Source organism: Pinus tabuliformis, chromosome 1_2 (genome assembly GCF_031772625.1).
Source record: "Pinus tabuliformis cultivar Carrire ecotype Pingquan chromosome 1_2, CPIR1, whole genome shotgun sequence".
Lineage (NCBI taxonomy): Eukaryota > Viridiplantae > Streptophyta > Pinopsida > Pinales > Pinaceae > Pinus > Pinus tabuliformis.
Genome location: NC_142298.1, coordinates 1140194333 through 1140266421, shown reverse-complemented (window position 1 = coordinate 1140266421; position 72089 = coordinate 1140194333).

The following is a 72089-nucleotide window of genomic DNA, read 5'->3' as shown; positions in this document are numbered from 1 at the left end:
TTTAATGTTCCTGAGCATCACTGATATACAACCTAGGTGAGTTTCTTGGGGTGATAACATTAATTGGCGCCGTTGTTGGGGAGAGGAGAATCGAAGCTCAGCTTCCTTTGGAGAACGACACAGCTTCAAAATTTGATGACAGACAAGGTTTGAACACAGATTTTGGTTGTAATCATCTGTCTGGCGACTCCACTGGAGGAAGGCCATCCTTTGGCGACTCCACATTGAAGTTCTGGCGCAGTTTGTGAGGCATACTAGAAGAAATCTGCAGAAGTCTCCAGCTGTTCCAGTGCCTGACCCTGAAAAGATTGTTAACTCGAAGAAAACATCGCAAAAAGGAGCATCAGGATCAGGTAAGCCCAAGAAATCTTATTTGTCTCTGCATGAGGAGTTTTTAGTTGAGGATACAAAATTTGAAGACTTAGAGCCTAGTACCGTTAAGGAAGAAATACCTGCAGAGATTCATAAAGCTCCTTCTCCATTTAGTTCCCCTTTGAATCTGAGTCCGAAGAAAGTTTCCCATACTGTCCAGAACATCCCAATATCTTTCCCACCCATTACATTATCTCCTACTGCTCCATCTGTTAGTATTCTTCCGCATATTCCAAACATGGTAGGGCAGTAAGCACCTACTAGGATTGAAAGGATTGTTGCTGCTAGATATGGACCTTTGATATTGCCTACACCTTTAAATGCCATGCCTACAGGAGAATATCAAAAATATATGCCCAAATTTACTGGAACAAAGGGAGTGACTGCAGAAGAACATCTTGAAGCTTTTTATAGTTATGCTGATAATTTAGACATAAGTGAGAATGATGTATGGATGAGAGTTTTTGTCCAGAGTCTTGATGGAGAGGCTAGGAAGTGGCTTAGAGAATTACCCTAGAGATCTATAAAATATATAGAAGCATTAGATGAGGCATTTTTGAAGCAATGGGGAGATAAGAAAGACTTGTTGTATTATCATATAGAGTTTGGAAACTTGAAAAGAGAAAAGCGTGAGTATTTGCCTGACTTCAATAAAAGATTTAATAGAATGTATAGTAAAATTCCAGCTGAGGTAAAGCCTACCCCCATTGCTGCCAAACGCACATATGCCAATGCTTTTGACTCTGATTTCTGCTTATTGCTCAGAGAAAGATGATGTGCTACACTGGGTGATATGCAAGAAGCAGCCCTGGAGGTGGAATCCAATATTATGGCAGCAGAGAAGTTGAAGAGTCAAGTTGATAGAAGAAGGTAGAGAGGTGAGGCTTCTTCTTCCACTGCATCAACTTCCGAGCCTAAGTTAGACAAAATGACCAAAATGATAGAGTCATTGGCTGCTGAAATTTCTATGTTAAAGGTTCAGCAGACTTCAGGCAAAACAAGGCAGCAAAAAACATTTGTCCCAAGAAATCCAAACCCATTCAGAAAGGCAAATGAGTAGCTACAGATTATGCAAAAGGGTGAAGAAGCAAGAGAAGATCATAAAGTAAAATCTCCCTTTCAGAATGCAGTCATGGAGGGGGAACAATCTGAAGAAGATGAGGATGAAATTCACTGCTTGGAGGATAAAGGTAGTGCTGCATTTTTAACATTGGCCTAATATGAAGAGTCATTGCTGCAAGAGCAAAACAGCCAGAGGTGGGACAGTGGTGCCGTTCTGCAATCTGGTGAGCAGCAGCAAAGATATACTCTAAGATCTAATGCAAAGAATGTCAAAGAAAATGTGGCACAAGAAACAACTGCTCAAACAATGCCACACAATAGCAGGCAAAGAAGACCAGCAGCTGATCCGGTCACCCTCAAAGCTCCAGTTCAAGAGGTAAAAACTGCTGATAAAGTATTCTCTTCTTTTAGTTTTGAGTCAGAAATTCAGAAATTGAAAATATCCATGCCTCTGGCAGAGTTGGTGAAGAGTGAATTATTTAGGAAGCCCATCCTTGAGGCCCTTGAACTAGAGCCTAAACAAACCTCCATTGATTCTGTCAATTTGCAAGATGACAAGCCTGCTATTGTGCTTAGCCCCATGGTTGAACCTGCTGATAATAGTTCTCCATCTTTCTATGTTTCATTTACTATCCATGATAAAATTCTCCACAATTGCTTGCTAGACACAGGGGCCAGTCACAATTTAATGCCTAAAACTGTCATGGAAGAGCTATGCCTTGATATCACCAGACCCTATCATGATTTATTCTCGTTTGATTCAAGGAAGGTAAAATGCCTTGGATTAATTAAGGATCTGGCCATTACCCTAACCCAGCTGCCCATGAAAAGTATGATGATGGATATAGTGGTGGCCGATGTTCCTCCTAAGTTTGGTATGCTGTTGTCTAGAGGGTGGATTAAGAGACTAGGAGGGACATTTCAGAATGATCTATCTTATGCAACTGTTTTAGTGTTTGAAGGAGAAAGCATGAGGTTATATAGAGAAGCACAGCTGGCATATGTTATTAGTGATGAGAAGAATCCTACAAACCATCCCATATATGCAGTGGACACTGATTTTGGAGCTTGCATCCTCCAAATAGAAGAATCTCAGAAGGCTGCATTGCATATCCGGAAACCAACAGCTCAGGCTGAACATGATACGGGTGGTCAGATTTGGGAAATGTTTTTTGATGGAGCATGTACCAAGGAGACTGCAGGAGCAGGGGTGGTGCTAGTTGTTGGTTAGGTAAATCCTCTCTGCGGACAGAGGTGATCCCACTATCTTAAAACAGAACTAGACACAATCACTCCACGCTGCCACGCAAGTTCCTAGTTGTACATTAAAGGTGAATTAAGAAGACCAACCTGGAATCCAATGCTATAGTCGAAGCAGAGTTGGTGTTCCCGCTCCCTCGCTCCGGCAGGTCACAATCCTTGCGATCCTTACAAACGGACACCTGCACATGCAATGGAAGAAACAGATACAAGCATAAAATCCACCAAGGCACAACTATATTTCAGTCAGAAAGGAAATAAATCAACACCACTATAATAGACAATGAGATTGGAACTATAATAACAGTCGTTCATTAATTAATAATAGACAGGAAAAGTTACAACCAAGGTTCTGACATTGAACCTTTCCTCTGGCTTGGCGAGCTGCTATATGCCTTGCAGTAGACTTCCTCTCTCTCGGACTCCCGGCAACATAACCTCTCTAGCATTACTCCAACAACTCAAGAACTCAAAACTACAGCACTTCGGAACTCATAAACTTGGAACTAGCTTGTCTAATGCATGAGGACAGGATTTTATAGATGAAGAAGGGAGAAATATTCAATGCACCAGGACACCCATTATGGAATGGCAACATCCATGAAAAGCTACTGCGGATAGATATGATGACTCTCGAGCTTTATTAGATGGATTTTTCCCTCAAAGGACTTCATGATCTGGGAGGAAAAAATCATACAGTCGTGCTTTTGGCAAAAAAAATTACTAAACTCAGTTGGCACAGGCATTGTTCTAAGACAGAGCGCCAATGGGCGCGCCCCTTTTTGAGGATCTGAGTTATTGGCGCGGGTCAGACATTGGGTACCTGCGGCAATGGGAAAAGGGCACTTTTCAGGGATAATTTGCAGAAGGTGTCTTGAGGGAACATGAAGTACATACTCAGGGGAACATAGTGCAAGTGTTTTTAGGCTATGTCACTGCTCACAGGTCCCGAAATGCATCCTCTAATGTACTGGAATCGGGGCGATAGGGATGGTGACCAACGGTGACAAATTACTGTGTAACAGATGCCCCCCAAAGCATGAGGCCTGAGTGAGAGAGAGGGGTGAAATGCTTTGCAAGAACACATATAGCTGCTGCCGAGAACCTGCATTAAGAGATACTATTGATAGCTAAAATACATGATGTACGTGGTATGGTCGCAGCCATCCATAGAGTACATGATAATTTAGATCCACAGTATGGACGCAGCCATCTGGGTAGGATCAATGAATTGACTCAGGTATGGTCGCAGCCATCCAGTGAATGAGTGATGTATCAAGAATCACGCCTAGATTACAACAGACACAATCCAGGGTCTTGCACTCCATCTCGACTCGAACAGAAGTACAAGTTCAAGCATGCGAATATGTGAGCTGAAGTCGAACATGCATGAACATCGTCTGATTACCAGTCAATATTTGGAACTGTTAACAGACGCGAGAGGTACCACCAATAATGAAAATGGCCCTCAAAGTACTATCGGTACAATCTACGGCGCGCGAATTAGTGATATGACGTCGAACACTCGTAGAATCATTCGATCGGAGGCCAATGATGAAAACCTCGCGTTAAACACGAAGAACCTGCCATTGAGGCATGCAGGCTCCAAGGCACCGAAAGGGAGTCTCTAGATTAACTTCCTGGAGAATGAGCTGAAGTCGACAGGAAGTGACCTTCATCGAAGGTGGGCCATAATGTTTCCCACATTATCGACACGAGACAGAGAGATGATGTTGTGAATCAAAATTATATGAGCTATCAGAGGGAGGTTGTTTCTTTGTAGAGGTCAACTTCTCTTGAACATATCGGTGACACTAGAGTGGAGTTGGCAGTATTTGACATCGATGGATCAGAGGTCATAGTGACGAGGCAATGAGCAGATGAGAGGTCAAATAGGATTACCCAATCCCACGGAGGCAAGTGAAAAATAAGATGAGATGTCCCCACCCAGACACGAAAGCAGAGGAGTGCCATGTTCAAGAGCGACATACTGCCAACACAACAATAATTATGGTTCCAAAAAAAATTTTTCCCCCCACCATTTCTGGCGAGTACCCCAATTATTTTTAACAAGCTTGATGGGGATAGCATATGCTTGTGGTGCGTCATTTCGACAAAATCCGATGTCATTAGGTTTTAACGAGTCTGACAAAGGAAGAACTCGGCGTCTTTTCATATTTAGAGAATTTGAAAAGACAGCGAAAAGGAAACTCCAGGGGTGTCCTTTTTCGTAAAGTTGTGTCTCTCGGGCCTGAAAAAGTATAAAATAATGCCCGAAAGAACCGCCCGATCGTTACGATCGAGGAGTACTTTTCATAAGTAGTGATTTCGACCTGAAAAAGTAAAAAAGTGATCAAAACCACGTCGTTTCGTAACCATTAACGAGTTTGAAACGACAAAAACCCGGTAATCTTTTTAAGTTTTAACGGTCGACAAAAAGAACTTAAAACGACCGCCCCTTATTTACGTTTAACGAGTCAAAAAGGGAAAAATACTCGGCAATCTTTTCATATTTTACGAGTCAGAAAAGAGCTTAAAGGCGACTCGTCCTAGAGGAACGAGTGGTATAAAGGGTAGCAACTGGTTCCGGTAGTGGTGGAACTGCTTAAAACATGTAATGGTCAAGAGGCTGGCTAATAAAACCACTCATCGCTGCGGTTCCTCAGGAAAGGAAAACAACCAAGTGAAAGCATACGATCGGCCAAAGAGATGGTGGTGATGGAATAAAACAACCAAGGCTCATCTAGCAGAATTTAGCAGATAAATGGCAATCACGGGATGTAAATCAGGTATGGGTTTGTTTTTACACAAGCTTGAACCATGGAGAACTCTGCTTGGATTCGGCTTCATGTTTACACAAGCTTGAAACGAAAAAACTATGCTTGTTATAAATTTGCATACCCCCAGCTTGATAATGCAAATCAAGGTACATGCCCCCCAAGCTTCATGGCATTCACAGAGTGGATGGAATGAAGGTTCACTTGGAAAGACTCGATTTTGAAAAGGAGGATGCATTCCCCCCGGGCTTCAATCACGCGCCCGGGTCAGCTGCCGTCATCAGAATGACGGACTGGATGTTGAGGCATTTCATGTGGAAATAAGACCATTTAGGAATGGTAGATGACTATATGTAAAGTGTGAACCGGGGAACGAAAGTTGGTCTACGATCTTGATTGTTCTTCTTTCGTGCGGAAAACACATAACTCTTAAGAGTGAGGACACAATTGCACGTATGCGATAAATATAGTCTCGCCCAAGGAGTAAATTGTAATCTAATGGGCCTTGGACTACCATGACGCCCATTTGAACGGTCTTCCCTTCTAATGTAATAGGTACATGGGGAAGAACTCCTAAAGGTCGACTAGTTTCTCGATGAAAACCTGTAAGGTTTCTCATCTCAGGCAGAAGCTGTGGCGAACCAAGTGCTTCCCAAGCTGTGGAAGAAAGGATGCTCACAGGAGATCCCTCATCAATAATGGTACCGGCCATAACCATTCGGTAGACTTCGACTATAATTTGAAATGGTCTGGAAGCTGGTAACCGGGAATTGCCTAGTTGATCCCAATTGAAGGAAACAACTAAGTCGCTTGGAGGTGGGACGGGATAAACGGTCGGGTATGACTCTGATGGACTTCCTTCCTGCTGTGAAGGAATGAGGGAAATACTCACTTGATCATTAGATTCTATGTTTATTTATAGAATTTGGACGGTGTGATCTTCATCCTTTACAGTGATAATATCATCTGAGATTGGAACTTCTGAAGGCAAAACCAGGTCAACTATTATCTGGACCTTTGGAAAGACCGGGTCACTTGTCATCTGGACCTTTGGAATTTCATCTTGTTTGGATTCAGGTGGTTCATCTTTGATGACAAACATTTCCGGAACAAAGTGGTGTGTAGATGACTAAGGTAAATCAACAACGTTTCCGACCAGGGACTGGTCTGGAACAGGCTGTAAAGCAACACTCTTTCCGACTAGGGACTGGTCTGGAACAGGCTGTAAAGCAACACTCTTTCCGACCAGGGACTGGTCTGGAACAGGCTGTAAAGCAATACTCTTTCCGACCAGGGACTGGTCTGGAACAGGCTGAGCACAGCCAGGTTCGGGAAGAGAAAGCTGGACCAAAGAGGAATCATGCTTGATTGCTTGGTCAGCAGGGGAACATTCTGCAATTGCAGAGAGACGTTGATAACCAGCAGGAAGTTGAGTTGAGGGAGCTGTAAGACTTTCCAATACAATAGAGGCTCTATCCATGAATGGACAAAGGTGAAGGGGATGATTACCTTCACAAAGTCTACAGGGGATTCGAATCTTCCCTTTTCCCTTAACATTTCCAGCTGATAGGGTAGCATCACCATGATCTCCAGAGGACGATGCAGGGCGGTCCCGATCGTGAGCCCATACTTCTAAGACCCTGGGGATGCCAGGACAATCGCGAAGAAGATGGTCTTCCTTGCATAATCTACAAGGAAATTTGGCCTTCCGCGGTGGAGCAGGAGGAGACTTTACTTCAGGTATATTCAGGGTAGATGGGACCTTTCTTTTGGGAGACTTCTTCTTTTTGGTCTTCTTCTTCTTCTTCTTAGCCACCTGGTTACTTAAATCTAGAGTTTCACCAGGCGAAGTAGAAGATGAGGACACAGCAATAGGCGAAGAAGGGTAGGGGTCCACCTTGGAATCAAAATGATGTTGCTTGGGTGGAGGAGGTGGTGGTGGAACAGGAGTTATCACACTCGAGACCACGGAGTTTGAGAACACCCATACGGGTAAACCGATGGTGAACCCAGGTAAAGACAAAGTTGCTATATACTGAACACCAACATTTCCAACAGAAGGAATCGGACCAGCCGGGGGAACACCTTGGCCGGTAGGCTCAGGGAAGGATGCCATTTGAGCGAGAAAGAACCCTACTCAAGCTAACGCAAGCAAAATTTAACCGGGTTATATGTGATCGTGGTCAAATAAATTTTAAGACACTGAACTTTGAACTTGACCTTTTCACTTTTTAAGAGTCGAGAAAAGGACGAAAATATGACTCTAGTCTCCTTCGAATATTTAATGAGCATGAAGTGACAAGACGCTCACAGGGACCTTTTCGTTTAAGGAGTCCGAAAAGGATCAAAAGTGACTGCTCTGGAATTCCAGGTAGAGGGTGTGCCAAACTCTTCGCAAAACCACATAATACTTTTTAGCGTATGGGTGGTTGATCTTCGTGAATGCTGTGTTCACTGCATTGCGAATCGTAGGGCAGCCGACGCGGCTTCCTATGGATAAAAGCTTTATTCCTATAGGGGTCTCCCAATGTATACGCGACGGTACGTGGGAGCACAATCCGTACTGGCACCTATCGTTTCACCATGGAGGAATCACCCAACCACTCGACGGTAAGCTACCAGGTTTAATGACGCCGGAACACGTCTCTAACCTAGACCTCTAGAATGTTTGTGTTATGTTCCAATGCGTTGTTAGGTTCATTGAGTTTATTTTATAGTTTATCTTCAATTATGTTTCAGTTTTTTGGTCCTACCGTATGTGGTCTCTCCAAACTTCCTAAATGCAATCTATATGCCAAAATTATATCGTTTCATTCGATGAATTCTACCTACAGAAGAGTAGAGATTTTTTTTTTTTACAAAAACAAAATGATCATCAAGCAAGTAACAAAGATCCTAATGCAGCTAATAACAAAAAATAAAAGTTTTTTCCTTTTCTTTTTAAAAGCGACAAATAGCAATAAATGCTAACTAATATAATGCAAAAATCTCTTTTGTTTTTTTATTTTTTAAAATGGCATAATGCATGTAAACAAACCTCAAGAGATATCCACGAGTACAAACACAATTCACTCAATGGACATAGAACCAATTTAGAAACATGAAGATGAACTGTCAAAGCAAAGGAACACACGAAGACGTTCAATGAACCATGTGATCTAAGTTCAAATGAAGTCAAGCAAGATCCAAGCAAGCTAGAAGTGAATCACTCGAAGCATAGAATACCAACTTTTAACAACCACTAGATGAGTGCGGAAAACAACCAACAAGCTGACTGGATAATCAAACCACAAGGTCCCACAAAAGGCTCGACATGCAAAGCCACTAGGTACTCTAGGGCTGGGATACAAAATCGATAGAAATAAGCAAACAACTGAAGGATGAAGGTAACAACTAGTCACACCGAGGTCCAACACACTCCCAGAAGCAGCAAAAGATATGGAAAAACAAAAAATCCGAGTTTAAGGAGCTTTCAAGTACCAAACTGGAAAAATTCACAGAGCTGGCGTGACTGTGAATCTACAACTCGCGCTAACAGTCAATTGGCGCGGGTCTTTATGGAGCAACATGCGCCAACTAGCGCGACTGTCAAAAGAAAAAATGCGCCAGCCGCGTTTACTGACCCAAAAAATAAATATAACAACCCAGGGTCTGATTGACAATGCCCAACAGATAGCAATTTCAAGACTGACCCAAAAAGTTCATACTCAGGCAAGCGAGAGAAAAGTAATGATGCAAGACAAACTCCAAATAGCTTCTCCCCAGTGGAGTCGCCAAATTGTTGATTAGGTAAATCCCCTCTGCGGACAGAGGCGATCCCACTAGCTTAAAACAGAACTAGCCACAATCACTCCACGCTGCCACGCAAGTTCCTAGTTGTACATTAAAGGTGAATTAAGAAGACCAACCTGGAATCCAACGCTATAGTCGAAGCAGAGTTGGTGTTCCCGCTCCCTCACTCCGGCAGGTCACAATCCTTGCGATCCTTGCAAACGGACACCTGCACATGCAAAGGAAGAAACAGATACAAGCATAAAATCCACCAAGGCACAACTATATTTCAGTCAGAAAGGAAATAAATCAACACCACTATAATAGACAATGAGATTGGAACTATAATAACAGTCGTTCATTAATTAATAATAGACAGGAAAAGTTACAACCAAGGTTCTGACGTTGAACCTTTCCTCTGGCTGGGAGAGCAGCTATATGCCTTGCAGTAGACTTCCTCTCTCTCGGACTCCCGGCAGCATAACCTCTCTAGCATTACTCCAACAACTCAAGAACTCAAAACTACAGCACTTCGGAACTCATAAACTTGGAACTAGCTTGTCTAATGCATGAGGACAGCCTTTTATAGATGAATAAGGGAGAAAGATTCAATGCACCAGGACACCCATTATGGAATGGCAACATCCATGAAAAGCTACTGCGGATAGATATGATGACTCTCGAGCTTTATCAGATGGATTTTTCCCTCAAAGGACTTCATGATCTGGGAGGAAAAAATCATACAGTTGTGCTTTTGGCAAAAAACATTACTAAACTCGGCTGGTGCGGGCATTGTTTTAAGACAGAGCGCCAATGGGCGCGCCCCTTTTTGAGGATCTGAGTTATTAGCGCGGGTCAGACATTGGGTACCTGCGCCAATGGGAAAAGGGCACTTTTCAGGGATAATTTGCAGAAGGTGTCTTGAGGGAACATGAAGTACATACTCAGGGGAACATAGTGCAAGTGTTTTTAGGCTATGTCACTGCTCACAGGTCCCGAAATGCATCCTCCAATGTACTGGAATCGGGGCGATAGGGATGGTGACCAACAGTGACAAATTACTGTGTAACACTAGTGTCTCCACAACAAGAAATAGTTCAGTTATCTCTAAAGCTAGTTTTTCAGGTGACAAACAACATAGCAGAATATGAAGCACTGCTGTTGGGCCTTCATGAAGCCAAAGATAGAGGAATAAAAAATCTGAAGGTATTTGGAGATGTTGTTCTGATAATTCAGCAAGTAAACAGAACGTTCCAAGCAAAGCATCCAAGGTTGAAAACTTATAGACATGAGGTATGGAGAGTCAAAGAGTTCTTTGCTTTTTTCTGCATTTTATATATCCCTAGAGCCCAAAATCAGCTTGCTGATTCCCTTGTTGTCTCTGCTAGTTTGTTCATCCCTCCATCGCCTCCCAAACTAGTTTATGAGGTACAAATGAAGTATAGACCCTCTGTGCCTGATAATGTCCACCATTGGAAGGTTTTTGATGATGATGATGAGTTAAGTAGGTTCCTTCAAGTCATTGATGAGTTCTCTGAAATGCAAATTGACCAAAACAATGATGCTTTGTTAGAAGATCCCAAGTCCCAGCTTAGAAATAAAATTGGCAAGAATAGCATAGTCCAGCTTCCTAGTAAACATATTCCTAAGGGTCTAATTCCTCTTGAGAAATTGTTTGACCAAAATGATGTGCCTTACAAAGCTGCCCAAAAAGAAGATCAGTCTCAAGTTTGCAAGCATGATATAGGAGGTCCAGGTCAGCCCAAATTCATAAAACTGTCCACTAATCTAGCTGCTGATCAAAGTGCTGAATATTGCAAATTAATGAGGCAATTTGCTGATGTGTTCACTTGGGAGTACAGTGATCTGAAAACATATGACAATAGTATAATACAACATAAAATTCCACTTGAAAAAGACACTACTCCTTTCAAACAGAAGCTAAGGCCAATGAACCCTATGCTCCTTCCTCTGGTCAAGAAAGAAATTAAAAAGTTGTTGGCTGCTAAAATTATAGTGCCTCTCAGATATTCTAAATGGGTGGCCAATCTGGTTGTTGTGAGGAAGAAGAACGGAGAAATCAGACTGTGCGTTGATTTCAGGAATCTAAATAAATGCTCCAAAAAAGATAATTATCCCTTGCCCAAAATGGAGCATCTGTTGCAGCAAGTCTCAGGTGCCAAAGTGATGTCTTTCATAGATGGGTTTTCAGGCTTCAATCAAATCGCTGTGCATCCATATGATCAAGAAAAGATAGCATTCACCACTCCTTGGGGCACGTTCATGTATGCAAAAATGCCATTTGGGCTAATGAATGCTGGAGCCACCTTTCAGCGCGCTATGGATATTGCTTTTGTGGGTGAAAAGGATAAATTCGTGTTGATATATCTTGATGACATAACTGTTTATTCTGGCAGCCATCATGATCATCTACAACATTTAAAAAGGGTGTTTTTAAAATGCAGGAAATTTGGAATTTCACTCAATCCCAAAAAGTCCCAATTTGCTTTGGAAGAAGGGAAACTGTTGGGGCATGTAGTGTCTGCTGCAGGTGTTCAGATTGACCCAGAAAGAGTCAAAGCAATTCAGTCCTTGACTCTTCCAAGATCAAAGAAAGATATACAGTCTTTTCTTGGCAAAATCAACTTTGTAAGGAGGTTCATTCCTAATTTTGTAGAGTTCGTCAAGCACATAACCTCCATGTTGAAAAAGGGAGCAGAGGTGAAGTGGACTGATGTGGCTAGAAGATCTTTTGAGTCCATTAAGATGGCTATTGAGGAAGCTCCCACTTTAATAAGCCCTGATTATAGCAAGGAGTTTCATCTCTTTTCATTTGCCTCCAAGGATATCATTGCAGTTGTCCTGTTGCAGCAAGATGAAGCAGGTCAAGAGCATCTAGTTGCCTTCTTTAGCAAGAATTTGAGGGATGCTGAACTAAGGTATGATATTATTGAAAAGCAGGCTTATGCTCTTATCAAATCTTTGAAGGCTTTCAGAGTCTACATCTTGCATTCCAAAATAGTTGCATACGTGCCTTCTGCTACAATAAAGGATGTTTTAATACAGCCTAATGCTGATGGAAAAAGAGTGAAATGGATTGCAAAAATGATAGAATTCAACATAGAGCTGAAGCCCACCAAGCTGGTAAGAGGTCAAGGGCTTGCTAAACTATTGGTTGAAGAAAATTGCAGGTCTTTGGACATTGATTTCTCGTTCAATGTAGCAGAAATTGGCCAAATAGAAGAACATGAAACAGCTGAAACGCAGAGAGAGCGGTCAGTGCCCAAGAACATAGCTTCATGTAGCTGGTATGCTGCAATAATTAATTTCCTGCTAAAACTAGAGGTTCCTTCAGAATTTTCTCAGAGTCAGGCAAGAACGTTAAAGCTCAAGGCAATAAAATATTGCGTCAATAGTGGCCTGCTTTATTGGAGGGATCCATCTGGAGTGCTTTTAAGATGCCTAGACAAAGAACAGTCAATAGAAGTTATGCAGCAGTTCCATGACAGCATGTGTGGAGGACATCATTATTGGAGAACTACAGCCCAAAAGATTCTCAGAGCCGGGTATTATTGGCCCTCTTTATTTTCTGACGTATTTGCTTTTGTTAAATATTGTGACAGGTGCCAGAGATTTGAAGGTAAGCAGCAGTTGAAATGCCTGCCCCTAAAGCCAATCATTGCAAAAGGACCTTTTCAGCAGTGGGGCTTGGATTTCATTGGTGAAATCAACCCACATTCCAGTGGCCAGCACAGGTGGATATTAGTCGCCACTAATTATTTTACAAAATGTATTGAAGCAATCCCAACAAGGAAGGCTGATCATAATGTGGTAATGAAATTTTTATCAGAAAACATTTTCAGCAGATTTGGTTGCCCACATAAGCTTATAACAGATAATGCAGCAGCCTTCAAGGAAAAAGAGTTGGTGGAAATGTGTGATTCAATGGGCATTAAACTTGTCCATTCCACCTCCTATTACCCCCAAGGGAATGGTCTAGCAGAATCCTCCAATAAAAGTCTGATCAGGATTATTAAGAAGCTGCTAGAGGATAATAAGAAGAATTGGGATGCAAAGCTGAAGTATGCACTTTGGGCGGACAAAGTGACCATTAAGAGATCTACTGGCTGCTCTCTTTTCAAGCTGGTATATGGTACTGATGCTATTTTTCCCATTCAACTTACCCTCCCTATGGCAAAGCTGCTCCAAATAGCACAGAATGAAGAAGATGATATGGCCAACAGAATCACTGATTTAACAGAATTATATCAGACCAAAGAACAGCTGATTGAAAAAGCTACAGAACAACAACAAAAGGTCAAGAAAGCCTTTGACAAAAAGACAAAAAGAAATAATTTCCAGGTTGGGGATTTGGTCATGAAATGGGATGCTTTTAAAGAAAAGAAAGGCAATCATGGGAAGTTTGATGCTCTCTCGACAGGCCCTTTCATTATTTCACAAATTCAAGGGAATAATACCTTCATACTGAAAAGTATGGGAGGAGAACCAGTCTTTGATGACCCAGTTAATGGGCAGTTTCTAAAAAACTATGTGATTTAAGGTCTTTGGGCGTTAAAAGCTGTAAATATTCTGCTTTTATCAGTTTTTAGTATAGCTGTAGTAGACTCCATGCCCAATGGAACACTAGGAATTTTGGCTAATTTGTTTGCTGTTGGAAAGGCATTGATCTGCAGGTTCTTGAGACCTCACAGTGAGGATCTCATCCCCAGAAGGAGCCAATGTTAACTTTGCTGAACAAAACAAAAAAAAAAAATGGATTCAAAATGCTCTCAAAGGCTGCAAAAAATGCTTATAATCATGCCAAAGGATTCATTGATGCTGTCGAAATCCTCAAATTATGGGTAAAAGATTTCCACTGATTGAAAAAGTTGCAAGAGAAAAGCCCTTTGGTGGGTAGAAATACACTATTGGGAGGTGGAAATACCCCAAAAACTATGTAAAAACCAAGATTACAGACTTAAGGATCCGCTTCAATATCAGCCGTTGGATTTGGCCGATCAACGGTCGAGATCGCCGCGGCATATCGCATCGGCAGGAGGCAGTGGCAGCGACAAGACTTCGCCGATGGGCCGGACCCGATGGCCATTCAGAACTCCATTGCATAATGTTTCAAATCCGCGCCCGTCGCTTTTTCATTGTTTTTATGTATTTTCTTTGTATAGAGAAAATACAAAGGAGGCCTTTTCAATGGTTATGTTTGTGATGCGATAAGCCCGGACCCGACGACACTTTAAGTTATCTTTGATGAATTATCGGGTCTGGGGTGATTTCGCTATCGGCGTTTTCTAATGATTGGGGCCTTTACATATGACATGCCTCCAATCCGATAAGCCGTAGCCGATGGGACTATAAATGATTTTTATTAAAATTTCAAGTCCGCGCTGGGCCATTTTCATTGGTTTTGGGCACATTTTCTTTGTTAAAAGAAATATAAGGAAATACAAAGGGAAGCCTGGGCATGTGCCGATTGCGATGGGTATCGGATCCGAAAGGGTCCATGAATCAAAATATATATATGATCGGGTCCAGCAGAGGAATTTTTTCATGTTTTTCCAATATTTTATTGTATTTTCAAATATGAGCAAAAGCGAGGGATCGGTGGTATCAGCCCATATCGCGATCGGTTGATTGCAATCGGGGAAACCAAGGATGCATGACATTTTACATTATAAGCGCCAATGCGATGAAGCCCGGACCCGATGGGTTCCCAAAGAAAAATGGTATAATATTTCAAGTCCGCCAGAGCCATTGTTTTATGATATTGTAGCATTTCTTCGTGTATTCCCAAGTATAAAGAAACAAAGGATCGACCAACCTAAGGTATGCATTGCAGCCCAAATGACGGACCCGATAAATGATTAAGCCATGAATGAACCTTTTGAAGTTCAAGTGAAGCATTAATGGGCGGGAATGAGTAGTTTGACATTATTCCATTGTTTAATAAGCAGCAGTGATATTAAAGCCATTCAATGATTCAACAGCAGCATTTAATCAACAGTATGGCAGAGGAGGAGCAGGACACCACCGATCAAATCATAACATTCAGTGGTTATGGGTTTTACCCATATTTCATTCCACCTGCCCAAAGAAGGACCACAGAGAGCCAGAGGGAGGAAAATCCATTTACAGCACAGCCAGATTCGTATCGAAGGCCCATTCCTGAATGTAAATATTGTTGGCCCTCATTTATTGATTCCTGCACACATAACCAGCAGAGCAATTTTGTAAACAAACTCTATATATACCTAGAACAGAGATGTAATGGATTGATGAGTGTTTGATAAATGAGAGCTCATTGTAGCCTTTTAACTTCTGGAGACTGTTAATACTATGAGACCTTCAGTTTCTGGGCTTGATTTCCATTAATACAAGCTTCTTTTGCTATCACTTGCTCGCCTTTCACTTCTTCTATGTTCTAGGCTCTGCTTGCTTTGCATTTTGGTAATGTGCTATGAATATTTGGCATCTGAGGGGCTGTCATCCCACCTCTATGTTAAAATTTAGTAGTTCATTGAAAATTGTTTGCAGGTTGCTGTTGTTCAAATTGCAGAGAGCTATCATCCTCACTGTCTATTGAATAATAGTCGTGCAGATCCTCTAACTGATTCCAGCTGGCCATCACAGAGCTTTGTGCATCTGCTGGTGCAATCAGTCTTCTCCATCATCACTTTTACCTTAAACCGTGAGTATTTGGTGGTTGAAAGCCTTGTAGTTTGGGGGTCTTCACCCATGTCTGGGGAAAATCATAATAGGAGTGGTTATCTGGCTTAAAAGTGCTGCACATCTTCCATTTATCCATCATTTTATCCAACAAAACTGTTGAATTTTTAATGTTCCTGAGCATCACTAATATACAACCTAGGTGAGTTTCTTGGGGTGATAACACCAGGGATGATCTATAGTGCACTGTGTCTCTCAGAAGCTTGCGCTAGTGATAGTAAGACATTTCAAAATGCAATTTGACACAGTTTTGACCAATTTTTCAATGTAAACAATTGAATTACAATCTATGAATACAAATAGAGTCTATACGAATTTCTTATGAGGTGGATAAACTATTAGGAAAGAGGATTCTTCCCCATTATAGTCGCCAATTGTTTTTGGAGATTTTAGCATCTACGGATAAATACTAATTCACTAGACAAGTAGTCGTTCCTAGAACAACAGTTTAAAGTGTTTTAGACTTTGCCTATAAGTAATAGATAAGAAAAGAGGATAGAAGACCTACCTGTAGTTCCACTTTCCTCTTGTCTCCCTTGTATCGATTCTGTCGCTCCTTCCCATACTTAATCCACTTGAAAAGTACCCTGTCAACACAATAGAAGATGAAAACCGATCAAAGCATACGATCCATTGAAAATAAATGAAAGGAATCAAAAGCAATTCATATATATAAGCATTATGAAAGAACACATCATATGGAAAAAGGTTCAAACACTTTATTAGATAGAAGAAGGAATTACAACCATCAGTGTCTGATTCAAAGTCATTCCTCCAGCTTGGATCCCATCCACATCATGTCAAAAGCAAGACAAGCTTATGGCATCACATCATTTGCTCCAAAGTCAAGTCTCATAGAAGCACTATCTCCTTACAATTAAACATAATCCAACCAGCGCCTGACACTTAGATGAGTGGTAAATTTATAGGAGGATGAAGGAGGTTTTTTTATAAATGGTGGCATTGAATGGCCTTCCATACTTAGAATTAGTTCCATGGAGGAAGGGATGAGAGGATAGGATGCACCTTAACTCATTCCTCATCCAGTTTCGAGCTCATAGGAGTAGATAACTGAGGGAAGCTTCTAGATAACTCTAAGAGATAAGAATATTCCCTAAACCCCAATTGAATTTCACTCAAATTTTCCCCGCACAACCTAAAGAGGGCTTAGGTTCTCTGCAAAGCCCCCTGACAGTGTATCTACTTATGCTGTAGAGCACCTTGGCAGTGTATGCACCTGTGTTGGCTCCTTTAGAGACCATTTCTGGATGTCTTAGGTCATGAAACTTTATGGGAAGGAGGTATTCAAAGGGGTGACTTATTTAGGGCATGTAGCAACTAAAATTAGGGTTTGATGAGCCCTAAAACACTGATCTGGATGTTGGGATTTGATGTGCCCAAATGGATCTGTAACAGCATAGGGTTTTTGTTTGTCATGCAAAGGGAATGTTGTTTTGTTTCAAGGGAAAGCATGTGCACATGATTGGTTGTCATCACATAGACATGTTTCACACTCACTTCATGCACTCTTGTCACGAAGGTTGTTGCATCAAGAAAAGTATGTCTTATGCATTCTGGATGGTCTACGTTGTGACACTAAGTGTCTGTGTTCGATCATAGGCAAGTCCTATCAATGTTTACACATGTTTCAATTATATCACACTTAGTCATTTTCCCAAGAAACCTAGCCTCATCCAACTTCTCGGAACTATGCGCTTTCCTTTTGCAACCATCAAGCTTCTTCTCTTTCCCACTCAAACCATGTAGCCCACAAAGACCCTAGCCAACACTATTCTCCAAAAATGCACAGAGCAGTCAGGCAACCAACACTGTTCTCCAAAAATGCATAGAGAAGTCCAACTGCAATGCACTCAGAAATTGTGCAAAGGTGTCCTCCCAGGACCCCCATCTTGCAGCAGTCTCCTATGCCTGTAAACTACACAGTGTTGTCTAGGCTGCCCTATCTGTCTTACATGCAAAAACTGTGTAAACAAACCTCCCAGGGCCTCATTTCGACAGAACTCAATGTCTGCTGAAATTGTGTAGATCTACCTTTCAGTGACTATAGGAAAAGGTGACGTGTTGATATCACTCCCAAGGAGTTGAGGAGAAGGAACAAGGAACCAAGTAATGGAAAAAGTCAGGATCTCATGAAAACTCCGTCAGATGCACGATCACATTGAGGGTAAGAATTGTAAATAAGAACACCTTTCAAAGTACACCTCTTAGTTGAGTTTGGAGGATTTTTTGTCATTGTCATATCATCTTGTCCTCAATAACATGCATGTGCAAAAACACAAAAAGTTATTTTATGTGTTTCTTCTACATGTCTTTCTTCGTTTTCATTTGTTCGATCAACTATCGTCCCCGGCATGTTGATTGTTATGTCATGTTGGCGACCTTGTTCTAGTGATGTTGAAGGTTTTGTTTGAGTTGTGTTCACTATGTACACATCTATCACACTCACACATGATGTTGTAAGTATTGTTGCGCAAGTGTCGTCGTGATCATTTGAACGTTTAGCACAAGTGTCGTGCTTGTTGTTCGCATCCATCAGTCAGTCACACTGAGTACATGTTGTCTTGATGGTTCAAGGTGTCTTGTCATCAAGTAATGTTGAGTGTGTGTTCACAAGGTCATACATCTATGAAGTCACTCATTCACACACTTAGTCATTTTGTCAAAAACTTGTTGATCAGACTACCCTCCAACAACTGAACCTCCACTGAGCTACATTGCACAATCTCAGCCCTCACTGATCATGTACAACTACTCAAAATTTTAAAGAGCTTGAGGTATTATCCCAGGCAGTCTGCATTGCGTAATCCTGGAATCAACCCAACTGACTATCACCTAGAACAATGCCGAAGTTTCTCAACAAGTTCATGGGAATGAGATTTTTGGGGTTAATCAAAATCCCTTTCCATTACAAAATCAATCTTGAGGCCTGTGGGTTATGGCCCACAAAGCCTATTGGAAGCATTCTTTAGGCTTTTAAGCCTTAAAAGCATGGACTTACATTAAAATCAGAGCCACTGCACTATCGCCCTTTTCACATCTATTAGGAGCATTACACATATCAAAATTAAGACTTAACCCTTCAGCCACAATAGTTTACATAATACAAAGAATACACGGGAAAAACCATGAAAACAATGCTCCAAACCCATGGGCCAGACTTCAAATATTATAAGTCTACATTAATAACTATCAGCGGGTCCAGTTCTTATCACCTTTCCTCAGCGTTGTTTCAATGTCGCTCGACTGCTGACACCTCTGATCCTTCTGATCGCTGATCACACCTGGACCGTCGATCTGGGCTTAGGACCCGACGTTTCAGGATCCATTGCCTTATCATTGTCGCTCTGCAATGATGGTCAAGTTCGATAGAACCTGAAGGCTCTATCGATGCGATAAAGGATCTGGACCGTTGATCCTTCAGATCCAACGGTTCCATGGCATTCCAGTAACTTAATCTTCTTTGCCTTCGTCCTCTAGTTAATTGAATCTCTGCGCTTAAATACATGATTTTCCACAATCTGTACAGTACTCATATAACAATATCTCATTAATCAATGGATCGCCATCGACCCTACAGTGGTCAATGGTCAAACACATGCATGCAATTCAGATTTAAAACCCTCGGCGCATATATACGAAACAGAGTTGAAAAGACCATTAATGTATATATATATATATATATATATATATATATATATATATATATATATATATATATATATATAACACAGACAAGCGCACAGTTCAACATAAACACACTATATTCTATTAACGCAACACAATTACAATCCTAAGGCGTTTCAGCCTTAGTAGCAGTTCTCCTATCGACTACATCTTGTCTATCTACTCCCTATCACAATCTCTATACCCCTCTTGAACACATAGGTTCATATATATAAGAAGTGTTGAATTGGATCACGGAAGGATTCGATCAATTTCTCCATGATTTCCTCTTACAAAAACCCTAAAGCTATCGGTACATGCATGCATATGGCAGAATATATATTGGTAAGTCTCCTCGAGACTTTTATCCATATTTTTCCATCTTTAAATCTGTTTTAAAACAGATTTTTCGCTTTTTTTCTCCCCTAGTCCACGTCCTCCTCTTCTCTCCACTTTTGGATTCCTCCCTTTGACTTACGGTGCTGGATGCTCTTACATCAGACTCCCGAGGCACAAAAATTTGATGGCCTCCTGGTCATATGCTTCTCCTGATCCTTAGCAATTCTACCCACTGATACTTCACTTCTTCAGTGGAACTGCCTTCATGGTCTTCTGTTAGCTGCAACCATGCCTCTACAATAGCAAGTCCTTCCTGCTGCCGCTTACCTCACCAAGCTCTCCTCTGGACTTGGTCTTTTGGCAAGCTCTATGGTTCTCTCCTCGAGCCTCTTGCTAACTAACAATTCTACCCAACAATTCTTTTGCTGGAATTGTTATCTCTAAGACAACTCTACCCACAATCGCAACTATGGAGCTGCCTCAACAATTTCTACCCAACTGTAGTTGGAAGTTGTTCTCAGCTTCTCTTGAGCACTCCTTGCTCTTAGGCTATTGCTATAATCTTCTCACCTTCTGTTTTCGTTCTCTGTGCCACAGTAAGACCATAACTCTTCAACTCTATCAATTGTACCTCCTTCTCCTTTGCTTTCTCTCTGGAATACTTCTCTTGCACGCAGAATCTTCATTTGCTCTGATACCAAATGGTGGGAATGAGATTTTTGGGGTTAATCAAAATCCCTTTCCTTTACAAAATCAATCTTGAGGCTTGTGGGTTATGGCCCACAAATCTTATCGGAAGCGTTCTTTAGGCTTTTAAGCCTTAAAACCATGGACTTACATTAAAATCGGAGCCACTGCAATATCAACCTTTTCACATCTATCAAGAGCATTACAGATATCCACATTAAGCCTTAACCCTTCGGCCACAACACTTTACATAATACGAAGAATACATGGGAAAAACCATGAAATAAGTGCTCTGAACCCATGGGCCGAACTTCAAATATTATAAGTCTGCGTTAATAACTATTGGCGATTCCGGTTTTTATTTCCTTCCCTTAGCGCTGTTTTGATGCCTCCTGACTGTCGACACCTCTGATCCTTCCGATCGTCGATCACACCTAGATCATTGACCTGGGCTAAGGATCCAACGTTTCAGGATCCATTGCCTTATTGCTCTCACTTTGCAATGATGTTCGGGTTTGATAACACCCGAAAGTTCCACCTATGTGATAAAGGATCTGGACCATTGATCCTTCAGATCCAACGGTTCTAGGGCATTCTGGTAACTTAATCTTCTTCACCTTAATCCACCAGTTAATGGAATCTCTGCAATTAAATACAGGATCTGCCACAATCTGTACAATACTCGTATAACAATATCTCATTAATCAATGGATCTCCACTGACCCTACAGTGGTCTATGGTCAAACACATACATGCAATTAGGATTTAAAACCCTTGGCGCACATATACGAAATAGAGTTGAAAATTCCATTAATGCGTATATATATATATATATATATATATATATATATATATAGATATGACACAGACAGGTGCATAGTTCAACATAAACGCACTATATTATATTAACGCAACACGATTACGATCCTAAGGAATTTTAGCCTTAGTGGTAGTTCTCCTATCAACTATATCTTGTCTATCTACTGCCTATCACACTCTCTATATCCCTCTTGAACACACAGGTTCGTATATATAAGAAGTGTTGGATCGGATCACGGAAGGATCCGATCAATTTCTCCATGATTTCCCCTTACAAAATCCCTAAAGTTCTCGGTACATGCATGCATATGGCAAAATATATAGTAATAAGTATCCTCGAGACTCTTATCCATCTTTTTCCATCTTTAAATCTATTTTAAAACAAAATTTTCACTTTTTTTCTCCTCTAGTCCACGTCCTCCTCTTCTCTCCGCTTTTGGATTCCTCCCTTTGACTAAGGGTGCTAGATGCTCCTGCATCACAAGTCATTCCAAACTATGCTATCTGCAAGCAGATCCATCAAGCCTCTAGCCAGTCAACTAGAGAGTTTGACTAAGAAGTGAACCTGGGCCTCACTCCTCTAAAAAATTTCATAGAAGCTGCCAAGGATGCCTGCTTCCGCTAACTAATGAAACTGAGCAAACATGCTAGACATACACCTGTTGCATGTCACTCCACTTCAGTAATAAATTGCACAATTTTCTCAGCTAGTCACCCTATCAGCCGACTTGCTACTCGTCCTAAAAAATGCACAATTTTCATGGGCATTCTCCCAGCTGCCTAACATCCCGCTCAGCCGAGGAACTACGCAAGGATGTCCAGCAGGCCAACCTCCCAACTCTACATAGTTTTAGCCAGCAGCTTCTCGTAGCCTATTGCCAGCCTCCTAGAAGAATCTACGGAGTTTTCACTCCCAGTCTCCCTTTGCTGCCTACAATTTCTCCCTAAAACAATTGTGCAGATGTGCCCTCCAGCCGAGCCATATCCCGTACAATGTCACTATTTATTCAGATTTCCCATCTGATCCTCCGATTGACTTCTGCAAAATTTTCATGGACAGTGCCTAGAGCTCGCATCGTAGCTTGAAATGTGCTCTGGGTAGTTTCAGAGCCTTGTCCTCTCTCTTGGTCACCTACATCCGAAAGCAAATAACAATGCATCATGGTAGACTAGGAGATTTCTTGATTTGATTTCATCTCGTCATGATTGATTGCATATATAGGTACATGGATGAGACATGGTGCGACGACAAATGGGTTGAACAGGGAGCGCATGCAAGGAGACTTGTTCGTGAACGAACGAACACATGGATCATGCCAAAGTACAAGTGAAGGAGAGACATGCACATGAAACATCAAGCAAACACCAAGACCATCGAAGACTCTGCACACCTTGCCATGCAGAGGTGAAGCTATGATACACCGAGAACACATCCATCACTTAGCATCATTGCAGCGCGACATGTACACCACTAGCAGCATGAACATACCAACTCTGTCGTGTTGACTCATGTCATGAGTCATCTCGGCCACATCACTACGTGGGCCACACTATTGTAATAAATGTAATGTAACATGAAAGTCCAAGAGACCCACATGTAAATCTAAAGAGTCATGTAAAGTTGAAGAGTCATGTAAGTCAAACAGTCATGAGGGTCAATTTCACCTTTGTCTATATATACCCCTCATTTGTACATGCAAAAGGCTTTTTCACCTTGGGTCCTCCCACATAGCCTTGAGAGTCTGTAATATTTTCTTTGAGGAGTGAGCAGTGCCTCCAACGCCTCGTTATCATGGTTAGTGATGTAATGGTGTAAGGATGTGTCTTGGAACTTTCACTTAATTTAGAAGCCTCTTAATAGGCCAACACATTTTCACACATGTATTGTATTCGTTTGTAAGACTATTCTTTGGACGCTTGTAATGCATGTTGCTTTAAAATGTATTAAGAGAGTTGAACTATTTTGATTGTTTTAGTACATATGCTATTGGAAATATGGTGTATCGCACTCATGTGGACTATTCTGTCGGGTGTTGTACATGCAATCTTTTCACCTTGTGTTTGTGACTGTCACATCCGTGTGGACTACTCCACGGAAGTTGCGCATGTCCTGTTGTGTTGTATGTCTCTAGCAGAGTTGGGACCATTCCCTTTCCACCTGAGACTCACTTCCACCCTCTCCCTCTATAGTGAAAGAAATCTGACACAAGCGACACTAAGCACTCACTAGGCACGTGAATCTCGATGCTCAAATAAAAAGTGAACCCCTCTCATGTGCTCACAAGCAAGAGCTAAGGCATATCTTTAAGATAATGGCAACCAGGCCATCATACTCAATGGGACTCCTACACAAAAGAATGTGAGGTATAGTTGGGACTTCATACCAGGGAGATCCCCTGAATGTTGGCGGGTCCAGCACTATCAACACCTTTCAAAGGCCAATACTATGTTTGGCCCCCACAGGGCACTCATGTGAAGGTGACAAAAGAAATTCATGTACTAATTACATCCGATCTGGTCCTTGCTATATCTCGTCATGATACTATCTGGTTGTGACTAACCTTCTCTAATGCCGCCCATACTATATCATAGTTGATGACATACATGCTATCCTTAACGCTTTTTTTAATAAAAGAGAAACCTACAAAATAAATTAATGGATTTAAATTTATATAAGTCTTGGTCCCCCATTAGATTCAACTGGAGGTCGACCCTGACTTGGATACGAAGGTCAAGCATTCCTCCATTTCATTTCTATTGCACTCTCAATTTTACTAGAAGTCAACTACCTCACTTCGCCTTGATTACTAGAAGTCTACTAGTTGTTTTTTAATAAAAGTGAAACCTACAAAAAAACTAAGCAGAATTAAATGTATATAACTCTTAGTCCCCCATTTGATTCAACTAGAGGTCATCCCCGACATGGAGACGTAGGTCAGACATTCCTCCTTTTTGTTTTCTATTTCACTCCTGACTTTACTAGAAGCTGACTACCTGACTTTGCCTTGATTACTAGAAGTCAACTACCTGTTACAAAAAAATATTGCCGTCAACCACTAACGAAAGGATTTAGGCATGGGTCATAGGAGGGGAGATGCCAGGTTCTTGTACAACATGGTGGCGTTGGTTCTAAAGTTTGATAACTAGAGGATGATGTGGCCTGATTGGGGTTTTTTAGAAGACTATTCTAAGTCGTTGGATCAATTAACCTATTCCTCCAATTGTGGAACCATTTGAACAAAGGGTTGTATGAGGGTATGCAACTTGAATGGATCACAATGTCCCAACATTCCCTTAGAACATTGGAAAAAGTTTAATGGTTGGGTTTCAATCCTAGTTGTTGCATTTTCTGAAAAAAAATCCAAACCCGACTTGTAAAAACCATTATGTATATAGCCTACAATCATTGTGGTCCACACTACCAATTTTTTTTTGGGTACTCTATCAAAGAATTGTTTTTATTCTTCCATGTATCCACACTCATTATATGTGTCCACAAGAGCACTTGCAACTATTTTATATATTTCATGTCCAGTTTTGGCAATGTGGGCATGGACATGTTTTCATTGTTCCAAACCTACAAAATTTTCACAAACCCTAATAATTCTTACATAGTTATATTGGTTGGGTTTCATGCCTACCACTTGCATCTCACAAAAGAATTCCATTGCTTCATGCCCACACCCATTATGCACATTACTATAGTTCATGAGACCACATCTAAGTGAGAAATCCTTTCAAACGCTTTCAAAGCAGTGTCCATGTTCCCACATTTTGTATATATGTCAACAAGGCTACTTGCCACAGGGATTTGATACCCCAAACCAAATTTGATAAGCTTGGCATGGACTTCTTCACCCCATTCTAGTGATAACAGGTTACCTCAATCGTTAATAATATCAACAAAGGTGTATCGATTTGGTGTCATGCCTTCTAATTGCATATGGCAAAAGAGTTTAACAACCTCCTCACTCTGCCCATTATGCACCTATGCTACAATCATGACACACCACACAAAAATATCCGAGTTAGGCATCCCATCAAATAACTTGTGTGCATCCTCTATACTTGTACATTTGGCATATGTATCAATAAGAACACGAGTCCTTGATCAAATGTGATGAGTTGGAAAATATTTTCTTTGGAAAATGTAGAATGGAGAAATGATACGGAACCCCAACCTCCCATTTGAATTTTTTCCTACTTCCTTACTGCTCTCTTGAGAATCATGCCATTATTAAATGGAAAAGAAGATTGAAGATAAGGGTGTGACATGATAATAAATTTTTGAAACAAAAAAATTCAGAGGAACAAAGAATATTAATTGCATGTCATAGAACATTAATGGCGTGTCGTATAGGATGATGATCATCCTTGAAATCAGTAGCCAAGGATGTGGCTGGACACTCATGTCACCATTTATAAAAAGATAAAAAGCAATAGTTAACTTAGGAAATTTTGAAAAAACTGATAGTACAGACTAAAAAATTTTGCAGGACAGACAATATTAATAGGTTGGAAAAGATCATAGATGTCACTACACAAGAAGAGACGTAATAATTCTAAAATCAAATCTTTGTTTTTATAACACAAGATCATAAAAAAAAAATTAAAACATATTTTTAATAAAATATGACAATCGTGTTGAGAGACACTCTACAATCAGGTACAAAGATAATGCTATCAAATAATATTACATATAAATATAAAATAATGTTTGTATTCTAAGTTAAAAGAAAAAAGTAATAACAAAAAAATTTAATAGTTTAATGTTAATCATAAATAAAATTTTCAATTTCCATTTTAATATTACTTGGAATTTATATAGAAAGATAAAATAATAAGAATAAAAAAAAAAAATTACGTTTTAGTATGATGAACAAATAGAATTCTTAACACCCCTAGTTATTATGAATATCTGTGTATTTACTTTTACTATTTAAAGACTTGAGAATCTATTAAAGAAAAACTAACTAAATTTCCGTGGAAAACACCAAGTAAAGAAACCAAGAAGAGGAGAAGGAAGATAGAGGCATGAGGGAAACAGTAGACGGATTCAGAAACCAACACAAGATGTTGCTCCTAAGGTATTCTTGCACTGGACAATGAGCCAGTGAAAACATCAAGACTGATATAAGTGTTATGAGCTTCAAGTTGGACCTTGGGTGGTTTTTTTTGCCTATGAACTAACCTCATTGGGGTCACTAACAAATGTTTGTTTTGGTATAAGGAAGCTCGAGGGGAGAAAATGATGTAATTCACTGTCTTGTGATTGGGTGGAGCGGTCTTTCCTGTGAAATCCTAGTCGGCCTAACCCAACAGATAAGTACTTACATTGAGTACTAGTGGTTGTGTTAAATGTATTGTGAATAACTATGTTTATCTTTGAAGAGTAATGTATCTATGATTAGATGATGGTGAATATATCTGGCACGAATACTTCATGGAATAAATAAAGGGTTTATGTGTGATTGTTGTATTTTGAGAATAGATAACAAAAAAAGGATTGTAGATAGTCTTTTAAGTTAGGAAATTGTGTTGACCAATTTGTATCTTCCTCTTAAAAGTAATAGTAAATTAGTCATGGAATTCCCATTTAGTTGTAGTCTTAAAATATTGTGAATAACTGTGTTTCTCTTTGAAGATTAATGTATGTATCATTAGATGATTGTGAATGTATCTGACATGAATAATATGGGGAATAAATAAAGGGTCTATGTGTGACTATTGTATTTTGAGAATAGATAAGAAAAAGGAATTGTAGATGGAGTTTTAAGTTAGGGAATTGTATTGACCAATTTGCATCTTCCTCTTAAAAGTAATAGTAAATTAATGGTGGAATTCTTGTGAATGGGAAAGAGCTCATTTCATTGTCTAACTCTTCTTACAAATTAAAACGGTGTTGGTTAACTATTTATGTACACAAACAAACGATTCACACCCAAAACCAATAATAATCTCACATCAAGAAGTGAATGTCTAATTCGGGAAATGGACTCAGTTAAGGGTTTCCTTGAAAAACAAAAGGTAAGGGCTAGTGACCACAATCCAAGTTAGCACCCTGGAAAGGGCGGAATTACCCCGCTACCTGGGTGTTATCCTAGAATTGAAATTACTAGTGGATGAACATTACATCAAGAGTTAAATATCATCTCTAAACTGAACAGACCCTTTGCTCCTAAGGTATTCTTGCACTGGACAATGAGCCAGTGAAAACATCAAGACTGATATAAGTGTTATGAGCTTCAAGTTGGACCTTGGGTGGTTTTTTTTGCCTATGAACTAACCTCATTGGGGTCACTAACAAATGTTTGTTTTGGTATAAGGAAGCTCGAGGGGAGAAAATGATGTAATTCCCTTTCTTGTGATTGGTTGGAGCAGTCTTTCCTGTGAAATCCTAGTCGGCCTAACCCAATCGATAAGTACTTACACTGAGTACTAGTGGCTGTGTTAAATGTATTGTGAATAACTGTGTTTATCTTTGAAGAGTAATGTATCTATGATTAGATTATGGTGAATATATCCAGCATGAATACTTCGTGGAATAAATAAAGGGTTTATGTGTGATTGTTGTATTTTGAGAATAGATAACAAAAAAAGGATTGTAGATAGTGTTTTAAGTTACGAAATTGTGTTTACCAATTTGTATCTTCCTCTTAAAAGTAATAGTAAATTAATCATGGAATTCCCATTTAGTTGTAGTGTTAAAATATTGTGAATAACTGTGTTTCTCTTTGAAGAGTAATGTATGTATGATTAGATGATGGTGAATGTATCTGACACGAATACTATGGGGAATAAATAAAGGGTTTATGTGTGACTATTGTATTTTGAGAATAGATAAGAAAAAGGAATTGTAGATGGTGTTTTAAGTTAGGGAATTGTATTGACCAATTTGTATCTTCCTCTTAAAAGTAATAGTAAATTAATGGTGGAATTCTTGTGAATGCGAACGAGCTCATTTAATTGTCTAACTCTTCTTACAAATTAAAACGGTGTTGGTTAACTATTTATGTACACAAACAAACGATTCACACCCAAAACCAATAATAATCTCACATCAAGAAGTGAATGTCTAATTCGGGAAATGGACTCAGTTAAGGGTTTCCTTGAAAAACAAAAGGTAAGGGCTAGTGACCACAATCCAAGTTAGCACCCTGGAAAGGGCGGAATTACCCCGCTACCTGGGTGTTATCCTAGAATTGAAATTACTAGTGGATGAACATTACATCAAGAGTTAAATATCATCTCTAAACTGAACAGACCCTTTGTAATCAATGCTTGTAAGCTAACATACAAGCATAGCAGAAACTAAAATATATACAAGAAACCCTGAAGAATTTCTAAGCTATGTTCCATTCATTCAAGACAATTCTTCTTTAAACAGGAAAACATACTCGGAATAGTTGACATTCATATATTTATAATTGTATACTTAGAAGAGGATTACAATAACAGAGTATATATGTTCCCCATAGCTTCTAAATAGAAAGTCTCGGTAATAATATATTTAATAGTACAAAACTAGTAGAAAAAATTGTGCCCAAAGAAGACCTCTCAGAGGTTAAATTGAAACAACTAAACTCAAGTCAAATTCACAGTTGTCATAAAAGATTTAACTTAACTTTAACTTTAACTTGATAGACCAAAGTTTGGTCTCAGTGAACGTTAACCACTACCATCATCATCATCGTCAATAACTCGTAAAGCGTAACTGAGACTATTCATATCTACAACTACTATCATTCTGGAATAAACACCCCAACAATCACATTCCCAAAAGTATTGGGAGAGCTTCCTCCTAGACAGGGATTTAACCACTATATTCATAACCTAAGAATCCCCCCAAACAAAGGAGGTCACAAACATTGTAAGTTTAGTGCACTCTCGGGTAAAACAAAGGGAAATTGTGCACATGGAAAAGCATAATTCTATGTTAGACCCAAGTGCCAAAATAACCCATCAATAACCTTAAAAGATTGTTAACAAGTTGAATGAGGGCACTACCTATGTGAGCCCCTACATGCAAAGAAATATAAGTTGAGTCAGAATAACCCACTAAATTATTGGACAAAACTCTTAAACTTGAAAGTTTGAACATGAATTAAACCCTTAAGTAACATTTGGCCAAATTAAGTTTGGGAACTATATGAAACCGAATAATTGTGTATTAGAAATAACCCTAACTAAATGAATATCGAGAAGTACGACAAAATGTTAAAATCCAACCCTGCTGACATAAGGAATACAAGAAGAAACCCTCAAATTAGAAGCCAAAGGAATGACACCGTGTTTGCAGAACATCCATCGAATAAAACCAAAGAATGTTGAGTCTGTGCCTAATTTTAAAGGAGAAACTGAACTTAAAAGAGGCAGTGAAAAAACATGTCTAAGAAGGTCAAGTGGCAGAGCCTCCCAATAGGTTCATCATTGCAAATGACTCACAAACCTAAAAAAAACAATGTAGTTCCTCATTAAACCCTAGTTGAACTCTAGGATCAAAACCCTACCAAATCAAAGGTTATGCCTCCTCTACCTATTAAATCAAAATGCATTGAAACGAATCGAAAACTCATATAAGAGTTATGCCTATTCAGTACGCCATGGACGGGTGAATGATTAAACAATAGTCATAACGCAACCTCCATTAAATTATCAAACCGGAAACTTATAAATTTATATATCCATGAATTAACAAATCATTTAGGCGCATGGTATTTATTACCTAAGTTATAACCTTTACAAATGCTATTCACACAAACTTTAACAAATAATTTCACTCCTTGATCTCAATGCCATGTAAGTGAGAACTTTATATAAGGTGGAACTAATAATGAATAGGTGAATTATATTTATTTCTTTTTGGTCTTGATGAGTGTTACAAATTCTTCTACTACTTAATATTGAGTGGATAGACGAAATGTAAAAACAATGTTATTTTTCATTAATGGATACGTAATATTTAAAATATAAAAATATATTAGTGTGAGATAAATAAAATATTTTAATGTTTTTATTAAATTATATAATTTTATAGAGATAATTAAAAATATATATATATAATTTTTTTTAGTAATTTATTCTATACTTAATATGAAGTTGATATCTCCCAGATGCAGGTGATTAAAGGTGCTGGTACAGTGCAACAAATGTGGTTGGAGAGTGGCGTGGCCACATGGACACCCACGCTTCCACCCAGAAGCTCACCGCTGACATTAATGGCGTTTTAATGCTTTGTGTGAGTTGAGGAAACCTCATTCTGGTGCATAAGGTGGCAAATTCGGACCGTCTTTCCCCTGTTCCGCCTCCTCTGAATTGCATTTGTCTCCATGTTGCTATAGCGCCGAACTCGCGCACGTCAACGGGAAGACAATGTCAAATCCTTTGTTGTATTGAGATGGTAGATGATGCCCACTTCTCGCAGAGTCTTCTTTGCTACTTTCGAACTGCTGCTTCAGTCTTGAATCCTGGATCTGAACCACAGATTATCGGTCCTCTTGCTTCCACTGGCCATTCAATCCCTGGCACTGCTCCTCCTCGCCCTCGTCAGCCCAATTTCGACCAGGCGAACATGCCTCGTATGCTTCATAGGATGCGTTGCAGAAGAGGCAGCAGCAGAGGAAGAGCAATTCAGCCCCCCTCGTTGTTCCTCTCTGAATCAACCCCTTCGGACTCTTCCTTCCCCTCGAGGACGACTCATTTCTCGGGTCGTTATCCTGCCACTTGCAGCAGCTAGGGGCGTGCTCAGACGACTTGTTCTCAAGTACTGAAGAGGCCCCCCAGTCTCCTACTACTTCTATCTTGACTCTACAACCCAGTCACTCTACCCATTTCCAGTTTCGTTGCATGCTGGATCGCCCGTGCATTATTGCAACCATTTACATAAATTTTAGAGAGGAGCCTCAAAGCTCTCAAGTCTTAGCTTGTAACATTCAGGAGAGGACCAACACCAGTAGAAGAAAACCCCCTGGCAGCAACTCTGGGACACGCAGAAACCATGAAGAAGCTTCGGACCGCTCAGGCGTAGCTCAGGGATGCAATATTCTAGGCGACTTCAAGAATGTGGACACAATGACGAGAGATCAATAGAATGACGATAATGACATGGAAGGGTATAAGTGTCTGATTGTGGAAGAACCTCCTCCACTTAATGACACCTAGCTGGCCAAAGTTTTCTTCAGGTTTTGAGTTCTCAGCTACCAACCTTAGGGGTTTTTCTATTGTTTCTTTTATGAAAATGCTGTCAATTTTGATGTTTTGTTCAACAAACTCTTCCACTCTGGCGTTATAGGCTGTTACCCCTATGTGGGCAGCAAAAAATTCTAGTTTTAGACTGGTTTCCCCGGTGTGGGTAGTTATTTACAGTTATTGGTTGATAAACATGGCATAATCTGAGACTTGATCTGCAGAGGCTGGTGCCTCCTTGTACCATTTTTTGTTACATTAATAGAATTAGTCATATTTAGAAAAAAAATATGAAGTTGATATGTCACATTCAAAAAATATTAATTTAAAAAAGAAATTTAATATGGATTATAAATTAAATATTTCTATATGCTCGTTAAGTAAAAGATTGAGAAAGTTTGTATTCTATTAATAAGCACTTTTAAAAGTATAAGATAAACTTATAATTTATCCAATATTTAATGACACGTCTCTCTCTCTCTCTCTCTCTCTCTCTCTCTCTCTCTCTCTCTCTCTCTCTATATATATATATATATATATATATATATATCCGTGTGTGTGTAGAAAGATGTGGTGTCTATCTATATATATATATATGTGTGTGTGTGTGTGTGTGTGTGTGTAGAAAGATGTGGTGTACAATGTAGTATAAGGGATATATAGTCATGTAACATTACATTTAAAAATAACAAAATAATATTTACATTAACAAATTAAAAATAATAATGAAGAAAAAAATTAATTGAAACCATAAACAAAATCTTCCATTTCCACATTAATTTTGCATCAGCTTTATATAAAAATATAGAAATTAAAAATTAAAAAATAAAAAATTTACTTTTTAGTACTTATGTAATTCCTTTGCTAGATAATAAGAAGCTAATATGTAGAAATAATGTTATGATATATGTAATTCAATCTGTGTTCAATTGACATGTAATACTTAAAATAAAAAATAAAATAAAAAATTATCATCATCCATAAATAAAATGTTTCAATGTCCAAATTAAATAACATAACTTTATATAGAGAAAAATAAACTAGTTTAAATTTAAAAGAATATCAAATTTATTGTGGATTCTAAATAAAACATGGTTATAAATCAAATATATCAATATGCTTGTCAAGCGAGAGTTCTTATTCCATTAATAAGGTATTTTTATGACATGAAAGAAATTTGTAATTACTTTAATATTGAATTTGGAGTTGACATATAATATTTAAAAAAAAGGTATATCCAAATTAGTTCAATGATCCTATATATATATATATATCCAAATTAATTGAATGATCCTATATATATATATCTATATATATATATATATATATATATATATATATATATATATATGCACACAAATAGATAGAGAGAAGTGTAATATTTTTAAAAATATTAATAACAAAAATAATTCACTACATATATATTTCCATTTCCAAATATAAGAGCCATCTATTAACATTTTAATGTGGAGAATATATAAAAACTAAAATATTTCAATGTCAACTAGACATATATAATATATACAATATATATACAATATTTAGTTAGTGTGTTTCTGGTAACGATCATATATCCATATTAACTCCAAATTTTTGAAGAGGAACCAAATCTATAGAGATTGAAATCTTTCCTCAAATTACATTTTGAGATATTTCATTCCACATGACACTTAAAGAGTAGTAGAAATTAAGATGGATGGTTCTCATAATAATTTAAATCAAGTTTCATATTAACTATAAGAAAATGTAAAATCGATGATATGAAGGAAAATAGTTAATTTAAAAAAGAAATATTGAATCTTAAATTTCTTAAAATATATAAATATAATTACAAACAAACATTATTTAATTTAGAATGATCTCCTTTTAATGTCATATTAATAATTGAAGATTGAATTTTATCTTATTTTTAGGAAGATATAGAGTTAATCATGGAGGAATATTGAGTTGATCCAAAAGTAGTTTATAACCTACAACTTCAAGATTAAAGGTAATACTCTGTGATTGAAGCTAATCTTTCTCCCTTTGAAAGTATGGCTATGTTTAGCTATTTCATGTATAGGAAGAAGCTTTATACCATGGAAACAAAGAGGCTCCCTAAATTTTCTTCAAACTCTAGCAAAAACCCCAACCTCCCACTCAAGTGAGGTTGACAAGGATGCCCGAATTTGACTCAACTATTGGTGGATAAAGGAAGAGATAAACTTGGAGAATAAAGATAATATTAAAAATACTATTACTTCCAAATTTAAGCACAAATTATGAGATGATAAGAAGTTAGGGGGGAAAAGGAAGCTAAGGTATTAAAAGGAGGTGGTCAACTCCACTCTGGTTAACTAGAATTATCTCTTTGTCATCACCAGTGCTAAGAAGAAAATGAAATAAATAAGAACTATCTCCCACAGCTTCTATGTGCAACGAGGTGTTGGTATATTCTTATAACAACTTGGGATGAAAGAATCTATAACTATGAGATACTGAGAGGATTGAAGATGAAAAACACTTTCTATCGGATTTCTTGGCTCTTACTCACATATGTTCTCATCTCCAAAACATTTATTACACTACCAACCTTCTTGACTTGTTCTGTTAGCAAAACTGTAGTGATCTAGGAAAGCTCATTTCCCTTCTCTCTGAATATAGAAATAATATATTAATAAATCTTAATTAATCTCTTACTCTTTTAAGGTTAAATAAAGTTGTAGTGATCTAGGAAAGCTTATTTCCCTTCTCTCTGAATATAGAAATAGTATATTAATAAATCTTAATTAATCTCTTACCTTTTTAAGGTTTAATAGACCTTATTGATCTGGGTGGAAATTTATCATCATCATCAATAATTATAATTTAAAATTAATCTTTAATGGTATTAATTATAAATCTTATAAATTTTAGAATTATTATGCAACATTAATTTAATAAAAATAAAAATAATAATAGTTTTTAAAAAGAATAGTTGAATTAGATGTTTTTTTTTTGGTAATTTTAGTAATTTTTTAATAAATTTATTTAAAATTTAATTAAAAACTAGAAAAGCTATAATTATAAGTAATTAATTTTACATAATTCTAATATCATAATTTTTTTTTAAAATATGAATTATTTTTATATTTACAAATACAATACCATGTAATTTCCATGCAGGAAGGGTAAACTTAATTGGGGATTTATGTGATAATGGAGGGTTATGTCTTTCTGGAAGAGGCATATGCAAATACCTAGAGGTTAAGAACTTAGGTAAGAACTTAGAGATTATACCCGTACTTCTTAGAGGTTATACCCATAGCCATTTGTATCTCACTAATACCAAATCAACAAAATCATTAATTCATTTACCAATTTGATTATTTATTCTTCTACAACCCCAAATACTCATTCCTCTAAATACAAATACAAAATACCATATAATTTACACATTAAAACATTACAATCATCCAAAATCATATCTTAAAATTTCTAATTATAAATAATTTCAAACCCTAATTTATAAAGGCCACATACACATTGTTATTTCTTTTTATTTTGGGGTTTATTTTTTTTATAACTTAATATTTCCTCTAGGTTAGGACAAGCTAATGTAATTATATTTTAGAAGTAATATTATATATAAATAAGAGCATTATAAAGTGAAGTAGGTTAACTTTAAATTTATTAAATTTTAAATATATAAATTTTATAGTTTAATTTTATTTTATGTGAGTAATAATTAAATGGAATTTTGCATATTTGATTATATACCTATCATTATAATTTAATTTGTGTTTTTTATGGGAGAGGATGGAGGTGATGACTATGAATGTGTAAGAGAACAAAGAAGGACAACCCGTCTTGTACATAGGCTTGTGGAGCCAATGAGCGATAATCATGAATGAATTGGGATGGATAATGTGAATTGGGGTGGATAATGGCTTATTATGATATTCCTTTGGTTAAGTATGTTATGGAAGGGTGGCTGCAATTTATATAGTTTCTTGAGAAGCCCCTCATATATGTATCTTGTGGGAAGTAACTATATTTTGCCAATATGCCATTCTTGGAAAAGAAAGTTAAGGAACTTGGTAGACTAATATTGTCAAATGGGGCATGGAGATAGTGTTGCACACAGATATGGTGGTCATTCTTAGCTAGAATTTGCTCAACATGGAACACACAAATTCAAGTGCACTGAAATCATGGAGGAGCAGTGTCAGGTTTTTAGTTTTCTTCATCTATATTCTAAACTGTTCCTTAGTGATGGAAGTGATGGTATCAATGTTATTAAAGAATTTTGGTCTCATTCCATTCAAGTTCTACGTTCCCTCTTTTGGCTCATTAATTCTACATGGAATTTTCTACACGGTGCTCTAAGTTGGTTCTTAAGCCTTTGCACAATCTTCTTACCATCTTGGCCTCTCTTGTTGGGTTCTTGACTTCTTGGTTTCTCATTAGGTTTTCTACTCAGGTTCTTCTCTCTTTTTTCATCCCCCCTTTATACTCACTACCATTCTACCCTAACTCCTCCAACCCTCTATGTCTACCTATGTGTTTCTTTTCTTCCTTGTGTTTCATTGTTTGGGGTATTTTACACTACTTTCTCTCACCTCATGGCTTGGAATCACATTTTAATGTCCCTTCTATTAAAAAATGACCTTTTATTCCTGACCATTGTACTCAAACTTATTTTTACAAAAGATTGCCAATAAGTGTTGTTATGACCAAAGGTATTGCACGAATAACCAAAGCCATGCAAATAATTTGTATAGCTAGAGACCTTTACCTTTGATTTATGCAATATTGAGGAAGAAAAAATCTTGATGAACCCTCTTTGCTTCTTTTCTTTTGTTATTTCCCTTGGTTCTCTCATCTGATTGTATCTGCCTCCAAATTAGATCTATTATTTTCTAACTTGTTTCTTGCGGAATTTCCCTCAGCTTCTATTCCTTCACATTGTTTATCTATCTCCTTCAACTGATTTTGCACTCCATCAATTCTCCTTGCCTCCTCTAGTTGTGTTTTCCAATAAGATATTTCTTCCTTAAATTTTTTCTCCATCTCTTCAAGTATTTGAAGGAGCTTTTTCATTTTTTTTTTTTTTTCTAATAAGAGATTTTCTATTTTGATCAATGATGAGCTAAAGGGGAAGATGAACGACTGGCGATCGAAGGACCTGCGCATGACCTATAATCCCTGACATCGCTTCCGCGCCCCTGTGCCTGGCAGCACTGCTGCGAGGCCCACGCCCTTCATCTGCTGACCTCCCCTTCTTCGCTCCTGGGCCTCCTGCCCTCCCCCAGCACCGGGGCCTCCCCCCAGTTGTCCTCACGAGGTTTTTCCAGAGATCTAACTCTCCAATGGCAGAAATGGATCCCCCGCCTCAGGATCCAGAAGACTTTGAGAAAATGTTTGCCTCTCTCATTCCCGAGAGCGCAATGGGAAAAATCTGTCCTACAGCCTCCAATTTCATCAAGAAATTAGATGAAATACCAGAAGTATCTCTACCTCCTTCCCTCCCGAGGAGAGCAGCAATCTCCTTAGCAGAAAGAGGCCTGGTCGGCCAGTTCACGGGACTGTGGCCCTCCCCAAGATCAGTTCAGAGATGGGTCGAGAGAAACTGGAACTCGATGGTGCAAGGGAAAATAGCAATCAGGTTTTGTGGCAGAGGATTTTACACCTTTCTATTCGAATCAATGGAGGACAGGAACCTCATCTTCAGAAACGACCCCTATTTCATGGACTCCCGGGGACTCTACTTAAACAGATGGACTCCAGACTTTGACCCAGAAATGGACGTCCCCAACGTTGTCTCAGTCTGGGTCCGTCTGCCCCACTTGCCGCTTCATTGCTGGGGGGATGAGTCAGTCAGAGCCATAGGGAATGCAGTTGGCAAATACATTGACAGATCTGAACCAAAGGAGAACATGCATGCATGCGCGAGGATCTGTGTTGAAGTAGATCTGGGAAAAGGACTGCCAGAAGCAATCAAACTCAAAGTCGATCAGTGGACGCACATTCAGCAAGTGGACTACGAGCAACTACCCTTCAAGTGCGAGGTATGTCATGAACATGGGCATTTCGCTAATAGATGTAGCAAATCTAAAATAAATGTTCCTGAAGACAATGTCGAAACCCCCGAGGGAGCTTGGGAGCAAGTCAAAAAGAAAAAATAAAACCCCCCTCCAGGCCCAAGCTCAAAGGTTCCCCCTTAAAACCCCTCCCTTCCTTCTCATCCCTCTGGCTCTGCCCCTTCTTTCCCCTCCTCCTCCAACCCCTTTGAAACCCTGTCCGCAGAGGACCCTCCATCCCCCTCCTTCCCCTCGAGGTACTGCCATTGTTATCTCCTCCCCTATCTCCCTCCCCCAGCCCTCTCCTCCCCCAATAGTGGAAAGAATCTTAACCAGAAATAAATCAAAGGAAAACAACCTCTCCACAGATCCCCCCAGAAAAGTTGGAAGAAAGTCTAATAAAGAGATCAGAGATGAAAACGCTGCAAAAGAAATGGCTACCGAATGCAGCAACCAATGGACACATTTCTAGATAAATCAAAAGGAAGCGGAGAAAAAATGAAAGAGAAAAGCGGGGCAAATACCAAACAAGGAAAATGATGATTTTGGTCTCCTGGAATTGTAGGGGGATGGGCTCCTCCCTAAAAGCAAATGTAGTCTGGGATCTCCTCAAATCTGAACATCCAGACCTTCTCCTACTTCAGGAGACCAAAATCACGGAACAAGAATTCCAAAATCACATAAAAGGAAGCAAACGCTATGCAAGCATAACAACAAGTGCAGTTGGCGCCTCAGGAGGCATAGGAACACTATGGGACAAAAGCAAATGGGAACTCAAAGAGCAAAAGTGTTACAGCTGGTGGGTAAGAACAAACATGCAGAATAAAGCCTCAAAAGAGGAATACTCTATCTACAACATATACGCTCCTGATCATTATAGGGACAAAGCTTCATGCTGGGAATCACTAACATCAGACCTCATGACAGTACAGGGAAGGAACATTTTCCTTGGAGGGGACTTAAACCTCATAAGGAATGCTGATGAGAAATTGGGAGGAAACTACTATGCTGATCCCTCAAGAGACTCACTAGAAGCAATAATCCAAACCCATAATCTAGTGTACATTCCTCCGCATAACGGTAGATTCACCTGGAGCAATAAAAGAACTGGCAACAACAATATAAAAGAGAGATTAGATCGAATCCTCGCTCAAGAAAGAACAATGGAAATACTTTCAAATATCCAAAGCAAAATCATCCAAGGATACATTTCAGATCATAAACCTGTGGCTCTGACTTTAGACAAAGGAAAGAACATGGGGCCTCTCCCCTTTAAATACAACAAGGCATGGGACAACAAAGAAGAATTCCGAAACTTGATCAAGGAGTAGTTGGCAAAATAAATTATTGGCTCACCCCATTATATTTGGGAAGCCAAGCTCAAATCCCTCAGGACTGTCATCAAACGATGGGCAAGAAACCATGCTGTAGAGGAAAGTAAAAAAAGAACTGATCTCCAATCACAGCTTGAACAATGGAGTCAGAAAAAGGAGCGAATCCAGTATACAGAGGAAGATCAGGCCAAAGAGAATGAAATGTACAAAGAATTGTATAAGCAGAATAGGATGGAAGAAGAAGAGCAGAGACAAAAGTGTCGCTCCCTTTGGCTCAAAGCCGGAGACAAAAACACTTCCTTTTTTCACAACAGCCTAAAGCTCAGGCGGGCAGGGAACCATATAGAAATAATCATGATTGATGGAAGAGAGCTCAGAGACCAAGAGGAAATAAAAGAGGCTGCGTCCAGACACTTCTGCGCCCTCCTATCCGCAGACACTCAGCCCAACGATAATGCAGAATTCCTCAGCATAATCAAAAATAAAATCTCAGCAGACCAAAAAAACGAGCTGGACCAAGAGGTCACGAGAGAGGAAATTGAGTGGTCGATCTTCAGCATGGTGCAGGACAAGGCACCGGGCCCAGACGTGTTCATAGTGGCATTCTACAGAAATCATTGGGAAACCATCAAGAAAGACTTCATTAGAATGGTAAAGAATTTCTTCTCAAAGTGCAAAATGGGGATCAGCATTAAATCTTCTCACTTAGCCCTCATCCCCAAGGATCCCAACCCCCAATCCTTCGATCGATTCCGCCCAATCTCCCCGTGCAATGTCTCCTATAAAATTATCACCAAAATTCTAGCCAATAGGCTAAAAAAGCTCCTCCCCTCCCTCATCTCTGAGAATCAAGGAGGCTTCGTCCCCAGAAGACAAATTACGGATAACGTTATCCTTATCCAAGAGGCAATTCACAGCAACATAAATAGAAAGGAAAAGGGTATGATTATTAAATTAGACATGGCAAACGCCTTTGATAGAGTCAACCATCAATTCCTTAAGGCAGCCCTTGGGAAATTTGGGATATCTAGCACCTTCATCAGCAGGATCATGGAGTGTATATCATTCCCTTGGACAACCCCTCTGATTAATGGCAAGCCAAGCAACTTCTTCAGAAGCTCAAGGGGATTGAGACAAGGCTGCCGGCTCTCCCCATTCCTCTACATCATTATGGCCGAAACGCTAAGCATAAACCTGGAAAATCTTCGCAGGAAAAAAGAAATCACAGGTATCAGCATAGTGCGTGGAACCAAGGGGATAAACCACTCTCTCTTCGCTGACGACACCCTCCTAATTGGAGGAGCTTCCAATCTCATGGCAAGAAGGTTCAAGAAAACGTTAGAGCTCTTTCTACAAGTGTCTGATGGAAAGCTCAATAACAATAAGTGCATGATATATACCTGGAACGTCCCCAGGCAGATTATTCAGAGAATCTCCTCAATCTTGGACATCCCTGCTCAAAGGAACTGGAGCCATTTCATGTACCTGGGATTGCCGTTAGCAAAGGAATCGGTCAAAACTGAAATTTGGGTGAAACTAATAGAGAAGCTGAGAGGGAAACTTCAGAGTTGGGGTGTGTCCTGGCTCAACCTGGCTGGAAGAACAACTCTCATAAAAGCCATCCTCTCAGCTCTCCCCATATATCAGTTCGCAACCACTCTCGCCCCGGCCAGCACTCATAAGCACATGGAATTAATTATCAGGAGTTTCTTGTGGTAGGGAGGAAGGAAGGACTCCAAAAAATTCAGTCTTGTAAAATGGGACCAGGTTATTTTACCTTTCGAAAAAGGAGGGCTAGGAATAAGAATCCCAAGACTAGCCAACATGGCCATGGGTTTCAAGCTGATCTGGAGAATTCTCAACGGAAAAGGCGCCTGGTGGACAGAAGTAATCAAAAGAAAATACCTGAATGACCCCAACTTCAACATCCTATCGAAATCTATTGTTGATAGGCAGTGCACCCCAGTCTGGAAACTTATAAAAAAAACTCTCCCCCATTTCAAAGATTATATCTCAAGAGCTCCGGGCAGTGGAAGAGACATTAACATCTGGACTGATCGTATAATGGGCTCAGAAGCAAGGGAAGCTCTCCCAAATCTCAGACCTCTGCAATTGTGGATGGAAGGAAAAAATCTTAAGTCCATATATGACATTTCCTCTTGGGACCAAAACAGGTGGCTGGGCTGGAAGCACCTCCCCCTCCCAAACAATCTAAGGGAACTGTGGGCCGACCTCAAGCTATCTCTCTCAGGGTCAGCTCGCCTTAACAATTTGTCCGAGGATAAGTATGTCTGGGACCCCAATGGCGGAAACTACACAGTCAGAGAAGGATACAAAATCCTCCAAAATGCCACAGCCACTAATAATTGGCCTCTTCATAAAGCGGCCTGGAATCCGGAATGCCTTCCAAAGATCAAGTTTTTTAATTGGACCCTCCTCAAAAGCAAAATCCTCACAATGGAAAATCTAGGAAAGAAAGGCATCCTCGGTCCCTCAATATGCTGCCTGTGTAGAGCAGCGAAAGAAAGCAGCAATCACCTCTTCCTAGATTGCTCCTTTGCCCAAAATTGCTGGAAGCTCATTACCAGTCCGTTAAGGATAGGCGAATTGCCCAATCAGATCACCCTCCTTAAAAAAAAATGGGGGAACAGCTATCCCTACCCTAAAAAAAACAAAACCCTTGTCAAAAGACTGTGGAATAGCATCCCTCCAACCCTTTGTTGGCAAATCTGGAATACCCGAAACAAAATAATTTTTAACAATAAGAAGCCCAACACCTCCAGCACCCTTGCAAAAACAATTGCCCTCATCTCCGAGACCATCAATGCTAATGGAATAGTCCAATCAGATCAAGAACCTGGGAATCTAAGGGAAATCGAATGGATGGGCAAATTCAGTCATGAATCAAGGAGTCACAAAGCAGCAAGCACAGGTCAGAAAAATATTGATTGGAAGCTAAGAGGCTCTAATGAGGAAATCAGAGAATGGATTCAAAACCAAAAGAGGCCCTCCCTTCAGTTCGATGGGGCCTCAAAAAACAATCCGGGTCAGGCAGGTGCAGGAGGAGTCATCAAAGATCATCAAGGTGCAATTATTGTGACTTACGAGTGGGGATTGGGCATAATGTCCAACAATAGGGCCGAGGCCTATAGTCTTCTCATGGGAACCTCCATTCTGAAGAGACTTGGTCTTCAAAATCCGCTCATAATGGGTGATTCAGCTATTATTATAGCTGTGATGGTTTCGGGGAGGGATTTCAAGCAAACTGCCCTGAACAATATTAAAACTATGATCATCGACAACATAAGAGACATAAATGGGACCACCCTCAAACATGTGCTAAGGAGCAGCAACAAAGAGGCTGATGAACAGGCCAACAAGGCAGCCAGTAGACCTGTAGGCCAAGTCAGAGAAAATGACTCCTTCTATGACAAAGCAATCCCTTAAAGAATCTTATCCCACTCCCTCTTCTCAGATTCTGAGCCACCTCAGACTCCATCCTTCTCGAAATTTGCTCATCCCCGAATCTCCTCACTCCAAGGAAAATTTTAAGCATGGAAAATTTTCTTGAAGTTTAAAAACATTGGCGAATCTCACTGATCCCTAATATGCAAACTATAAATTTTTTAAAGATATATTTGCAAAATTATTCAAATTTATAATGATTTTATATATAGTCTCTATATAATGTTGGCGATTTTTAATGTAAAATAATTTTATATTCTAAAATTTGGGCGAATCATCTTTTATAAAAATTGGAAATTGGCGAATCGTTTTTTGGAAAAATCATGGAAAATTAGCCCACTGGGCGAACATTAGCCCCTAAAATTTTCCATGCCTCACTCTCTGCCAAATCTCCTCGACTGCGCCACTCCGTCCCTCCTCTCTCAGATCCTCCCCCCTGCGATCGTATATGTAACCTCTCCCAGCCCCGATCTTGTGTTTTATTCGACCTCCGCCGTCATTCTCAAGATCTGCTCAGACGGACATCATTCCAAAATCTCCATCGCGCGCAGCAAAATCTCTACCTGGACTCACAATCACCTCAGGAATCGAACCTATCAGCACTGGATCACTCACTCGAGCTACCTCTCTCCCTCTATTTATAGCAGCATGGATCTCTCTTTAATATCATCCTCCACCGATACGAAGGTCTTGGTACGCGCCTCCTCCCAGCACAGACTCTTTCATGAAGCAGGGCGCAGTCATCTAGAGCTTGGATCATGCCCCTCGACAGCGGTAAACTCAGGCAATTTTAATTACAGATTTTCTTTTCCTTCTAACAGGTTGTTTGTTTGGCTGTCACAGCGCTCCCCCTTTCCTTCTTCTGCTCCTCCATCATCCTGTTCCTCCCCCCCCCTTCTGGTCCCCTCCCTGTGCAAAGCTCTGCACTCCCCCTTTCTGCTTGCCTTAATACCCTATTTCACCCTCATCCCCAGAAACCGCCCATATCTGCAACACCAGCACTTTGGCTTTCTTTCCCAGCTAGGAGAAATGGCGGATCAGCAGGAACAGTAGGGAGCTCAGGAGCCTGCTACCAATCCCTTAGAAAATGTCATCACGAACAGTGACTGCACTCTCTGCAAAGCGCACACCTTCATGATAGCCATATTTATGAAGCGATTCAACGACCTCAAAGATGATTATCAGGCGGACAACAGATCAAAAAGGAAGAAGATGGAAAAACAAAAAGCTAAGATCGAGGCCTTGAAGGAAAAATGCACCCACCTAGAGGAAGCTATAGCTCATATCAGGACACTTACCCAAAGTATGCAAGCGGAAGCTTCAACCAGAGCCAGCGCAAAGAAGGAATCTCTCTCGGATGACTCAATTAATCAGAAGTACCCCTAGGACTTATGAACTACAAATTTTGTTGGCTGGTAGGTTCTTTTATACGGCAATATAGCCGTTACCTTTTTCATTTTAGTTACCGTTTATGTAGAAATGAGGATCAAGGGTCTGCGAACCCGTTTTGGATCCTTAATGCCTTGGTTTGTCATATCCATGTAATAGGACTCAGTCCCTGAAAGTTTTTTTAATATATCAGTACCCGATTTTGTCAAAAAAAAAAATGATGAGCTAAACTTAGCTTGATCCTTAACTAATATCTCCTTTTGATAATCCACTACTTTGATACTACGAGAAAATATCTCATCTAATTGATCACTTTCCTTCCAAGGGTCCTTTTTCTTCTTCTTCATTCACTTCTCCTTCATACAAATTTTTATCGTGTCCCAAATCTCTTTTGCAATCTTTATATCCACCACTTTCTGAGGCCTAGATTATGAATGTTGTCATAGATTCCACCCGTAGCATGTGCATCCCATTGCTAAGTTCGTTTTGAAATAATTTCATTTCCTTAACAATTTATCATTGAGTTCCAAACTTTATATCCAAGAACATATATTTCTGATTTCACCTTCTCTCTCCATTCTTTAAAATTTGTGGCATTGAGTAGTGAGTAGTTTTATAACCCATGATTCACTTCAATCTACATTCGAACAATTAAGTTGCAACGAGGGGAAATTGATATGAAACCAATTGTTGGAATTAGATCACTCCTCGGGGGGTGTGAATCAAGATTTATGTCACTTACACAATTTTTAAACATTTTTCAAACATGTTACACTATCAGCACAAAACAAATACTTATAGGATCAGAACATATAAATTCAGTATGTAAATCAATGCACAAGCATCATGATGATCAAACACATGAGACACAAATATATCATGTGGAAACCCTCAAGGGGAAGAAAACCACCCTACTATTTCTATGTTGGTTTTATTTCTTTATTATCAATGATATTTTTTTTTTACAAATGTTAGCTTCAACTAGGTAGGATCCATTACTCCACTCCAATAGTTCATTGGCCACTCTTAGCTAGGAAGCCACAACTCCCTATCAACTTTCTGCTAGCCACTACTCCTATATTGAAAATCCACCACTTGTTGGAGGCCACAACATCCTCAAACTATATTGGTCATGATTTCATTGATTTTTAGACTTGTCTCCTAAGAAAGCACATGAAATCTGCAACACATGAACAAACCCGTCTCTACAACACAATTTCGTCCTCTTTAACTATTGATCACTGCTATCAATCTACACACAACTTCATTATGCATTGTAGCTCAAACTTGATCTCCCAAAATTGTAGAGCATATTTATACTAACTTCTCCCTCATCAAGATATACTAAATCAACACATTAATACTATGTATTTACCTTTATGACATACCAAATAGGACCAAAACACCAAATCCAATAAATTAATGCATTTATTCCTTACTTTTGGTGATTATCGAATATGACCAAAATAAAACAATTATTGCTTTTACTCCTTACTTTTGGTTATCAAATCAATGATTAATTGTATTCCATTACTTTTGATGACCAAACCATAATCTCTCTAAACATTGACATCAATTCAAACCACAACACAATTGCCAACACTCAAAACAAATTTCAAAATAAATTAAAGGACAAAATAGACTATGCATAGGGAACTCGTTTGAGGAGACCTTAAAAAAAACAACCCAAAAGGCCATTTATAACCTACTTCCTCAACTTGGCCTAGAAAATTTGTGTTTTCTACTAATGCAAAATTTATTGAGGATAAAAATACCATTAACCTCAATTTTTCCTCTCAAAATGTAAATGTTTTATGCAACTTTCATGATTCTCCACTTCTCCTCACCTTTCTGGTGGGAAATTTTTAATGGAGCCTAGCACATCAGTACATCTCAGAAAGGGGATGGGGACTGATCTTCCTCTCCTCAAGTCATATACATTCTTTTATAAATAGAATTAGCAAAGTTACGATGGCACTAAAATTAGTTCTCACTTTAGCACTGGGCAAAAAGGTTACACATAAATTTTAAGTTACTCGTCTTAATTATTCAATGAATAAAAAATACTATACTTTGAGGAATTACTTACTTCAAACGTTACCTTTACATATCAAAAAAAATTACAATCTACTTTCTCTCACATTTCTTAGAAACAATATCAACAAGAAAAAAAACTGTGAAATTAAAAAATTGTCCGAATATAAATCTTAATTTTAATTTTATTTTACTTTTAACCTCACAATCTTATTTTTGTCCTAAATCCTAAATCTCACTTCTTCACTATTTCACGTTTTCTTGAACAATGAATTAGAATGAAAATAATATAATACTTACACCTTGATCTTGAACAATGAATTAGAATTAGAATGAAAATAATATAATACGTTCACCTTGAAGAAGTTGTACTTATTTTTGGTCTCATATAAAACCATAAATAAATGTTTATTACGAGGGTATGACTATCCTACACTTGTTTATAGGGTAGTGAAGGTCCTTCCAAACATAATCACTGACATAATGATATTTTTTTGGGAAAAAATAATTTCAGTTTGTACAAATCATTATAAAGTAGTTTGGAATACATCATTGGTATCTGCACTTCTTCTTGCCTTCCTTATTTTTTTTAATCTTCAACAAAATCACATTATCCTTTCGGAGCGGTTTTTTCGATTATGATCGTTGAACAAAACCAAAAGAAAAAAATGACAATGAATCGCGTTTATCCATTAATACAAAATAATAAAAATTATTTTTAACTGCTACAGATACCTCAAGAAAGGTAAATGGTATCTACACTTATGGTAGACTGTGTGCAGAAATAGATATCAGCAAAGGACTGCTGGATCAGATTAATCTCAAGTTTGGAGATTTCCACTAGACTCAACCATTCAATTACGAGAACATAGCCTTTCGCTGCCGCCATTGTCATCAAACAGGGCACCTCCATAGCACTTGCTCCCAGTACATCGATAAAAAGAAGAATCTGAATCGCAAGCCCAAATCGAAGAGATGGAATCCTTTTGAGCCTCCCCATCCTTTGGACGATTTAGATTTCTCTAGTTTGGAGGAGGAGGGATCTGAAGCAGATGTGCAGAATGATGAGGAAATTGAAGCTGATATGCAGAATGACGAGATTCTGATGGATGCTCCCTCGGTCGGTCCGGCAGCTCCCTCTAACCCTCAAATTTCTCAGAAACATTCTCATTTATCTTCGTCCTCATACCTTGATAAGAATACTCAGCCGCCAGTGCAGAATAATCTACAACTTGTTATGGCTCACCCAAACTCCATTGGGTGGGTCAAAATGAGCAAGAAAAAAGGCAAAAAAAGCCATATTGCAGGAACTAACCCCTCGAGGTAGCTTTCTCTACTCAGTGCTATCCTTTTGTATTCTTGTGATTTCTATGGTCCTTTCCTTGACTATCTCTAAGGAGCAAGGTTGATAGCCTATCACCTCCGGCTCCCATGCTTCTTTGCTTGGCTTGTATGCAAGCTTGATTATACTATACTTTTTTTCTCTTAATAGAATTAGTCTTTATTCAAAAAAAAAAAAAAAACATTAAAAGTATAAATTTCCAATTTTAAAAAAAAAAATGTAGTTACCATCTAAAATTTTTTAATAAAAAATTTAATACTCAAACAAAAATTTCTACATTACTCAAAACATTAAAAACATAATATTCAATATTGAAAAAATGCAGTTACGATGTAATTTAGTATGGATTTTTGTTAATAAAAAATTAAATATTTAAAGATCAAAAATAGTAATTTCTATATTAAAAAGGTATAATAAATAGTAAATTGCATATTAAAAAAATTACAGTGGCAAAAAAACAATAAATTTTATATTAAAATATTGTAGAAAATAGTAAATTTATACTTGTTAAATATAATAATTTCTTATAACAAAGAATTATAAATTTTTATTTATAAATATTTATAAAATATACAATCTCTATTTTTTTCTATTTGAATTTCATACTTCTCTTCTTTCCCATGGTAAAGAAATCAAAACCATGAATTAAAATTTGGGTGTGCTTCTATCTACACTCTAAACAAGTCTTTGAAAAATCTAAAAGAGGACATTTAGGTTTTTTTAGTTATTAATTAATAATGTTATCATTTTTAAACCTTATATTAAAATTTAGGATTTGATTTACTGATCTTTTTAAATATATTGTAAATATAGATTTATTTTTTTATTTTAAAAATAATTTAATTTTAAAAGATCTATATTTCTGAATTTTTCGGTATTGTATTTTAGGTAGTTGAATTGTTTCCGTAACGAATACAATTCGGATTCGAATTTGGTAACTATGGTGTATATATATAAACATTTCTCCATGAGAATGCCTAAAGGTCCTCTCAATTAAGTTCATAATTGATATAATTGATAAAATTGTTTTGCAGACCGAATAGCAAACTGCTCAGGAGTTGGATCTGCTTGCTATGACCCTCGCTTCATAGGAGGAGATTGTTGAAATGATAACTTCAACTGCAGCACTATTTTCCTTTGCGATGTGATCTTATCGCATATCGCATATCTCATACACACCTTGTTACCCTTCACTACGTCCTATGATTTCTGCGATTGAGATGTTGCGATGCGATCCGATCACAAATCGCAGATCACACCCATATGTTTGTGCTCCATTTTTCTTCTTCCGCCAAATGTGATTTCGCGATGCGATCAAATAACAAATCGCAAATCGCATAATTCAATGGTTGAAGTACGGGCCTGTAACATGAAATTGATGTGGAGCAAAAGTTTCATTTTGATTGCCAATTTTGTCAGTAAAATAGTAAATGTCAGTAAAACGAGTTGGTAAACGTTGGTAAGATTTTAATTTTATTGTTTTTTTTAGTATTCACGGGAGTATGATATAGTTAAAAATGTATTGTTATGTTTTTTTTTTGTGTAGAGTGAAGAATGCAACAGATGCATATAAAAAAAATAAAAAATTTACATAGCAGTGTAAATGTAATTCTCTCTCTAAGCAATGCACAACGGTGCACAGAGTTTTTTTTGTTGAAATGAAATATGCAGCAGCGTATGAGTAAGCAGTGAATGTATGTAATTCTTCACAGCAATGTGTTAATTTATAAAGCTGAGACAGAGTATTTCTCAGGAGAGACAGTGAGTGTTTTATTGGAAACTGGAACTAAAGTGTTCCTGGTGTAATCCCTCTGTTAAGAGGAAGATGTTTTTTTTTTTTATCAACAGCCTTTTTTTAATGAATACAAGTTTTGATGTGTGTGGGTAAAACTCTATGTTCTGGAAACGTTTATTTGTTCTGTTGTGCTAAGATCCTGTATTGAAACAGAGCATCGCTCTCTGTGCAATTTTTTTTGTGTTTGGAATTAAACATAAAATTCCCAACAGTGGTATCGGAGCTTGTCCAGGCTCTTTTAAGGCATCAAAGAAGCTGAAGGAAGGTTCCTTTTGTTGTAGCAACTTGTCCAGCAGCGTGAAGACTCACCAAAAGAATCAAGGTATTTTCTCAAGTTCATTTTTTGTATAGTTGTTGAAGACTGTCAGTAATTTCTAAATACAGTCAAGTATTGCAAGAATGGTTGGCACTAGCACCAGAACTAGCATGGGTATGTTTAATACTCAGCTCCCACAGTTTAATGGGAAAAGCTATGATTATTGGGCAATAACAATGAAAGCCCTGTTTTCCTCACAATATTTATGGGAACATGTTGAATATGGGTTTGAAGAACAAGCAAATGAAGAAGAGTTTAATAGCTTAACTTAGGCAGAGAAAGATCTACTGAAGAGCAATAGGAAGAAGGATTCAAGATAGCCTATCAAGGCATGGAGAAGGTGAAGACAACAAAACTACAGTTGCTGAGGAGAGATTTTGAGAATCTGTGCATGAAGGAGTCAGACAATATTGACTCATTCTTCACACATGTAATTGGTCTGGTCACACAAATAAGAACTCGTGGGGAAGTTCTTCAAGAAAGGAGGATTGTGGAGAAACTGTTGAGGTGCCTACCCTCAAAGTTTGATGTGATTGTCACCACCATAGAAGAGACAAATGATCTCTCAAACTTTTGAGTTGATGAACTTCATGCATCACTGATAACACATGAGTAGAGGTTGAGTAGAAATGAAAACTCATCTCTAGAGAAAGCCTTCAAGACCCATATGTCCTTTGGAAGAGGAGGAGGTCAAGGTAGAGGAAACAAGAGAGGAAGAGGTAGAAGCCAAAACAAAGGTGGAAGGAACAGTCCAGCAAATGCTCAAGGAAGAGGCAACAATCCAAATCAGAACCAAGGCAAGGCATCAGCCAACAAAGTGGACAACATCATGCTCAAGGACAAATGTATGAAAAATTCAATGTCCAATGTATATGGGCATTATGCAAATGAATTTAGGAAGAAGCAGCATGATATAAATAATAGATCTAGTGCAAATATCACTAGAGAAAATATCAACCAAGATAATGTGCTTTTAGATTGTAACATAGCTGAAACAAATAGTGAAGATATATGGTTTCTAGACTCTGGTTGCAACAACCATATGACAGGAAACATAGCCTTGTTTTCTGCTTTAGATCAAAATGTGAAATCACAAGTCACACTTGGGACTGATAGTAAAATTTCTGTTATGGGAAAAGGAGAAGTAAAAATATTTACAAAGAAAGGTGAAAAGAAAACCATAGCAGATGTCTATTATGTTTCTGGAATGAAGTGTAACCTCTTAAGTATTGGACAACTTGTTCAAAAGGGTTACAATGTTTTCTTTGTGAATGATTTATGCACCATCATGGATAGAGCACCCAGCAAAAGATGTATTGTTGAAGTGAAGATGATGAGGAATAGGATGTTCCCTCTCAGAATAAGGGCAGATTTGAAAAATAAAGAAGTAATTGCAGTAGTTACACAAGAGGCTTTCCAAAGCGTACCAAAGGATGAAAATTGGTTGTGGCATTTGAGATTTGGACATCTCAACTTTGGAGATCTTAATTTGTTTAGTAGAAAAGGAATGGTAAGAGGATTACCATTGATAGAGAAACCAGACAGCCTTTGTGAAGGTTGTATATTGGGAAAACAACACAGAGAAAGTTTTCCATCACGGAAAAGCATAAGGGCAAAATCACCCTTAGAAATTGTTCACTCAGATTTGTGTGGACCGATGCAAACTCTATCATTAGCATGCAACCAATATTTTCTAACAATCATTGATGATTTTACCAGAAAGACTTGGGTTTATTTCCTGAAGAACAAAAGTGAAGTGTTTGAAAAATTTTGGAATTTCAAAGCACTTGTGGAAAACCAAAGCGGGCTGTATATCAAAGTTTTAAGAAGTGACAGAGGAGGTGAGTATATCTCCAAGGAATTCCTACGGTTTTGTAGAGAAAATGGAATTCACAAACAGTTTACCACAAGGTACACTCCGCAGCAAAATGGAGTTGCTGAAAGGAAAAATAGGACCATCATGGATATGGCAAGGAGTATGTTAAAGGTAAAGCATTTTCCAAATCATTATTTGGCTGAAGCTGTACACTGTGCAGTATACATTTTGAATAGGTGCCCTACAAAAGCAGTGATGAATAGAGTGCTGGAAGAAGCATGGAGTGGGAGAAAGCAAGGAGTCACCCACATGAAAGTTTTTGGATGTGTGGCTTATGCACACATTCCAGTTCAGCTAAGGAAGAAGTTGGATAGCAAAAGGGAGAAATATATTTTCATTGGATACAGTGAGGAATCCAAAGCTTACAGGTTGTATATCCCATCTACCAAGAAGTTTTTTGTGAGTAGAGATGTTCAGTTCATTGAGGAGGAAGCTTGGGATGGAAGCATAGAGAAAACAGTGAATGTTAAAAACTATTTGTCTCATGATGAAGATGATGAGGAGATGGCTGAAATACATCCCCAAAGAGCAGTGCCAACACAAGGACAACAAGAGACACCCTTGAGGAGAAATGAAAGTGCTTCTCCAAGCACACCACAAGGAGGAAATTCAAGTGCATCTTCAAGCACTTGCACACCAAATGAAAGACGTAAGAAGTTCATAAATTTAAATGACATTTATGAGAAAGAGGCAGCAAATGAAGGTATGAATTCTTTGTTTGCATTATATTGTCATGTTGATGACCCTATTCATTTCAAAGATGCGATTAAGGATAGGAAATGGATAGAAGCTATGGATGAGGTGATCAATGCCATAGAGAGAAACAAGACATGGGATTTGGTTGAGCTACCAAAAGGTAAAGAAGTCATGGGAGTTAAATGGGTCTACAAGACCAAGAGCAATGTTGAAGGCAAAATAGAAAGACACAAGGCAAGGCTGTTTGTCAAAGGATACAAGCAGCAGTATGGGAGAGACTATGAGGAAACTTTTGCACTGGTTGCTAGAATGGAAACCGTGAGAGCAGTGTTGTCCATAGCAACACAACACAAGTGGAAAGCTTACCAAATGGACATGAAGTCAGCATTCCTAAATGAAGTGTTAATGGAAGAGGTTTATATTGAGCAACCTCTAGGCCATGAGAAGAAAGGCCAAGAGCACAAAGTGTGCAGATTGAAGAAAGCTCTTTATGTGGTTCCGATGGAGGGAAAGAGGGTTGTAGTAGTGGGTTATAAGCCCTAATGAGAAGCAAAAAATAGTGAACATACCTACAAACAAGGTATGTATTGATGAAGTATTCGTTGATTTGATGCTAGGGACATTGTCATAGTGTTTGGACAGCTTATGCAACCCATGGGAGCCAATTGTTGGGGTTGACTTGGGTGGTTAGAAACCACAACTAGGAACAGACTTCATAGTGGATATTGGTTATTGGATTGGTGGAGGCCAGCGTGTTGGTGACCAAAGTAGCCGTTGACAAGTCGACACAAAATGAGTCATATAGCTGAAGTTTGGGTGAAGTTGTTAGAGCCTATGTGTAGCTCTTTGATATATGAGAGAAGCTACTAAGAAGGAAGATTGAAGCTTGCCTGTTGGTTGGCCTAGAGGAGCTTATTGGCTCACGCTGTGTTCATTTAAGCACAAGGGACTTGTAATAATGATAGGTGGCATCCCTCCTGGAGACTCTTATGTGTTGTATATTGATGGACTAAGGTTCAACTAGAGAGCATAATATAAGTGAAGGATCGACAAGACGAAATACAACATAGAGGCTGTGATTCTACACTGAGAAGTGAGATTGTCATTGTATCTTGTATTCTTGTACTTGTGGATAATTGAGGGCCATTATCCAGCCCTAGACTATTGTATTATTCAATTGGTTTAATATAACTAAGATTAGTTTGTTGTACATATTTGTACAATATTTTGTAAAAAATTGTCTATACTTATATATTTTTGATTTACTACTATTTATATTCCCCTGTGCAAAGTAGTTTTGTTGAGATTCTTGGTTTGGTAGTGTAATAGATTTTAAGATTATATGACAACAAGGTTGAAGGTCATGAAAATTCAACATAACCCTGTTGGGGTCAAAAAGAAGTTGGAGGAGAGAAAACGATGTAATTACCTTTATTGTAGTTGGGTGGAGGAGTGGAAATTCAACCTAACCCCATTGCGGTCAAAATAAGTTGGAAGGGAGAAAATGATGTAATTACCTTTCTTGTGGTTGGGTGGATGGGTACATTGAATACTAGTGGTAGTGTGGTCAAAATAAGTTGGAAGGGAGAAAATGATGTAATTACCTTTCTTGTGGTTGGGTGGATGGGTACATTGAATACTAGTGGTAGTGTTAAAAGTATTGTGAATATCTGTGTTTCTCTTTGAAGAGTAATGTCTCTATGATTAGATGGTGGTGAATGTATATGCAACGAGTACTTTGTGGAAAAAATAAAGGGTTTATGTGTCACAGTTGTATTTTGATAATAGATAAAATAATTCAATGGTAGATGGTGTTTTAAGTTAAGAAATTATGCTGACCAATCTGTATCTTTCTGTTAAAAGTAACAATAAATTAATGGTGGAATTCCTGCAAATGGGAAAGAGTTGATTAAATTGTCTAACTCTTCCTGCGAATTAAAAATTGGTTGGTTAATTATTTAGGTACCCGAAATTACCCAGCCACCTGGGTGCAGTCCTAGAACTGAAATTGACTGATGGACGAACATTGAACTTTTTAGATTTTACCCCGTCATAATTGTATAAGTAACTGTACATCAAGAAGTATAAAAATATTATATATAAAAGCACATTTATATATCAGAAAATTAAATATCATCTTGGAACATAACAAACACTTTGTAATCAATGATTGTAAGCTCACATGCAAACAGAGAGCAGAAACTAAAATATGTAAAAGAAACCTAGAAGAATTTCTAAGCTATGTTTCATTCATTGACTCTTCTTTAAATAGGAAAACATACTGCGAATAGTCGACATTCATTTATTTATAATTGTATACTTGGAAGAAGATTAAAAGAACAGAATATATATGTTTCCCATAACTTCTCAACAAAAAGTGCTGGTAATAATATATTTAACAGTATAAAACTGGTAGCGGAAACTGTGCCCAAAGAAGACCTCTCGGAGGTTAAAATGAAACAACTGAACTGAAGTCAACCGCTAATATTGTCGTGGAATAAACACCCGAGAAATCACAATCCCAAAATTATTGGGAGAGCTTCCTCCTAGACAGGTATTTAACCGCTATATTCATAATTGAAGAATTCCCCCAAATAAAGGAGGTCACAAACGTTGTAAGCTTAGTGCACTCTCATGTAAAACAAAGGCAAATTGTGCACCTGGAAAGGCAGAACTCTACTTTAGACCCAAGTGCCAAAATAACCCACCAACAAACTTAAAAGATTGTTAACAAGCTGAATGAGGGCGCTACCTGTGTGATCTGCTGCATGCAAAGAAATATAAGCTGAGTGAGAATAACCCACAAAATCATTGATGAAACTCTTAAACTTGAAAGTTTGAACATAAATTAAACCCTTAAGTAGTACCTGCAGGTATTCCCCCGCCAAATCAAGTTTGGGGCACTGCATGAAAGCCAAGAATGGCGTATTAGAAATAACCCTACCAAATGACTGCCAAGAGGCGCGACAAAATGTTGAAATCCGACCCTGCTTACCTAAGGAACACGGGAATAAAGCCTCAAATTAGAAGGAAAAGAAACGACACTGCGTTTGCAAAACATCAAGCCAGCAAGACCAAAGAATATGCTTAATTTTGGAGGAGAACGAAACATTTCTAAGAGGGTCACGTAGTTCCTCATTAAACCCTAGGAGAACAGTTGAACCGTAGGATCGAAACCCTACCAAATCAAAGGTTATGACTCCTCCACGTCTTAAATCGAAATCCATCATAGGTCAACAACTCATATGGCAGTTGTGCCCGGTCAGCACACCATGGCGGGTGAATGATTAAACAATAGTCATAAAGCAATCTCCATTAAATTATGAAACAAGAAACGTATTTATATATATATCCATATCCAGTAATAAATCATTTAAGTGTATGGTATTTATTACCTAATTTATGCATTAAATTATGAAACGTATATATATATATATATATATATATATGATCTAATAAATCATTTAGGTGCATGGTATCTATTACCTAAGTTATAACCTTCACAAATGTTATTGGCAAAAACTTTAACATATAACTTTACTCCTTGATCCCAATGCCATGTAAGTGAGAACTTTATATAAGGGGGCGCTAAATAATGAATGGTAAATTTATTTTATTTATTTATTGATTTTGGGTTACAATGAGTGCTCTAATTTTTTTTAATGTTATTTTATCATCCATTCATTTATATGTAATATTTAAAATAAGAAAATGCATTCATTTATATGTAATATTTAAAATAAGAAAATGTATTAGTGTGAGTTATAGATAAAATATTTCAATATTTGTATAAATTACGTAATTTTATATCAATTTTATATAGAAAAAAATATTATATAAAAAAGCCTTAAATGTGTAATTTATTCCATATTTAATACGAAGTTGATAAGTGACATTCAAAAAATATTAATTATTTTTTTTAATGTGGATTATAAATCAAATATTTCTATATGTATCCTAAATAAAAGATTTGAACATCAAATGAAAAAGAGAGAGAGAGTTATTATTCTATTAATAAGCACTTTTGAAAGTATGAGATAGATTTGTAATTCTTCCAATGTTTAATATGGAATTGACATATCTCTCTTTCTGTTTCTGTCTCTAGGTCCATATATATATATAAAAGACAATGTATATGTTTGTATAGAGAGAGGTGATGTATAATGTAGCATAAGGGAGATATTGTCATGTAACATTACATTTAAAAATAATAAAATAATATTTACATTAATACATTAAAAAATATTAATAACAAAAAAAAATCAATTTCAACCATAAGTAAAATCTTCCATTTCCACTTAATTTTGCATCAACTTTATATAAAAATAAAACAATTGAGAAAAAAAATATTTACTTTTTAGTACTTATGTAATTCCTTTGCTAGTTAATAAGAAGTTGATAGATGATATGTAAAACTAATGTTACTGATATACATAATTTAATCTATGTTCAATTGACATGTATAATTAAAATAAAAATATATATTTTATTATCATCCATAAATAAAACGTTTTAATGTCTATATTAAATAACATAATTTTATATGAATTTTATATAGAGAAAAATAAAATAATTAAAATTAATATTTTTTCTCAAGTTTAATGTGGGTTGTAAATCAAATATGGTCATAAATTAAATAATTCAATATGCATGTCAAGAGAGAGTTGATATCCCATTAATAAGGTCTTTTTGAGACATGAAAGAAATTTGTAATTACTTTAACGTTTAATTTAGAGTTGACATATATTATTTTTAAAAAAATTATAACCAGATTAATTGAATCATTCTATACATACATATATGCACACAAATAGATAGAGAGAAATGTATTATTTTTAAAAATATCAATAACAAAAATAATTCAGTATTTGTGTGTGTGTTTTCTATTCCAAATATGAGAGACTTGCATTAACATTTTAATATGGAGAATATATAAAAACTAAAATATTTTAATGTAAGCTAAGCATTTATTATATATAAATATATATAAAATATTTAAATAGTTTGTTTTTTTAACCAACATAAATCCATATTAACTCCAAATTTATGAAGAAGAATCAAATCTATAGACATTGATAGATTTGATCCCACACAACACTTACAGAGTAGAAAGTAAGATGGATTGTTGTCTATAATAATTTAAATCAAATTTCATATTACCTCTATGAAAATGTAAAATTGATTATATGAAATAAAATAGTTTATTTAAAAAGGAAATATTGGATCCTAAATTTCTTATAATATATAAATGTAATTAAAAACAAACATTATTTAATTTAGAATGATCTTTTTTTTTTAATGCCATAATTATAATTTAAGATTGAATTCCATCTTATTTTTAAGAATATAAAGACTAAAAATAAAGACTTAATCATTGAGGAAGATCTAGTTGATCCAAAAGTAATTTATAACATACAACCTCAATATTAAAAGTAATACTCCTTGATTGAATCTAGACTTCCCCTTATTGAAAAAATGAATATGTTTGACTATTTGATGTATAAGAAGAAGCTTTACAACATGGAAACCAAGAGGCTACCTAAATTTGATCCCAACTCTAGCAAAAACCCCCACCTCCTACTCAAGTGAGGTTGACAAGGATGCCTTGGTGGATAAAGGAGGAGATAATCTTGGAGAATAAAGATAATATTAAAAATACTATTAATTCCAAATTTAAGGATAGATTGTGGGATGATAAGGAGTTAGAGAGGAAAAGGCACTAACTAGACTTATCTCTTTGTCTTCACCAATGCATTGAAGAAAATGAACATAAATAAGTACTAACTTGAGTTAGAGAGGAAAAGGAGCTAACTGGAATTATCTCTTTGTCTTCACAAATGCTGTCAGACTAGGCAGTAACTCCTCAACCAAAATTGATTCATGTATATTCCTTCAGGTAGGTCTTCATTAAATACATGAGGGAGAGACTGTTCACTTCATCTCCTGATGACTGTTCATATTACTTATTTATCTATTTACATTATATTCACCCAATCATGAGGATTAGGTGTCAACATACCCCCCTAATCTGAAGGGATGTTGGTGAGTCCAAGCATCATTCTGAATTGTTCAAGCTTTTCTCTTCCAAGCGCTTTGGTGAAGATGTCTGCAATTTGCTCATTAGTGGAACAATGATGGAGATGAATTGTTTTGGCCTCAACATGATGTCAAATCAGATGATATTTAGTATTGATGTGCTTCGTTCGATCATGGAACTTTGGGTTCTTGGCCAACTTTATTGCAGAGGTATTGTCAATCATGAGGGGAGTTGATTGTACTTGTTTTACCTGTAAATCTTCAAGATTTTTCTTGAGCCACACAATTTCTTTTGTTGCTTCAGCTGCTGCCACGTATTCTGCTTCTGTTGTGGAATCTGTTAGAACTGATTGTTTGTGTGATCTCCAGCAGACAGCTCTTGATCCAAGACTCATACCATATCCTGAATTAGATACCCCAGTTTCTTTGTCTCCATCGAAGTCTGAATCAGAGTATCCAATCAAGCTGAAGTTGTCCACCTGTGTATACTTGATTCGAAAGTCTTCAGTTCCCTTCAAGTACCCTCGAACTTTTTTGTAGCAGACCAATGTCCCTCACAAGGTTTTTCCATAAACCTGGAGAGGATTCCAACAACAAACGAAATGTCTGGTCTGGTAGTAGTTAGGTAGTTGAGACTTCCTACAAGTTGTCTATACTCTGTTGCATCCTCAAATTATTTTCCTTCAATAGATGTGAGCTTTAAGTTTTGTTCCATTGGATTAGTAAGAGGATTGCATTCTGTCATGCCAAACCTATTCAACATATCTCCAATGTATTTCTTTTGAGAAAGAAATATGGACTTTGGATGTTGGGTTACTTCAATGCTAAGATAGTAATGAACATAGCCCAAATTAGTCATTTCAAAACTTTTCCCCAATTCCTTCTTTATGGATGCAATGTAGCTTTCATTGTTCCCTGTCATCAAAAGATCATCTACATATACCACAAGATATACAACTGTTTTGCCCACTTTCTTGACAAATAAAGTTGCATCATCAAGATCATAATGTTTGAAATTGAGTTTCAGAAGATGCTCAGTTAGTTTTTCATACCAAGCTCGTGGTGCTTGTTTGAGGCCATACAAGGACTTCACAAGTTTGCATACTTTATGTTCATGTCCTTTCACAAAAAATCCTTCAGGCTGAGACATAAAAACATTCTCTTTTAGATCTCCATTTAAGAAAGCAGTTTTTACATCCATTTGATGGACTTTCCAACCATTCTGAGCTGCTAGTGCAAAGAGTGTCTAGATGGTAGCCCATTTATTTGTGGGGAAAAAGTCTCCTCATAATCGACCCCTTCCTTCTGTGCAAAACCTTTTGCCACAAGCCTAGCTTTGTGCTTGTCAAGTGAGCCATTAGCTTTATACTTGTTCTTGTAGACCCACTTGCAGCCAATTGGTTTGGTTCCTAATGGAGGATCAACTAGCTTCCAAGTGTCATTCTTTATGAGGGCATCATACTCCTTTTGCATCGCTTCTTTCCATTCATCATGAGAAGCAGCTTCTTTGAAGGAAGTTGGTTCAAAATCTATAGACACGTTCAATTCACAATCATAAGAAACATCCATATCAACAGGTGAATTAGAGTCATCCACATCACCTCCACTTTACTGGTTTGAATTTCTAGTTCCTGTTTTTCCAACCTCACCAGGATGAACACTTTCAAGTGTCTTTGCCAGCCACTTTGGGGGACCTTTCTTAGATGGTCTAGGCTACTCCGTTGATTGAATTGGGACTGAATCAAGATTGATTCTCCCAATTCTATCAATCACATCACTTAAATCATCATCTGTTGTTGGAGTTTCATGCGGGGGAGAGTGTTCTTCAGAAGAGGATTCCACATGTTGATCTAGTATAGGAATCCCCCCTTCAAGATGTGGAATCTGATTATCAAATTCTTGAGATGATTTTGCTTTTGCAAATCTATCCAAGTGATCAAGTTGCCACTCAACAACATTGTCAGTTTTGGATGATTCAAGAAAAATTACATCTCTAGATACAACAAACTTTTTATTTACTTCATCATAGAGATGGTATGCTTTAGAGATGTTTGAATACCACAAGAAGATACACTTATGACTTCTAGCACCAAGATTGTTTCTATGTACCTCTGGTATCAAGGCATAACAGGTGGAACTAAAGACCTTGAGATGTTTTACCGAAGGAACATGTCCATACCACATTTCATAAGGAGTCTTGTTTCTAGTAGCATTAAATGGACATCTATTCTTTATATATGCAGCACATAAAACATTATCTTTACATTTTTGAAGAAGAGCATGGATCGTACCATATTCAGGATTGTTCTATTCATTATTTTAGCTACACCATTCTGTTGGGGATTATAAGGCACAATTGTTTGATGTTTGATCCCACGTTGGCGAAGATAGTTTTCAAATTCATTTGATGTGTATTCTTTTCCATTATCAGTGCGAATAGACCCAATATGAGATTGTGCATCATTTTCAATCCATTTATGGAAATTTTTGAAAGTTTGAAAAGATTCAGATTTGTTCTTCAATAAATAAACCCAACACATTCTGGTGTAGTCATCAATGAATGTCATCATATATTTATTTCCATTTGCAGAAGGAACAGGCGTTGGACCACATAAATCTGAATGAATGAGTTCAAGTTTTCTATGTGCTCTTGAATGTGAATCATGAAAAGACTGTTTGCTATGCTTTCCTAGAATGCAAGCATCACATTGCTTAAGTTTCCTAGGAATTGTAGGCAAACCAGCAACACCATTTTTCTTCAACAAGCGGAGGCTGTCATAGTTCAAATGTCCAAATCTAGCATGCCATAATAAACTTGATGGAAGAGTACCTTCTTCATGATGAGAATTGTATGAGAAATGTTGTGCACGAGCAGAGGTTCCTTGCAGCTTGAGAAGCCTTTCTTCTTCTATTCCCCTCATGACAAGTGAGTGGTAAGATGACTTTCTCACCTCAAGCTTGCCATCAAACATATGAATGGAGTGACCTTGCTGGTGGATGTAAGAAAAGGACAACAATTTTCTCTTGAGCTGTGGGAGATATAGAACATGATGCAGAAGAAAGTCTAGAAGGCTAGGTAGTTTAAGCTTGATTGTGCCTAGCCCCGATGGCTTGATTTTTGATTGGTCTACAAAGTATACTGCTCCATCAACATTGTCAGTAAATTCGTCAAAAAAATTCTTTTCTATGAGACATGTGGCAGGTTGCTCTTGAATCAAGCAACCAATCATTTTAACAAGAAGAAAGTGAAGCATTAAATAAATCTTCATTTACTCCAATATTACATTGTGCCACAATATAGTGAGTGGATTCAGGTGCTTTACCTTTGTCTGTATCATTAGTTTTACCTTTCTGTTGGTTTCTTTTCTTCTCAATTTTGTCCCATGATGGCTTGCATGTAGAGGCATCATGTGATCCATTTCTTTTGCAGCGAATGCAGTGCAAATCTGCCTTTTCTCTTCGAGAGTGTCTGCCCCCTGCCTCTGAAATATCTTCCTCTTCCTCTTCGACCACCTCTTCCTCTTGAAGAATCTTGAGTAGGATGCTTTTCTTTATGAGCAAGGCACACAACCTCTTTAGAAGATTCAGGGGCTCTCTTCTTTCCAAAAGCTTTCTCTCTTTCAGCAAACTTTTTCACAAGAGAGTCATAGGTGATATCTTTGAGATTTCCATTTGCTTGCAATGACTCAAGATAATTGAAGTAAGTAGGATAAAGTGCCCTGAGAAAAGAGATAAGAGGACTATACAATTCAACCTTAATGGATTTGATATCACGCATTATAGACTTTACTTCAGATGCAATAGCAAGAGGATCATTATTTTGCAGTTCAAGAGTGAAGAGTTTAATCATGAGTTGAACAACTTCAAGTGCAGAATGTGAGTCATAGAGTTCTTTCAGCTTTTGTAAGGCTTCAAATGCAGTTGAATATGATGAAATATGGTGACTCACCTCTTCATTTATAGATGTTGTGATTAATGCATAAGCTTTGTTGTTCTTGTTTTCCAAAATGATGAGCTCTTTGTCTAAGGTAGGCTGTACTGGTTCATTGTCTCCATCTCTGACACAAACTCCTTTCCATAACTCATTGAAAATGAGGGTGTGTTTTATCATCTGGGACCATTCAGGATAGTTCTCCTATCCAATGAGAACTATTCCCACCATGGATAAGATTGAATGCATTCTATAAAAAAAAATTACTTCTATTGATAGAAAAATAATTCTGCTAATATACAGTAAAATTGTACTTCTAGTGGTAATTTTTTTTTTTAAATCACATTTCAAAAGCGCATTCTCTCCATGTACTGTCTTTGTCTTTAATGAAAATATAAAACATAGATCAGCTAGGCATTCTCAAAAGATTTCAAATCTCTTCCTCATATACCAATATGCAGTCAGTTTACCAAAAATAGATGATTACACTTAAATTTATATAACCCGATTCCCAAATATTTGAGGGGTATATGATGCTAGTGCGTGGAATCCATTCTAGTCTTGATGCCGTCACATTAACTACGTTGTAGCTCATGAACCTAATATCACATCAAATCAAATGCACATGGGTTTCGCATATCTGACACAAATCTTTTAATCTTTGACTTTTGCACATATCAACATACACTAACAGCTTTTCTAATATGTATTAAACATATTGCAAAAAAATATAGGGAGAGTCGATAGTTTGAGAAAAAACATTGTCTATAAAGTAGCTGGATGCATCAGCATTGGGCTTGAATTTTCGTGGAGCCACTCCTCTGCTTCTGCTGGTGGACATTCAGCGTGGTGATGAGTGTGGCATTGACATTGATGCATGGACCAAGGGTGGCACATGTGGCTGGAAGTTCAAGCACAGATTCATAACCCACAATGTTATTTACCTATCCGGAACAATTTGAAAAATTAGACAGATCCTGCACAACTCTGCTCTTAATCGATGGGCGAAGAGACAATCTTATCAGTGTGAAGAATCACTACCAAGAATTCAACGTAGTAGATCACAAACATCGACATTTACACCATATTAAGGTTCTGGTTTAAAACAACATGTGTGGGTATCCATGATGCAGCGCGGAGGGCTGCGCATCATTCTGAGATGTCTTGAAAGAATAAGGGGACAAAAATGGGAAAACAGAACCCTCGAAGCAAAGAAAAACTCTCAAAATACAATCAAACAAAAACCTGTGAAACTCGCAAGAGGCACAGAACAAAGAGTTCTAAGAAACCTATTGTAGCTCAGTGAATGTGCTAAGACTGTATAAAGGCCGTGTAGATTTTGATCGAGAATCCATGAGACTAGGGTTTCTCTGTAATCTGCACGAGCTCCGGAGGAGCCAAAAAGGTTTTAGATATGGAGCAACATCAACGAGTAGTGTTCGTAATGGTTTTAGATATGGAGAGCCAGATAGTTCCTCAAGATAGTTCAACGCATGTTAGGCTAGCATTGTAATGAGCAGTGTTCAGCCAATGGACGAGCATACAACACACATTAGCTACTGTGGAGGGGATAGAGAGTGTAGTAGACAGTGGACAGAGAGCATTAGGCAAATGGGAGTTACAACTGTTTTGGGAGCTAGCTTTGATACCAAGTCAGACCAGGCAGTAAGTCCTCAACCAAAATTGATTCGTGTATATTCCTTCAAGTAGGTCTTTATTAAATACATGAGGAAGAGACTGTTCACTTCATCTCCCAATGACTATTCATATTACTTATTTATCTATTTACATTATATTCACCCAATCATGAGGTTTAGGTGTCAACAAATGCATTGAAGAAAATGAAGATTAATAAGAACTAACTCGAATTAGAGAGGAGAAGGAGCTACCTAGAATTATCTTTGCCTTCACCAATGCATTGAAGAAAATGAACATAAATAAGAACGAACTCCCACCAGCTGCTTCTATGTGCAACAATGTGTTGGTATATTCCCAAAACACCTTTGGATGAAATAATCTATCAAGTGTGAGATAGTGAGAGGATTGAAATGAAAAATACTTTGTCTTGAATTTCCTAGCTCTTACTAGTGTATGTTCCCATCTACAAAACACACGACAACACCAACCTTCTTGACTTATTAAGTTAGCAAAACTATAGTGATCTAGGAAAGCTTCTTTCCCTTCCTTTTGGATATAGAGATAATATATCAATAACTCTTAAACAATTTTGTACTTTCTTAAGTTTCAATAGACCTCATTGGTCTCCCTCGAAATAAATCATTATCATGTCATCAATAATTTTAAATTAAAGATTCAATAATATTAATTATAAATATTATAAATTTTAAAATTATTATGCAACATTAATTTAATACGCAATAATTTATAAAAGGAATAGTTTAATGAGATGATATTTGGGTATGCTTAGTAATTTTTTAATAAATTTTATTTAAAATTTGATTAAAAATTATAAGTTGTTAACTTTACATAATTTGAATATCATAAAAGTTTCTTAAAATGTGAATTATTTTTATGCTTCAAAATATAATACAATGTAAGTTTTAGAGGGGAAGGGTAATTTAATTGGGGGATTGTTATGAGAATAAAGTGTTATATGTTTGTGGAAAATGCATATGTAAACACTTAGAGATCATAGTGATAGCTATTAATGTCTCTCTAATACCAAACCAATCAAATTGTTCATTCCTGTACCAACCCAGTTGCTCATTCCTTTACATATAAATATAAATACAAATACAAAATACCATACAATTAAAACATTGCAATCATCCAAAAATCATATTTTAAATATTTGATTATAAAGGAATTCAAACCCCATAATTTATAAAAGCCACCTACACATTATTATTTCCAAAATCCATGTAAAAGAAATTCAATGTATTTGTAATTTGTTTTTTTCTAATTAGATAGTCATAATGTCACTGTAAATTACAATATTTTTATTTTCATTTTATTTAACAATGATATTATAATTTTTTCAACTTTTTAATAGTCTTTTACAATAGTATATAAGATAAATTAATATAATTATATTTTATAAATAATATTAGTATAATTATATTCTATAATTTTAAATTTATTAAATTTTAAATATATATTGTTCATAGTTTTAATTTATTTTACGTGAGTAATCACTAAATATGATTTTGCATATTTGATGATAAATTTATGCTTACAATTTAATTTGTATTTTGTATGGGCCAAGATGGAGCTGATGACTATGAATGCGTAAGAGACTAGATAAGAACAACCTGTTTTGCCCACAGATTTGTGGAGCTGATGAACGACAATCATGAATGAATTTGGGTAGATAATGGCTTATTATGATATTGGTTGGGTTAAGTATGTTATGGAAGGGTGGCTTCTCATTTATATAATTTCTCAGGAAGCTCGTCGTATGTGTATCTTGTGGGACGTGGCTATCCTTTCCAGACATGTCATTGTCAGAAAAATAAAGTTAAGGAACTTAGTAGACTAATATTGTCAAATGGGGAATGTAGATAGTGTTGCATGCAGGGGTGGTGGTCATTCTGAGGTGGAAGTTGGTCAACATGGAACACACAAATTCAAGTGCACTGAAATCATAAAGGAGCAGTCTCATGTTTGCAAACTATCTTCAACTCTATTCTAAACTTTTCTTTAGTGGTGGAAGTGATGGTATCAATGTTTTAAAGGAGTTTTGATCTCATTCCATTCAAGTGTCATGTTTCCTCTTTGGGTTTGTTAATTCTACATGGAATTTTCTTCATGGTGCTCTAAATTAGTTCTTAAACCTTTCCACTTTCCACAATCTTCTTACCTTTTTAGCATCTCTTATCAGGTTCTTGACTTCTTAGTTTATCATTCATTTTTGACGTCTCTTATTGGGTTCTTGACTTCTTAATTTATTATTCATTTTTCTACTGAGATGCTTCTCTCTTTCTTTATCTCTCTCCTTTGAATTAACTCCATTCTACATAACTCTACCACTCTCTATGTTGACCTATATATTTTTTTATTTCCTTATATTTAATTGTTTAGAATATTTTACACTACTTTCTCTCCCTTCATGGCTAGGAATCACCTTTTGGTGTCCCTTCTGTTCACAAATGGCCTCTTATTCCCCCACGATTTTACGAAAACTTATATTTATAAAAGATTGACAATCAACTTCCCTCTTAGACTTACGAGGTAGTTCCTCATTAAACTCTAGAAGACGCGTTGAACTGTACAATCGAAACCCTACCAAATCAAAAGTTATGCGGGTCGAAAACTCATATGGCAGTTGTTCCCGTACAATACATCAAGTGCCGGTGAATGATTGTACAATAGTCATCATGCAACCTACGTTAAATTATGAAACAAGAAAGGTATAAATATATATATCCATGAAGTAATAAATCATTTAGGTGCATGGTATTTATTATATAAGTTTTGCATTAAATTATGAAACAAGAAACATATACATATATATCCATGAAGTAATAAATCATTTGGTGCATGGTATTTATTACCTAAGTTATAACCTTCACAAATGTTATTCGCACAAACTTTAACATATAACTTTACTCCTTGATCGCAGTCCCATGTAAGTGAGAACTTAATATAAGGGCGGCTAAATAATGAACATGTTAATTTTTTATGAGTGTTACAATAATATTTAAAATAAAAAATATATATTAGCGTGAGCTATAGATAAAAGTTTTTAATCTTCATATTAAATTAGAGAGAAAAAATATCATATTAAAAAAAATCAATATGTAATTTATTCTATATTTAATATGAAATTAATAAATAACATTAAAAAAATATTAGTTAAAAAAATAAATTAATATGGACTATAAATAAAATATTTTTATATAAAAGTTAAGTAAAAGATTGTAACAACAGAATTAATGTGGACTATAAATAAAATATTTTTATAGAAAAGTTAAGTAAAATATTGTAATAACAGATGAAAATGAAAGCGAGAAAGTTTTTATTCTATTAATAAGCATTTTTCAAGGTATAAAATAGACTTGAAATTGATAAATACCATTAAAAAATTATTAGATAAAAAAATAAATTAATGTGGACTATAAATAAACTATTTTTATATGAAAGTTAAGTAAAAGATTGTAACAACAGATGAAAAAGAAAGAGAGAAAGTTATTATTATATAATAAGAATTTTTTAAGGTATGAGATAGACTTGTAATTCCTCAAATGTTTAATATGGAATTGACACATTTTTCTTTTTTTGTTTCTCTGTCGCTCCATATCTATATATGTGTGTGTGTGGATAATTCAATGTATATGTGTATATATATAGAGAGGTGATGTAAAATGCAATATAAGAAATATATTATTATGTAACATTACATTTAAAAATAATAAAATAATATTTACATTAAAAAATTAAAAAATAATAATAACAAAACAAATTAATATCGACCATAAATAAAATCTTCCGTTTCCATCTTAATTTTGCATCAAATTTATATAAAAATAAAGAAATTGAAAAAAGTAAATTATTTAACTTTTAGTACTTATGTAATTCCTTTGCTAGTTAATATGAACCTGATAGATGATATCTAACACTAATGTATTGATATGTGTAATTCCATCTATATTCAATTGACATGTAATACTTAAAAAAATATATTATCATCCATAAAAAAATGTCACAATGTCCATATTAAATAACACAATTTTATAAGAACTTTATATAGAGAAACATAAAATAATTTACATTTAATATTTTGTCATTTATTGTGAGTTTTAAATCAAATATGGTCATAGATCAAATATTTCAATATGCATGTCAAGATACAGTTCCTATTTCATTAATAAGGACTTTTTGAGACATGAAAAAGACTTTTAATCACTTTAATGTTTAAATTGGAGTTGATACATTATATATATAAACAAATTAATTCAATGATTCTATACACATATATGCACACTAATAGATAGAAAGAAATGTAATATTCCAAAAATATTTATAGCTATATATATGTTTTCCATTCCCAATTAATATGGAGAATATATAAAAACCAATATATATATATAGATATATATATATGTGTGTGTGTGTGTGTGTGTGTGTGTGTGTGTGTGTGTGTGTGTGTGACCAACATAGATCAATATTAACCCCAAATTTAGGAAGAAGAATCAAATCTATATAGATTAGATATTTCCTCAAGTTACATTCTGAGAGATTTGGTACCACGCAACACTTACATAGTGGAAATTAAGATGGATTGTTGTTGTTAATAATTTAAATCAAGTTTCCCATTACCTTTAAGAAAATCTAAAATTGATGATATGAAATAAAATAGTTAATTTAAAAAATAAATATTGGATCTTAAATTTCTTAAAATATATAGATATAAATATAATTACACACAAACATTATTTAATTTAGAATGATCTTTTTTCTTTTATGTCATAATAATTATTAAAGATTGGATTCTATCTTATTTTTAAGAAGACATAGAGTTAATCATGAAGACCTAGATGATCCAAAAGTAATTTATAACCTACAACCTCAATATTAAAGGTAATACTCCATGATTGAATTTAGCCTTTCCTCCATTGAAAGCATGCCTATGTTTCATGTATAAGAAGAGGTTTTATAACATGGAAACCAAGAAGCTCCCTAAATTTGATTCTAGCTCTAGCAAAAACCTCCACCTCTTACACAAGTGAGGTTGGCAATTATGCTTAGAGTTGACTCAACTATGGGTGGATAAATGAGGAGATCTTGATGAAGAATAAAGATAATATTAAAAATACTATTACTTCCAAATTTAAGGACAAATTGTTGGATGATAAGGAGTTAGAGGGGGAAAGGAAGATAAGACATTATAAGGAGGTGATCAAGCCCACTCTTGCTAACTAGAATTATATCACTGTCGTCACCAATGCTAAGAAGAAAATGAACATAAATAAGAACTAGCTCCCATAAGCTTCTACGTGAAACCAGGTGTTGGTATATTCCCAAAACACATTGGGATGAATGAATCTATCAATTGTGAGATATTGAGAGGATTGAAGACAAACACACTTTCTCTGGTATGGCTCTTACTCAAATATGTTCGCATCCAACCTTGTTGACTTGTTCAATTGGAAAAACTATAATGATCTAGTAAAACTTCTTTCACTTCTATTTGAATATAGAAATAATATATTAATAAGTCTTAATTAATATCATACTTTCTTAAATTTCAAAAGGCCTCATTGGTCTCCTCGAAGTTAATAATTATCATTATCATCATTTATTTTAAATTAAATCTTTAATCATGTTACTTATAAATATTATAAATTTTAAAATTATTATACAACTTTAATTTAATAATTTAATAAAAATAAAAATAATAATTTATAGTTATTTTTAGTAATTTTTTAATAAATTTCATTTAAAATTTAATTAAAAATTACAAAATTTATAATTATACGTAGTTAACTTTACATAACTTTAAATATCATTCATATATATATAAATTAACTATGAATTATTTTTATATTTGAAAATACAATACAATGTATGTTTTAGGGAGGAAGGGTAACTTAATTTGAAATTTCCATGGGAATTGAGTGTTATGTGTTTGTAGAAGGGGTATATGTAGACACATAGAAGTTAGATGTTATAGTGGTAGTGACTAATGTATCTCTAATATCAAACCAACTAGATTACTCATTTCTCTAATAGCCCAATTGTTCATTCCTTTACCACCCCAATGACTCAGTCTTCTAAATACAAATACAAAATACCATACAATTTACCTATTAAAACATTACCATCATCCAAAATCATACCTTAAAATTTCTAATTATAAATAAATTCAAACCCCATAATTTATAAAGTCCACATACACATTGTTATTTTCAAAATCCATGTAAAACAAACTCAATGTATTTGTAAACGTTTTTTAATTTGTTACACCATTTTTATTTTTATTTAATTTAACAGGATATTATAATATTTTCAACTTTTCAATAGTCTTGTGCAATAACATTTTTTTCATTTTTTTTTATTATTATTTCGGGTTTAATTTTTTTATAACTTCATATTTCTTTTAATGTGAGAGAAATTAATGTAATTATATTTTGCAAGTAATATTAGTATAATTATATTTTATAAAAATAATACCATTATAAAGTTAAGTATGTTAATTTTAAATTTCTTAAATCTTAAATATATATTTTTTTATAGTTTTATTTTATTTTATGTGAGTAATCACTAAATGGAACTTTGCATTTTTGATATTACATTTATGACTATAATTTAATTTTTGTTTTGCATGGGACAAGATGGGCTGATGATTATGAATGTCTAAGAGACCACAGAAGGACAACTCATCTTGCACACAAATTTGTGGAGCTGGTGAGTGATAATCAAGAATAAATTTGGGTAGATAATAGCTTATTATTATATTGGTTGGGTGAAGTGTGTTATGAAAGGGTGGCTGGAACTTTATATAGTTTCTCGGGAAGCTCCTCATATGTGTATCCTATGGGAAGTAGCTATCTTCTACAAACATGCCATTCTCAGAAAAGGAAAGTAAAGGAACTTAGTAGACTAATATTTTCAAACGGGGCATGGAGAGAGTGTTGCATGTAGGGGTGGTGGTCATTCTAAGATGGAAGTTGTTCAACATGGAACACACAAATTCAAGTGCACCAAAATCATAGAGGAGTAATCTCAGGTTTGCAATTATCTTCAACTCTATTCTAAACTTTTCCATAGTTGTGGAAGTGATGGTATCATTGTTCTTAAAGAATTTTGGTCTTAGTCAATTCAAGTGTGGCATTCCCTCTTTGGGCTTGTTAAGTCTTCATGGAATTTTGTACGTGTGGTTTTAAGCTGGTTCTTAAGCCTTTTGATAGTCTTCTTACCCTCTTGGCCTCTCTTGTTGGGTTCGAGGGAGAATTTTAAGGATGAAAAATTATCCTAAAGTTTAGAAACCTTGGAGAATCTCACTTTTCAATAATATGCAATCTATGAAATGTTTGGCAATATTTTTGTAAAAATATTCAAATTTCTAATAATTATTTATAGTATTTATATAAAATTTTGGCGATTTTAAAGGAAAAATAATTTATATTATAAAATATTGGGGAATCCTTTTTAGAGAAAAAATGAAATTAACGGATCATTTAAAAAAAACAGAAATTAGCCCATCTACGAATATTAGCCCCTAAAATATTCCCTAATCGGTTCTTGAAATCTTCGTTTATAATTAGTTTTTCTACTCATGTTCTTCTCTCATTTTTCATTCCTCCCTTTGGAATCACTCCCATTCTACCTTAGCTCCTCCCACTCTCTATTTGGATCAGTGTGTTTCTTTTCATCCTTGTATTTTGTTGTTTGGGGTATTTTACACTAACTTCTCTCAGCTCATGGTTAGGAAACACCTTTTGGTGTCCCTTCCATTCATAAATGACCTCTTATTCTCGACAATTGTACTTCAATTTTTTTTTACAAAATATTGACAATAAATGATGTTATGACCAAAAGTATTGCATGAATAAAGAAATCCATGAAAATATTTTGTATACATAGAGACCGTTTATCTTTGATTTCTACAATCTTGAGGAGGAAAAAGTCTTGATGAATCCTCTTTGCTTCTTTATTTTGCTATCTCCCTTGGTTCTCTGTTTGATTGTAGCTTCCCCCAAATTAGATCTACTATTTTCTAGCTTGTTTCTTGTTGAATCACCTCAACTTCTAGTCCTTCACAATGTCTATCTATCTCCTTCAACTGATTACTCACTTCATCAATTCTACTTGTCTCCTCCAGCTAGTTTTCCAAGTTAAGGATTTCTTCCTTAAAATCATACTCCCTCCCTTCAAGTATTTGAAGGAGATTTTTAAAATGTTTTTTTTTTCTGATAAGGGATTTTTTGTTTTGACCAATGTTGAGCTAAACTTAGCTTCATCTCCAACTAATGTCTCCTCTTTATAGTCAACTACTTTAATACTGGGAGAACATATCTCATCTAGGTGATCACTTTCCCTCCCAGGTCCTTTTTTATTCTTCATTCACTTTACCTTTCCTCCTTCATATAAAATTTGTAGCCTGTCCCAAATCTCTTTTACAGTCTTGAGATCCACCACATTCTCAGGTCCATATTATGAAGATTTTCATAGGTT